A 60,481-nucleotide genomic window follows, 5' to 3' on the forward strand; every position below is an offset into this window, starting at 1 on the left:
TATGTTTAAAAAAAGCAAATATAAATCAATTATTATTATTTTTCAGTATGTGTTAGGCACTGTATAAACATAGTCCCTGCTCTAACGATTTTACAATCTAAATCGGGTCAGCAACCTTTCAGAAGTGGTGTGCCGAGTCTTCATTTATTCACTCTAATTTAGGGCCTCACACACCAGCAACACACTCCAACGCCTTCAGAAGGTCTCCCTCCATAAGTCCACAATATATAACCAAACCATCGTTGCATGCAAAGCAAACAAGGTCCTCAAAATGTTCAAGAAGCTTCATTTAAAATTAAACTAAAATGCAGAGCCCCCCGGACCGGTGGCCAGGACCCGGGCAGCGTGAGCATCCGAAGAAGTGGGTTGTAGCCCACGAAAGCTTATGCTCTAATAAATTTGTTAGTCTCTAAGGTGCCACAAGTACTCCTGTTCTTTTTATAAATATCTCAGTAAAGGTTTGTGTAAATTTGTTATAATTTGTAACATTGTTTGCTTCCTGATAGGGCGCATATCATAGCACCTTATTTTTGCTGGGTATAGGGAAAGTAGAAGGTCTTATTTTTTTGCAGCATGGTTATATGTTTAGCTAGGGTAGCTGGTTGCTTTCTGATATTAGTCTAATTTTAAAGTCAACTGACAAACGCATCTCTTGCTTTATAAATCCAAATAAGTGTTCTGTTTATCTCTGTTAACTAAATAAGGAAAAAGGCAAAGTTCTGTTTAAGAAGTGGGTCCTTCTTATTTAGCAGTTTCTTTCCACATACACCTCTACCCCGATAAAACGCTGTCCTCGAGAGCCAAAAAATCTTACCGCGATATAGGTGAAACTGCGTTATATCGAACTTGCTTTGATCCACTGGAGCGTGCAGCCCTGCCCCCCGGAGCGCTGCTTTACCGCGTTATATCCGAATTTGTGTTATATCGGGTCACATTATATCGGGGTAGAGGTGCATCTAGCAAGGGAAGACTGTTAGTTTAATATGCAATATATCAGTTAACTTTTAAACCTCAACAAATGCATGCATAAGCAAGATAGCATGAAATTGTAGGGAACCACCTGTCCCAAAAGCTATTTTCTAATAGCAAAACAAACTTGTGTTATCTTTCCATTCTTATCCCATTATCAGTTTTCATTAGGTAACTTAACGCCTTAGATTTTTGGTAACAAAATCTCTGTGAAACATCAGTTGTGGTTAAATGTCATGGACTTCATAATCACTAAAGCACCCTTCTCTTCAGTGCCCCCATGCAGCATCTTACCATCATTCTCTGCTTAAAAGAGGAAAAGGTGAACTGAACATGTTTAAAGGGCAGACATAAAATACACTGATGGATAGAAAGCATGGCACCTGTCCTTTGTTAAACAGTGCAATATAACAATCTCATCATATTTACCTCCTGGGAGATGCATGTATACAAAAACATACATTGTACATTAAATATGAAAATTGTTAATTTTTAAGCTTTATAAAAGGTATGATTTCTTCTTTCCTATTTTCTCTCCTTTTAAAATTCAACTTTACTAACATTCAAGAATATGGTTCCTAAGTGCTGCTCAGAGAATCAGATGCATAGTGCAATGCTTAAGCATGCAGAACACTCACCTAAGGCACTTCACTACAGGGAGATCCAGGAATACTTAAGAGAGCAGCACAACTACAGTCAGGAAGTGAAATAGGCAACCGAATAATGAAAAAGTTACACCTATTAGCCACTTTTCTCCTATTTATGCATGAGGCAGTTTATACAGAAATACAGGTAGCTGGGTTTGTGATGACACGGGGAAAGGTAGAAGAGAGGTCATGGAGGCCAAATTTAGGCTGTTAGATAGGAGATTGAAGTCCAGGACCTGCATGGTAGTATTCTCTGCAATGAAATCAGAGTCAGAAATGTAGGGCTAAGAAGGGACCTTAAGAAGTCATCAAGTCCAGCCCCCTGCACTGAGGCAGAACCTTGGTCTGAAGGCTGTAAAGTTAAAACCTTAATCTTGAATCATCTGTACATATCAATGAAATTATTATGTATCAATATATAAAGCATGACTGTAGAAGCACCAGACAGTCATTTGCTGCTACAGAAAATTCAAAATAACTATTTTAATCTTGGTCCATTATTCCTCAAAGCAATTTTAATGGAGAATAAAAAGCACATTGACAGTTGATAATTAAAACTTTTTTTACATTGATCAACTATTTTATACACAAGGCTGCAAGCATTAGCTATTTAAAAATATTTAAGATGTTAAAACCTGTGATTTATACACAATAGATTGCTTAAGCTAACTAGCCTGAGATCAAACGTGTAGAGTAACTAAAGATACTGCTTCAAAACCTTTCATTTTATGCTCTCAAAAAAGTGAATTTCATATACTGTTGAAATTTGACCATCTGTCTATAGGATTTACACAGGTTTTATTTATACATGGGCAAGGCACCATTTAAAAATATCCTTTTCTATGGACATATAAGAAACCAGAGACTGGAGCAGAGTTAAGTCAGAGACTGAAAATACATCATTGTGCTGAGAGTGGCTGAGCAACATGCATAGTTGGTGCCTGCATTGGCCAGCCCTCTTGGTGAGTCTGCAGGAGGCGGTACAGCTGTTTCAGGTGGGCAACAATGTTGTCTTTAATGTCAGGTGTGGAGATCTGAAGCCGCACGCTGCCGCTGTCAAAGGAACGTGTGAAGTCACCAGAAAACATTTCATAAATCATCCGAGCTACCACGGGAATTACCTGTTTAAAAGAAAGCACAGTTATTTTAGCCTAATGAGGATGATAACCTAAAAGTGGCATAGTAAGGTTCCAAAATACTCAGGTATGCCAAGACACTTCTGTAGTGGTAGACGCTTTATCCGTAGAACAGTTTCACTATCACCTGAGCTGCAGTTTACACTGAAACATTCCACTTCACTGTAAGTGGATTCCATTTTACTTTAATTTAAAAGCCAAAAAAAATCCTCCAGCTTGCAGTTCTGGTTTCTTATCTCATGAAGAAGTTCTACACTGTCACATGGGCGGATATGGAGAAAATCTGTATTTGATTCATCCACTTGTTCTAACAGATGCTTGTTTTGCAGAGCTATAGCTCCCTTACCTGAACCACGATCAGCTTTCTCTCCCTAGGTTTTCCATCAGGCCACTCTTCTCCAAAACAGAAGTAGATCTCATAAGGTGGCTGTTTTTCTACCTGTCCTTTCTGATGGGCAATCAGCTCTAGGGAAAGAAGCAGTGTGATAATGTCAAAGGGGGGGTTATTTTCTGGTGGTGGTACAGTATCCTGCTCCACCATCTGAATATGAGTGCTTACTACAACGCATCCTGTTCAGAATCTCCACTTTTATTCCAGAGGAAAACGTTTACCCTTCCAGCATCACTTCTCTCACATCTCAGAGCTTTTTTGCTCTCCTGGATAGAAGGTTCTCCAGGAATTACACTAGCCACCAATGCTGCTCAATGAATGAAATAAGCAGTTAGTTGTTTAGCAGAAGACAAGATCTGTTCACTTTTTCCTTCTCACCCTGGGCCTAATCCAAAGCTCACTGAAGTCAGTGGAAAGACTCCCATTTACTTCAGTGGGCATTGAAACGAGGAGTAAGACTATCAAGACTGACCCCAGGCTGGCTCTTCCAGCCTAAGCTGGAATAGCGCTGTCAGCTGAAAGGCCAGTCCTCAGCATTATTGCCTAGCATTTCAAGTTACTTACCACTTAGAAATGTTTCCAGACAGAAGAGTTTGACTTTCTTTTGCCTCTCAATCAAGTTTGGTGCGATGGATGAAGGGGCACATGGTCCAGACCAGTACACCTTGCACTGGCAGAGCCGAATGGCATAGATGGCATGGCCACTGACCTCCAGAATCAGTCCCCTGTCCATAACATCTAGCAGCCGACTTGTGAAGATCTTCTGCTTTTCGTTGGTGATTTGGTCTGTTCCTGGGAACTTTACTTGCTCCAAACTAATAGGTCCAAACAGCTCTTCTTGGTCTGGCATAGGGCCCAGTTCTCCATAGAAGAGTCTACATCCCTGGGGGTTGCTTACAGTCGTTGTCTGCCCAATCTCTTTTCCTCGATACTCAAACTTGATTTCTAGATCTGTCACTAAGAGATAAATTGTTAGAATGACTGTTCCAGTTAAGCAAAGACCTTGGCATGCACCAGGTAAGACAGGGTAGAAGTTATTGCAGGAAGAACATTGCAATATAAATTAGACCTGACAAAGTATTTTCTAATTATGTACAGTTATCTGTGTGCAGAAGTGTAAGAAGTCAAAATGCAGTAACAGTAAAGTAAAACAGACTATTTTAGCCCCAGTGACAGATGCACTAGAAATCCAGAGATACACTTACTAGGAAGAGAGCTAATCCAGAGCTCAGGAGAGCTGAAGAAGTCATGCTGCAGAGCAGATGGAGGCATCTCCATATCTAGAGGTTCATTCTTTGGCCACACCGCTTCAGGGCTGCAGTTTCCCACACTGGCTGGCCCCATTGGGGAATCTATACAGAAGAATCAAGTAAGTTTGAGAACAAGTATATTTAAAAAAAATCTAAAAACTGACGAATTCCATTCACCTGCAAAAAAAAAAAAAAAAAACTAGCACAGCTGACCAATTTTTTTTAATATTAGCATTTGACAGACATGCCTGATCTGTTAAATATGCATATGCAGAGATTTCACTCTATTTAATAAAGTCATTAGAAACATATTATAGGTGTTATAATGATGCTCACTCTCTAATATGGTAGCACTCTGTTAATAGAAAGATCTGCTTACTATATTCCTGTATAATGCCTTTAAACAAAAGCTAGATGTTTATTGAGTGTTTTGTTCTAATATTTACATAACAAGTTTGCAAATCCTTGCTATCTTCCTAAGTAAATAAATAAATAGTTAAAAAAACTAAACATTTATTTGGTTCAGTAATGACTACATTTTTATTAACATGACTAATTTATCTAGACAGAACTGTGGCGCAGAATTGATTGAAAGTGCTGTCATTAGCTTTCCATAGTGTCAAATATAGAGGGATAGAGGCATGAATAGGAACATCTGTTCTCATTCCCTTGTTCCCAAATTATTCTGTTAAGTGCAGAAGCTGCTGTAAGGCAAAACTGGTGCAGTTGTTTGGTCTTCCACCCTCTAATCACAGAGCTGGTAACACATGAACAATGATTTCTCTTACACCACTTTTCTCCCAACACTGCTTCAGGTCAGGTGGAAGCATGCTGGTAAACATCTTCATAGACTGGAAGGGAGTTCAATATCCAGGCAATGTCTGACTGCAGTGGTCTGAGATGGCCAAAGAGTGTCAGTGGATAGGCAACATACAACGACCACACTAACTGAGAACTGGACTGAACAATCTCAATGCATACAGGTTCAAACAGCTACGAGATGGTAAACTTCAGTCACTTTCTAGGAGCACTATCATGACAGCTAAGTATTAATATTATTGTATTGACTGGAGCAGTTTCTAACACACGAAATGTCTTTAGTTTAATTAAAAACTAGCAACCTTTCATAAAAACAGCTCAGGTCAAAAGTTTAGAGAATGGGAAAGGGACAGCTTCACTGCATCTCGTCTAACCAGATCGTCTAGAAAATTTTAAACATCAGGTCTGACCCTTCGGAAACTAATAAAAAAAGTGCATTTAAGTGCTGAGACAACATTACAGTTAAAATCTGCCAAACCTAGCTGCATAAAAATATAACAGCAGCTATTTAAGAAATCTCCATTATTACAGGATATTTTGATTTGACATACAGAATAGGGCATCCCTTTGCTTTTTAGTGTACAGCAGGAGTTTTATTTTAATAAAGCTTTATTAGAGGAATCAAGTTTGCTATAGATGTAAACTGAAGTAGTGAAAGAACAGATTTGTCAATGTGGGATAGAATACTGGTGTGTGAATAGATTTCTTTACAAGGCAAGAAGCGAAGGATAAGGTGGTCTGAGAAGAAAACTTTCAGAAGTCTATTTTTAACCACTTCCTCTCATTTTCTGATAGTTACAAGTTTGCTTTAATACCACCACCTAGCTCTTATGCAGTGCGTTTGATCCACAGATCTCAGAGTGCTTTACAAAGGAGATCAGGATCATCATCCCTGTTTTACAGATAGGGAAACTAAGGCAGAGAGAGGTGAAGTCATTTGCCCATGGTCATCCAGGAACAGAACCCAGTTCTTTCAAGCCCCAGTCCAGTGCTTTATGTACTAGGCCACACTGCCCTCTATCATAGTATTGATTAATAAACAGCCAACTAAATTAAAATGCTGATTACATACATTGATTTACAGTCCATCGCTTCATTGACACATTATATCCTATTCTACTAACCATTGATATTAAGAAACGGAAACGTGTCCTGTATGGGAACATGCTGAGATGGATTCAGTTCCTCTTCCTCCTCCTCATCAAGGTCATTATCTTTCTCATCCCATGGAGCAGAGCCAGTGGAGCCTGTATATAACCATACAGTATGGGGTTAGCAAGCAATACCAAACTTCATTGACTACTGAGAACAAAAGATATAGAACATACTTCCACTGCAGTATGGGGCCAACAGATGCACTTGTTGAATAACAGAGAGGTTGGTCTCAGTTACAAACTTAAGTCAAAGCTTAGTTTGAAGACACTGGGCAAAATTAATTACTGGTCAAATTCCATGGAAGTGTTGTTTTGCCCAATGTGAATTTAGTTTCTCTTTTCAATTTTAGCCGATTTACCTTGAACAGTTTCAAAGGTCAGCAGCACACAGCGAAGATAAAAGCCATTTGTCAGGCCCTGACAAATTTCCCTTTTACTTCCAGATTGTGACATTTTTCATTGGCCAAAAGGGTACTGCTCACAGCATTCGCCTCCCCCCCAGAAATCTTAGAACAATCCTCCACTGTAGTGCACTTACTGGTAAATACTGTAAATTAGAAACTAATTTTGTGGAGTATCAGATGTTAACTTGCATGGTTTACCAACATCAGAAGAGTCAGGGGCATGCACAGGAATAAAAAAAATTGAGGCTTTTGGAAGGGCACCTTCTGTTATCTTTGGCCATCCCCCCCCCAACAGCCCAAGGAGCTGTTAAAAAGGATCTGGGTCAAACTTGTCTGCTTGTTCACCATCATTAGTAATAAAGATTCTGCACAACCCAGTTCTCCCCTGTTGGTTACACTTGTGCAGTCCCATTGTTTTCTATTATGCCTTTCATAGGAGATTAAAGGAGAGATTAAAAAGATTGGGACTTTTCAGCTTAGAAAAGAGACAACTAAGAGGAGATATGATAGAAGTCTATAAAATCCTGAATGGTGTCCCAAAAGTGAATAAGGAAGTGTTATTTACACCTTCACATAACACAAGAACCAGGGGTCACCCAATGAAATCAATAGGCAGGTTTAAAAACTAATATAAGGAAATACTTCTTCACACAACGTGCAGTCAGCCTGTGGAACTTGTTGCCAGGGGAGGTTGTGAAGGCCAAAAATATAACCGTGTTCAAAAAAGAATTAGTTACGTTCGTGGAGGAGAGGTCCATCAATGGCTATTAGCCAAGATGGTCAGAGACTCAAACATATGCTCTGGGTGTCCCTAAACCTCTGATGGCCAGAAGCTGGGACTGGACAACAGAGGATGAATTACTCAATTATTGCCCTGTTCTGTCTATTCACTCTGAAGTATCTGGCAGCAGCCACTGTCATAAGATAGTATACTGGGCTAAATGGCCCAATATGGCCATTCTTATGTTCCTATGTAAGGAGCTAAGCTCACCCTAGTATAACTCCATTAATTTCAGCAAAGTTATGCCAGGGATGAATGTGGGTCTAAATCCTTTAGTTTAATTAGTCATCATGGACCCCCCACTTGTCAGCAATGTTTGCCACTTTGTTTGCAGAGGTAGCTGAAGAGTTAATACATCAGGGGAACAAGGCCCTTGTATTGGACTGATGCCTGCTTAGTAACTTGCACTGTGTCACCCTTTTCCTCACCTGGATTAATGATTGATCCTTGGGACTGTGGGATATCACACACTTCATAAATTTTAACGGGATTCATGGGCACCTCTTTCGTGCCATCATACATCAGGTTGAACTCTCGGCTTTTGTTAAGAGCGCATCGGAGCTGTGCTTTCCATTTTGCAGGGTCTGGATCATCAACTCCTTCCTGGTACTTCCCTGTTTCCACAGCCCATGCCTAGGGGCAAAGTACACAGTGTTCATCGACTGAGTCCTGTTGTTATGCCGATTTTTAATTGTGTCAGGTTTCCAAACAAATACATTATAAAAAATTGTCGTCTTTTACAAGCAATCTTCTAAGCTACAACACTTCTTAGAGCAGCTAACAATTAAAGTACCTTTGTTCCCCTGCACATTATCCTTCTCCCCTAACACAAAAAAGGCTCAAATTTTTATGAGTGACTAGCGATTTTGGGTGTCCAACTTGAGACACCTTAAGGAAGCCTGATCTACACGGTGCTGAACATCCGCACTCTCTCTCTCAGGTTGGACACCCAAAAATCACTAGTTTCAGAGTAGCAGCCATGTTAGTCTGTATCCTCAAAAATAACAGGAGTACTTGTGGCACCTTAGAGACTAACAAATTTATTAGAGCATAAGCTTTCGTGGGCTACAATCACTTTTGAAAATTTGGGCCATAGTTTGTTGGGTTAGAACAAGCTGGTTAATAAAAAAAAAAAAAAAGCACTAGCCAAGATACTAGTTTTCTTTTAAACAGCCCTAAACTCTGCCTAAGTAACTTGTCTGCAGCATGTGGATGGATGCTATTGTTACACAAATTCTGCCTGTGTAACAGTAGCATCCAGCTACACATTGCAGACAAATTCTGTGATTCCACATGAGACTGCCTTGGGAGAAGTTACGACGACAATAGTGGATATCAGAAAATGGAGGTGCACTTGAATTTGTTCACTGCAAATTTATATCGTATTCTGATTTCAGATCAAATTCTGCACAGAGGAAATATTAATCTAAATGAAAGTTTGCCACTAAATATTCAGAACAAGCCAGCCACTTTCCAGGAAAGGTAGCTATTAGAGGAAACAAACCTGTTAAAAGTCAGCAGTAACTAGGAAGTCTTCTATAATAATGGAATTAGGCTGGTAGTTTGAAAGAAACACGAATGAGTACAGTGACGCCTTTAACAATTCTCTCTCCCAACTAAATGCCAAATTTTGCACTCAGATGCATGCAACATTCCTTCTGAAGTCAAAGGACCTGGATGCATTTAGAGGGCAAAACTTGGCTACAAATTGTTACTAGAATGATCACTCAATAATTATTCCAAACAACTGTCAACACTTTGTCTCCAGCCTAGAGCTGTTGCCTATGTGTTGGAAGTCACAGGATTATAGGTAGCAAAGAGGTGTGATCAGTTTGTGTAGGAAGTTAAATGCAAAGACTCATGGTGTAGTTTGCAAGTTTCTGGTCTGACTTATAAACATTAGGTAGCAAGAGAATAAAGCATCACAAAGCATTTGTTTTTAACAGTTCATGCGGAAAAAAAGAAATAAAACAAGATTCAAACTGCTTAGAAGTAGCGGGAAAAGCAGTAACAAAATTAGGGGTTTTTTTTGCCCTCCCTCCCCCACCTTAAAGATGGTGTTCTCCTCTTCATGTTGAGGACTGTGTCGAGTTGCATGCTTCCAGGGGATCTGAAATCGCTTTGCTTCCCGATTAAGCCATACGAGGCCTGGATACATGCCACTATCTACCTGGGCTACTAGCCAGGGTTTCAAACGAACTCTGCGTGGATGTAATGCCATTATCTACAGAAAGACAAAAACCAATCAATAGGAAAACCACCAAGAATTAACTGAGTCTCTTCTTCACTAATAAAGTTAACACAGTTTCTTGAAGCTGAGCAATAGAAACTGAATTAGGAATATCATATGTGATGGTTAATTAATTGTCGTTCTTCTATACTTATTTGAAAGCATGTTTTAAAATACGTAATAGCTATTAGATTTAGCCAGATTATATTCTACTAAAAAGTTACTAATCTGTCACTAAAAAAAGGCCTTAATGTTTTCAAACAGTTTAAAACAGTCTGGGTTAAATCATTGTAAAAGCAGAAGCCTTCTACATTAGAAGTTGGTGTATGATCTGTGTTAATAATTGAGCAAAGTGAAGGATAAAACCCAATCAGAATGTTGTTTTAGATGCTGCAAAGCTTGTTATGCAAGAGATAAAGCTAAAAACAAACAGTAGAAGATAAGATATTAGAGTTTAAAAAAAAACTTGAACTACCTGATCAGATTATCCACAATCACAATATTCTTTTCCCCCCTCAACTGAAGTAAAAAACATGCCCCGCCCCCCAAAAATTCAGCAATTGCAGGATAGTCTCAAATGAGTCTGTTTTGTAGTGGAGGATAACAAATACAGATTTAATTTGAAAGTAGTTGCACATATAGGTGGTGTATTCCAAACAGCCATGAAAGTCATCTGTAGTTCAAATCTTGCAGCTATTTGTGAAGGACATTTATATCTCTCGTTATTCAATATGCCAAACTACACTAACCAGTACATTTTTAGTTTGGTTACAAGAGAGCTTTCAAAGGAAATGAACAGCAAAGATTTATTCATGTTTAAAGGAACACTTTTCCCCGCCAAGTTCAGGTTTTGTGATGAAAAGGTTTTATTAAACTTGTTAACAGAAATACCTTCTCTTTTTAAAAATATCAACTGAAAGTTTATTGAGATTTAAATAAATACTCATCTACTGTGTTTGCAACTCAAACATTGCAGTATTTTACCAGTGTATGAGAACCAGATGTCAAACGAAAAATAAAAGTGAAACAATCTAACATGTACTCACATTTTGAAATGAATCAAGTAAACAACCAGACAAGGTGAAAAATAGTTAAAAACATCACATGAAAATTGCATGTGATCAAGATTTACATTCTATAAAAAATTCAAGATATTTAGAATATAGAGCATTCTTCAGATAATTTTACAGTATATTACATTTCAGGCTCAAATTACTTGGAAAGAGGCTTAAATTACATGTACATGTTTAAAGTTTGCATTTCTGAGTGGTTCAAAACTCTTCTTTATAACTATTTTTATATGGCCTGATTTTTAGCATACAAAACCTTGGTCCAAAAAGGACTTACGTATTGGGTGTATAAATCTTACAACACAAATATTTTTCCTAATCAAGAATAGTTGTAGAAGATATATGTATCTCTCACAATGTACTGAGGATTATTAATGTAAAAGTTACAAAATATGATTTCAGTATAGGTGCAAAAAGCTTTAAAGAAGCTACCATAAGACTAGATACATCAATATATTTGCAGAAATACCTGCAGGTCCAATTCCAAGGCACGTGATACAAGAGATCAGAAAGAGTTAATCTGTAACCAGAATAGAGTTTGTTTTATTTATTAAGCGGGAAAAATACTCAGATCCTGTTGCAAAATGCTGTTCATTTAATTTAGATTTAAGAAATAGGTTAAAAGATGCCTATTCAAGACTTCAGATGCCCTAACACACCATTGTTAATAAAATAATATCCCAACAGCATAAAAGAATGTCAACAGGAACTCAACTATCCACCTACAAAAGCTCCTTTCTGTTCCTTTATTGCTTTGGAAAGCATATCTTGCGCTCTCTCCAAAAATTGTATCAAACATACATTTTGTTGCATCCCTATAAGGTCACCAAATTCTGTCTATTTTGGACTAAGGGCGTGTCAAATTAGTGTGCAGCCAGCGATGGTGTAAATCTACAGCACACCAGACTGCCTTGCACTAACATACCATGTGGCTCACTCCAAGACTTTCACTGAATTGTAGCAGTGACCACATGAGACATAAGCACACAGCAGGAGGTGCGCTGTAGATTCACACTCCAGCTTGCCACACACTATTAAAACAGATGCAGAATACACTGGTGAAAAGGACAAAAAGGAATCTCCTAGTGAATTTTCAGTATAACAAAAAAAAAACCCTCAATGTAAAGTTAAACATGTGTGTTCGCTCCTAACTCTAGTCCCATCCATATACAAAACCCCTTAACTCAAGTGTGGTAGTGCCTGTAACTTGAGTTATGACTAGCCCATTAGGATAGGTTGGCTACTGCTGAGTTAGTACAACTCTGCACAGTTCTCAGAACTCAGAACTCTACACAGAACTCAAACAGTTCAAGTGTTATTCTGCTCTCACTTGAGCTAGGCTAACTCGAGTGTAGATAACTCAAGTTAACTCTGCGGTGAACATGTAGCCCTAGAGCCATTTCAAGTACAGTTAATTTTAAGATTTGTACTCCCAATACAAATGTTTTCACACCCCTGAGTGATGTAGCTAGGTCCATCTTACTGTTAAGGGTAGAAAAGGCTGCCATCCTAGGGTTGCCAATTTTGGCTGGATGTATTCCTGGAGGTTTCATCACATGACATACTCTTGAATTATGATTAATCTTTAATTCCTGGGGACTCCAGAACAATCCTGGAGGGTTGGCTACCCTATGCCATCCTGATACACCAGGCTTCCTGGGTTGGGTATCGATGTTGTCCTACCTACATACCTCAGTTCATACTATATTCCCCAGCTGCAAGGTTTGTGTTGCAAACACTGAACTGAAAACTACCTTTAAACAGAAATGAAACTGACTCGCTTTTCATTGCCTAAGCCAGGGGTAGGCAACCTATGCACACGTGCCGAAGGCGGCACGCGAGCTGATTTTCAGTGGCACTCACACCGCCTAGGTCCTGGCCACCGGTCGGGGGTGGGGGGGGGTCTTGCATTTTAATTTAATTTTAAATGAAGCTTTTTTTTTTATTAAACATTTTAAAAACCTTATTTACTTTACATACAACAATAGTTTAGTTATATATTATAGACTTATAAAAAGAGACCTTCTAAAAATGTTAAAATGTATGACTGGCACACAAAATCTTAAATTGGAGTGAATAAACGAAGTCTCGGCACACCACTTCTGAAAGGAAGCCAAACCCTGGCCTAAGCCAAGAGATGTCACAATTACACAGACAGCAAATCATAAAAAGGAAATTGGATTAGCTGGGGTACAGTCATTCCTACCCCAGGGTCTCATGCTCTCCCTCATAGCTTTTCCAAGCATACTAGGGAAAGAAACTTCCCAACAAGGGACAGCAAAGCACAGTAAGGTACATCATTGGAGTGCTGTACTTTTTCTCTGAACCACTGAGTGGACATCATCACTCAGATCTTGTCTACACTAGGGGAAACTCGGCAGCCATTTCCTACCATTGCTAACACTGGTGCAGCTCAATTACTGTTAGCCAAATTGTGAAGCCTAGTGTAGACAGGTTGCCACTAGTTTAATAAACACCAAATGGATAGATATGGTTAGGATAACAGTGCTTAAAATGACAGTGTCCAAACATTGCTTGAACAACATTTTCCTAGTGTAGGTCAGTCTTCAGAGACAAGACACTAGATCAGAGGTGGCCATTGTCCTTTCTCTCTATGGGAATAGCTAAGGCCTTGTCTACTTCAGGAAACTGACCAGCATATAACTATACTGATCAATTTCTACATGTAGACTAGTACCAAGGCTTTCCATGGCCCACCCATAGACTAAGGCAAGAGGGGCAGGCTGAGGGGTGGGAAGGGGCCATGGGGAGGGGCAGGCTAGGGGGCAGGAGGCTGGGACGGGGCTGTGGGAGGGGGGTAGGAAGGGACAGGCTGGGGGGTATGGGAAGGGGCCGTGGACGGGTAGAAAGGGGCAGGCTGGGGGGCAGAAGGCTGAGGGGTGGGAAGGGGCCGGGGGGGTAAGGGAAGGGGCCGTGGATGGGTAGAAAGGGGCAGGCTGGGGGGGTGGGAAGGGGCCGTGGACGGGTAGAAAAGGGCAGGCTGGGGGGCAGGAGGCTGAGGGGTGGGAAGGGGCTGGGTGGGAAGGGGCCATGGACGGGTAGAAAGGGGCAGGCAGGGGGGCAGGAGGCTGAGGGGTGGGAAGGGGCCATGGACGGGTAGAAAGGGGCAGGCTGGGGGGCAGGAGGCTGGGGGGGTGGGAAGGGGCCGTGGACGGGTAGAAAGGGGCAGGCTGGGGGGCAGGAGGCTGAGGGGTGGGAAGGGGCCATGGACGGGTAGAAAGGGGCAGGCTGGGGGGGTGGGAAGGGGCCGTGGACGGGTAGAAAGGGGCAGGCTGGGGGGCAGGAGGCTGAGGGATGGGAAGGGGCTGGGTGGGACGGGGCCGTGGTCAGGTAGAAAGGGGCAGGCTGGGGGGCAGGAGGCTGAGAAGGGACTGGTGGGGTATGGGAAGGGGCCGTGGACGGGTAGAAAGGGGCAGGCTGGGGGGCAGGCGGCTGGGGGGAGGGGTGGGAAGGGGCAGGCTGGGGGGCAGGAGGCTGAGAAGGGACTGGTGGGGTATGGGAAGGGGCCGTGGACGGGTAGAAAGGGGCAAGCTGGGGGGCAGGCGGCTGGGGGGAGGGGTGGGAAGGGGCAGGCTGGGGGGCAGGAGGCTGAGGGGTGGGAAGGGAAGGAGCCTGAGGGGAGGAGCCATAGGACAATACGGGTGGGGGGGCCTCTGGGGGGCGGGGAGTACCGGGTGGTGGGGGGCGGAGGCTGAGAGGGGAAGGGGAGTATCGGGGGAGGAAGGGGGACAGGGGCTGAGGGGGGCGGGGGGAGGCCCCGCGGCCGGACTCTCGCTCACTCACCGCGCAGCCGGCTCCGGCTCCGGCGCTGCCCCAGCTCCTGGCTCGGCCCCGCCCTTACCTCACCTGGCCAGGTGCAGCCGGGCGCAGCCGCAGCGCGCCCCGCCCCCGGGAGCCGCGCTGGGGAGGGGCCCGGCCACGCTCGGGATGGGGCGGGGGGTTAGGGAGCAATGCGAGCTAGTGAGGGCGTGGGGGCAGTGTGGGGAGGTTGGGAGGATTTTGAGATGTTGGGGGCAGTGGGGGGATTTTGGGAGGTGTTGGGATTGTTAAGGGGCAGTGGGGGGCATTCAATGGGTCAGCTCCTGTATCCATGCCCCACTGGGTACACAGTTCCACAGGGTGCTGGGGGGCAGTGCGGAGGGGCAGCACATCCAACACATGGGGTCTCTCAATGGACTGGATGCAGAGCGGCTGGATCTCTGGGGCTATATTCAAGTGTGTTTTATTCCAGGGATAAGAATCTGGGCCTTGGATTCTATTCCTGGCTCAGACTCACTGGGACATTGGGCAAGTCACACTCCCTCTGTGCCCTTCAGTTTCCCTGCCTCTGAGATGGGGGAACTTACTTTTGTAAAGTGATAATAAAAACAGCCTGCTTGTAGCCCATCTGCAGAGCCATACCTGCTTCGTTGGAAGTACGTGCTTGTCTGCCCAGGAAAATTATAGCGGTATAATTATTCTGCTATAGCTATGCCGATATAATGCCCTGTCTGGACACTCTGTTGTGGAATAAAAGTGGCTTTATTCCAGTATAATTACTTTGCTTTCAGTCAACTTTCCTGTGTAGACAAGCCCTAATTAAGCTGTCACTGTTCCTGTGAGCCCTGTGGGAACCAGCATTGCTACAAGGAGAGAGAGCTGGAGTATAGCCTGGCTCCTGCATCATCCAAAAAATTGTTAGCTAAATTACAATTTCAGAGCCAAATTCTGCCTAAGCAACACCTGGGAAAACACAACAGGGTTTCACAGGCGACAAAGACCCTGAATACAGTAGGCTTTTTCCCCTAAAATTCCACAGTGAGAAAAGGTGCTGGTGGCTGCTAGTGTTTTAAACATTGCCCTCAAGGCCTGATCTGGGCAAGGTTGGAGGCTTAAAATGCTGGGAGACTGCACCAACTCAGCCTCTGCTGATGAAGCTGAACAACTGATAGCACCAGTGGGAGATTATAGAAAAATAGCCTGGAATAGATGCAGCCATTAAAGGCATAATAGAAAACAATGGGACTGCACAAGTGTAACCAACAGGGGAGAACTGGGTTGTGCAGAATCTTTATTACTAATGATGGTGAACAAGCAGACAAGTTTGACCCAGATCCTACAATGAGATTGCAGAGCTAGCAGTTAGGAGGGAAGCACATCCCCTCACTAATAAACAGTACGTATATGATTATTTAATGTATTACAAGTGTGGCCAGAGGCTCCAGTCAGGGTTGGCGTCCCATTGGGGCAGGTACAAGATAGACATACATGAAGATATGGTCTCTATCCCGAACTGCGAATTATTAAGAAATAGAGAGAAAAAGCCCCAGTCCTGCCATTTATACAGTCTTTTTTCAAAGTAGACCTGCACTTCAAGATCCTTGTTAAAATAAAAACAAACCCTTTAAAGGACAAAATATTATTATAGCAAATTAGGTGTAGGCAGTCATGTTCTTGGTATGTTTCAATATATTCTTCTGTTGCACTCTCTCTTGTAGAAATTTGAACCTTCGTTTTTTTTCTCAATTTGGCATAGACAGATCTGTCCTAACAGATCCCTAGCATAAACCACTGAGAAGCTTCAAGATGAAGCATGATTAAGAGATGAAAGCACAGACAGATGACATTCTCAGAAATCCGTAAAACTACTCCCTCCCCGCTTCATAACAAAGCTCCATCGCTGCTCATAAACATACCTTTTGTTGTGACTCCACTACTGTGCATTACTTCTCCCCGGCACATTTTCTGGCTTCAGTCAGCAAATGATGTTTCTCAGCAATCCCTTACTTATTTTACCTTCTTTTTTCATAGTTGGGGAGCAGTGAGTCAAGGGTGAATCTTGGTTTCGAGAGAGCAAGTTGAACATTACAGTTCAGTTTCAATGAATCAGAAAAACAGCAGGAAATTCCCTTCTCCTTACTGCCCACGCAGCTACCCAACACCTAATTTTGGAAAGCCTAGACTTTGCCCAAGTTTTAACCTTGTGCCAAGGTTTTACATTGATTTGAAGTTTCAGAACTTTTCAACAAACATTGAAAACATAATTTGCATTTCTCTTGAGTCTTTTGTTGTGTGCTTTACAATTTTTTCATACAGAAATCACAACCTTCACCACTGAAATGCAACCACCTCTGGGGTGAAAAATGGCAGATGTTTAGCAGTACATAGTACCATTACCTCCTCAGTAGTATCAATCTGCATTACTGTATTTGGTAATTTGTTCACTGTGCAAAACTGTGTTTATTTAACAGACTGGTGCAATATTGAGGCCCCAGTTTTGAATGGGGCCTTTTGGGTACTACTGTAATAAATTATAAGTGATAATAATATCTGCTATACTGTCATTTTCCCCCACATATAAAAAGCATGTGGCAACCCAGATCCCCTGGTGATGGGCTCAGAAGAGGTGAAAGTTTAGATAGTTAGATCGATAGATAGATATTGGCATAGAGCTTCCCACTGCCAGCTGTTTTGATCTATTCTGTGCCTTTTGAACTTGTCTGGGCCCTTCCATTGCTGCTCCAGCCTGGTATGAAATATCTGATGGCTCCTCCGAACCTCGGTGCAAAATCACAGGTAGCTGCTTGTGAACTGGCTCTGGCTATTGCCTGATTTTATAACTAATTTTCCAACTAATGAGAATTTTACAAGACATAGGGTAGCGCAAAGACTTGCACAGGCAGCTGGAAAGAGAGCAAATGAGCCTACAGAAAAAAGAGAAACAGTTAGCCTGATTCTTAGTTTCTCCATTCCTGCACTTTGGGCAGCAGTGAGGCGGAGGGGGCACAGATATCTTTCAGCCACCTTTGCATTTCCTGTATTCTGGGGCCGTGATAGAGCCTGCCTGGCCCTTGGTGTAACTTAGAGATGTTTCAGGTCTTCTCCAACTTACAGTCTGCTTCCATGGCTCCCAGTGGGCCCAGTGAAGCAGACAATAGCTATGACAGTATACTGTGGCCACACACCCAGATCTGTACACTAGGCCAGCACCTGGGAACAGAGCTGGTGTAGAACCCTTACCTTGGCTTATGCTCACCTTAAGGCCCTCTTAGACTGACAGAAAAGTTAAAGGGGATCTTATTGTAAATGAGAATGAGACCCAGTTTGTTTAAGAATCATGGAACAACAGAGCAAACGAGTTATGCTTTGTCCATTCTTGCATACTTATAAGGATTGGCATGACTTTGCCTGGGGCAGAAGACACCTGGTGATACCCTCTCACCTCTTTCTGCCATTTTTATACTCAGCAAAGCCAAACTGATTGCTAATGCAGATGCCAAACAACTCAATCTTCCCACCCCTCTGCAGTCATTTCCTGAATTTCCTCCAGGCTTCATCAAAGCTGGCATGTGGGAACACGCTCTGTCAATGGACTGAAGGATAAAAAGCAGTCTAGTTTGCCTAATGCTAACTTTTCATGCTCCTGGCTGGGAAACACAGCAGCTTCTGAGCTGTTGTCACTGGTGATAACTTGGGGATGGCTCATCTGGATCTCACCGGTTCTTTTGCAGCTCAGTCACCTAACAAACTGCTCACTATACCATTGCATATCTCCAGTCTATGTGTCATTTTATCCAGCATTGGTCATCCCCTGAGGGCCATCTATTCCTTATCACATGGAGCCCTGGTCATTCCCTGAGTATCAGCTATTTACTACAGTTCAGAGTTCTCCAGAGATCTCTTCTTTTGTTTTAAAAACTAATAATCTGTACTTACATTTACACCAATTTGCACAGCTGAAGTAGTGCAGGAAGAAATCCTCCAGATTGAAATAATTAAAAGCTATCCCATACAATAATATACTGGCAGAATTGAGATAATTTTTGCCTGTGAAAAATCTGCAGTGTAAGAAATCTGAACAGCTGGGAATTCGGGTAGTATACACAGAAGTTTTCATACCAGCAGCTAGGGGTTTAAAATTACTTGGGAGGAGCAAAAATAAACAGGGAGGAGCTATTATGTTTGGTGGGAAAATATCACAAAATTACCACAAGGCAAAACCAAATTACACAATGAGGTAACATAATGTCCCAGGCATGTAGAACCTTGTTTTGTGCACACGGTAGTCACATTCCAAAATGCAGCTGTTTTTCAAACATAACAGAAGAAAATGATTAAATGCTCTACACCGCTGGCATTCAACCTTTCTATACCAAGATCCCAAGTTACAACAGCATTTATCTATCTACAGGCCGAATAATTTCTCAACCAATAATTTCTGCATCAAGCTCATAACTTCTGTTTGAGCTATAGCATACCTTTTAAAAAGATGTCTAGTTTGTTTTCATGTCTCCAAGTGATGGAGAACCCATCACATCCCTAAGTAAGTTGTTCCAATGGTTAATTACCCTGACTGTTAAAAATGTGTACCTTGTTGCTAGTCTGGGTTTGCCTAGCTTCAAGTTCCCACCATTGGAATTTCTGATGTTGCATGTTTGTTTGCATTTTATATAAATATGATTTGAAAGAGGAGAGTAAAGGCAGAGTAAACATATAACATATATCATTAATCACATATCAACATGTATAATTTACCCCTCAGTTATTGGTATATAGTGCCAGATTTAGCAACTGGCTAAATATAGTTTCATCTTTTCAGTGAGAGTAATTAATGCAGGCTTATCCAATACCTGATGATGGTGTACCTGATGGCTTCTCCTACTTCCTTGCTATCATGCCTCTTCGACTGGCCTCTTGCTGTATTGAAATGATGCTGCAAAGACTTCCTAGTTTGGAATAATATTTGCAGGTCTGTCACATATAATTGATAAATCTTTTCTGACTGTTGCCAAATCTTCTGATTGAAAAACTGACTTGGAGCAGGCGTGTCTCTTAAAAAAGTTTCAAGTTTTGGTTGCAGTTTAGGTAAAATTGAATGGTTCTGGTTTTCAAAAATTACTTTTTTTTACTGAAAACCAAAAATATTTATCAAAAACTGCTACTGAAATTTTAAAATATTTAAGTTTTTAATGAAAAACTGAAAAATTATCACAGGAAATTTTGAGAAAAAAAACCTGAAACATTTTTAAAAATTCACATGACAAATAATTGGCATTGTTGACAGTCTCTGATTAGGACAGCAACACAAAGTATGTCGATCCCTTTGTAAGGAAAGACTGCAGACCTTTCCAGTAAAAATTAGTTTTACTCAGGGAGTATTATTAGCCCCATTTTCCAGAAACAGTACTACATTAAAGCACACTAGGGGACTTTTAGTTTGCTCTAGGAGGGTCTACACAGACAAATTAGCATGCCACAAGTTGGTGCACTTTAGAAATCATACCCTCATAGTGTGCATTGTTGCTCAGTGTAGACAATCCCTCAGCTTCCCATTCTGTAAAATGGGGCTAATAATGTCTAACTTTATAGGTACTGTGATCTTGCAAACGCTTATGCATGTGCTTACACTACTAATGGTACTAAAGTTAAGCACATGCATAAGTATTTACAGGATCACAGCTTAATTTCACTGGGCCAAATCCATCCCTGTTGAGGCAGGGTGGTGCCAATTCGATTTCTCTGTACCATCTTGGTACATTGCACTTCAATGAAATTCACTTGGCATTTTGCTAGGGGAAAGCAGCTTTAATCTCACTGGTGACTCCACTGGACCCCATTTGTACCCACACTTCACCTGCTCTGACCATGCCCTCCCCGCTTGTGCAGACTCTGACGTGAATCAACGTGGCGCTTGTAGAGCCTTGATTGGAAATGCTGTAGAAATGCAAAGTATGGATGTGCTCCTGCAAGCCCTCACCTAGCAGGACCAGGAGCTATTCTTCTAAACAGCACCCTGATTTCTTTGTGGTAGCGTGTGCCTAGCTGAGCTGTTGAACCATGTTCTTCCACGACATTATAAATTCCAACCTACTGCTAAAAAAAGTGACTTTAATCTTCATGCCCCTTGCTACTATAAGTGTGGAGTCTATTGTTTCCTATTAACGCTGCTCCAATCCTCTTAGTGGTAGAATCCTATCTGTGAGTCAGGCGGGCTCAGGCACATTTATAGCAATAGGTCATTTGTTTCCAGCTAACATGGTAAGACCCGTTGAACTCCAACACCTGGTGTGGCAACGTTCTGGTATTGTCATAAAAACATGACAATAAAATCAAAAATAATATCAGGCACATAGAGAAATGAGGGCCCAATCTTTGGGAGTGATGTATTCGATTGTAAGATGTCTGGTGCAGGGGCTGTGTTATCTGTATACTGTGCCTCGCATAATACAGTCCTGATTTTTACTAGGGTTATAAAAATATAATATAAATAATATATAATAATTACCGGTAAGCTATTAGAAGCTGATGTTTCTCCTCTCTCTATAAGATGTGAAATATTTCATTACAGCATGTAGTAAACACTTTCAAGCATTTCAATGAATGAGATACAGGATTTGAAAAAAATGATTTTAATATGATTTTTCTGCTTTAATTTTTTTTAAATAAATATATAGAAGTGCTGTTTTTTGAAAATCAAACATCTTATATACAAACCATTAAAAGGTTATATATATATATAGTTATATATAATTTTCCTGGTTTTTTATCAGTTCTCATAGCAAAGGTCTGAAGCACACACGACTAACTCTGGGAATAGTTCCCCTGATGTTAACAGGACTTCTCATGTGTATAAAGTTAGCCATATGTGTAAGTGTTTGCAGGATCAGGGCCTATAATAAATAAGAGTTAGTCATTAATACAACCTAACTGACAATATTTATGCATACAGAATATCAGAGAATGAAAAATTCATAATAGGAAAATCCAATGGCCAAATTTTCAAGCCTGGGTTCCTAAAGGCAGGCACCTAAATCTATATTTAATGCGACTAGATGGGCCTGATTTTCAGAGGTGCTTGGAACCCTAAGCTCCATCTGAAATCAATGGAAGTTCTGCAACTCTGAGGTCCAGGTATTGATGCCTACCTTTCAGCACACCATTTGAAATTTTGAACTGCAGTCTCCTTGAGAGAAAACACAAAAATTCATGTGTGTTAAGCGCTCACACAATGTTTGAAACTGCTCTATGCAATAAATGGTAGACAGATGGGGAACACAAATTAACAGTACGATGGTTATGGAAAGTGTAAATAGCAGCAGTTGCGACAAAGGGTAAGAAGCAACAAGATGATCATATCCAAGTAATTTCAGTTTAATTTATGCCATATCTCCTACTGGGGTACTATGGGTGAGATTTCCAAAGGAGCCCAAGGCTGATGAGTCACTTAGACGCTTTAAAAAAATTTACCTAAAAGCTCATTTTCACTGGAAAAGGAGCCCTTTTTTCATTAAAAATGTGCAAAAATGGCACATTTTTCACCAAAATGGACCTGTTTTAGAGGTTTTTTTAAAGTAAAAACACCCCTATTTCTAGTAGTTTAGCTTATCCTTGTGAATATTTCACACACTTGAAGGGAAGCTTAGAGTTTCCATCCCAAAAAATTCATACATGTGTTAGTGACTAGAAACTACTCATTTCTGATTGCTTTATTATTCAAATCATGCACAGAGTCAGGGAGAAGGGGATTATACATCACATATTAGAGGGAACCTCAGTTTTCAAATCCTTAGATTGACATTAGAAATCATTTTGATCCTGCCTGGAGTTTGTTCTTAAATGAGGCACAGCTCTGGAACATGTGAAGGTCTCTGTGACGCATAGTGGGAATCTCCTAATGATCTTAGTTATTTTTATCCAAGTCTGACATCACATGTACTAATTTAACTAAGGAAACCCACTCCCGGATCCTCTAGTGAGGGAATGAGATTGTAGGGGTGAGCAGAGACCACAGAATAGAAGGAAAGAGAAAGAAAGAAAGAAAGAAGAGAAGAAATATACAAAAGCAACACAAGGGGACAAAACAGAAATATACAGTACCCATGAAAGACAGGAAAGAGAAACAAAGACAGGAAATAACCCAAGAAGAAACTGAAGAAAGAAAAAGCAGCTGAAGGAGAAAAAGGAACAATATAAACTAAAGGGCATTGACTAAATTTTCCTTTCTTTTTTCTTTCTCTTCTGTTTTTGGGAGCAACATGGGACAACATTTCACCAATGAGGAAGGGGAACAAACAGACATTGATGTGGCCGAGTTGCAGGAATGGTATAAGAAGTTTGTAGTGGAATGTCCCAGCGGGACTCTCTTCATGCATGAATTCAAACGCTTCTTTGGAGTCCAGGATAACCAAGAAGCAGCAGAGTATATTGAGACTATGTTCAAAGCTTTTGATAAGAATGGGGTAAGTGTCAAAAACCCGCAGTAGTGGTCTGGTTAAGTAGATCAATCACCAGTCTTCTTTTCCGTCGGAAATTTGGGAATTGTATTGGCTCACTGCGTCCTGTGGTTTGTTTTTTATTAAGTTTGAGACAAAGTTAGTGACAGATCTATCAGGGTTGAGCCCTGGTAGTCCAAGAAGGAGCTCTAGTTCCTCCCATGATGCAAGGATTAACTAAATGAAAACATCCTCTATAGTTCTGGTAGCTGAATCTAAACCATAGGTAGCAATTAAGGCCAACATTTTCTCACTCCGATGCCTAACTATGGATTTAGATGCTTAACTTTAGGCTCTCCCATGTTAGGCAATTTTCCCCAAAGAGCCTCAGACAGTAGAGCTGGCTAGGGAGATGAATGCCAAAAAGTTATCTTCCTCTCATGGTATAGAGGGAATTGTAGTGAATGAAGGTCTAGTGAGGTTCTGTATTCTGTGAAATGGAATGAGAGTCTTGTACTGACAGTGCCATGAATGCACAGACTGCAATCCTAGTTTTAGTGAAACATCTGCTGAGTGAAGCTGTTATGTGCAGGAAGTCATTTCACTTTGGGCCTACTCTAAAGTCCACCAAAGTCAATAGAAAGATTCCAACTGACTTAATTAGTCTTTGGATCAGGTCCTAAAAGCCCCATGGTATATAGTTAATATAGAACTAAAGCGAAGCTGGTGGGCCAAAATAACAGGACAAAGTGCTCTTTTTTTCAGTCACTCCGGAGCACCCCCTGGAGCTCACTGTTCAAGTATTGATCCAGTGCTGAGATGACTATTAGTGAGCCAGATTCTGCCACTCTTACGCATCCTGATTAGTACTTCACTCTGCAAGCAGCCCCCCTGATTTCACTGGCTCATTTTAATCCCACGGTAACTCATGATGATGATTGATGATTAATTAAGCACCAGAAATGTGCAAGCCACAAAAGAAGACAATCTCTATCCTGAAGAGTTACCATTTATCTCATTTCTGTTAACATTAATTATTTGTACTATCATGACAATATTTGGTCCTTATTAGTTTCCAATGCTCTGAAATGTCATCTCCACTGCTCTCATAGGAGCATTAATAATTCTCTGATATAATGTAAATAATTTTCATAGCTGCTGTTTCCATGGGCAGTGCAAGATAAGCCCCTAAGTAGTGACGACCGACACATCTTTTTAACATCAGCTATGTTATAAACAAGAAAAGCATTTTGGATTGGGAAAAGTGCTCTGTAAGAGCTAGGTATCATTATCATGTGCGCAAATAATGCTAAACAGGTGGAAGTTAAACAATATATTGATTTAAACCATTCAAGAAGTAAGAAGTGGCTTAAATAATTATAACATTCTGGGTCTGATTCTCTGTGTTTTCATTTACACCTTTGCAAAATGGGTGTGAAATGCTACCATTCCAGTTCAGGAACACTTTATGCCCACTGTGTACTAACTTTGTGTTGGTGAAAATGATGACAGAGGTCAAGGCAATGGAGAAATAGGCTCCTAATTCCAATCTGTTTTGCTAAATATTAACCTTATCAGTTAGTTAGATAGATAGGTAGATAGATTTTGTAAGGAGTTAAGCAGCCAGCTCCCACTGACATTAGAGGGAAGCTGAGTTCCCACAACTCTCCTAAGTTTCTTTGAAGACCCCAGCCATATTAGTTGTATGGTGGTGACCATTATTGCAAGTCATTGTAGGACAAAGAGGTGACGGACATCAGCCTTCCATTAGATATAGAGGGTCCCTATCCTGCTTCCATTGAAATCAGTAGGGTCAAGTCCAGAGAAAGGATAGCAGGGGAGGCCATGAAAGACTGACAAATCACATTTGGCTCAGAAATTAGGTTGCTGAAAAGAAGCTTCTACAAAACCTTAAGCCCAAGTACTGCAACTGCAGCCATGCCGGTGGGCACCTGTGTAACCCCATTGACTTTCAGGGCCTTGCTATTTACATGAGCTAAAAGGGGTGTTTTTCAATGCAGTTTAATCTCATTAAGATTGTTTCTTAAAGGTGTTAAACTGTGTCTAAATGGGCATTGGAACTGACTAAGTGTCTGTGCGGTTGCCTCTGCATTACTCTAATTTGAAATGATACAAATTCAGCAAAGATTGCATTTCCAAACAAACACAGGCCCTGTCTTGCAAATGACAGCACGTGAGTGCCCCATTTATGTGAATGGAGCTCCAACCAGGGGCAACTGGGGACCTGCACACTAACAGTTGCAGTATCAGGTCATAAAAGTCAGTTTTGCAGTGGGTGCACATACTGTACATACTTCCCATTAGCACGAGCAGGAGAGAAGCGCAGGCATGAATGGAATGAAAAAGGGGATATTTTTAACAACAATGTAATGATCATAATACTCACAAAATGTTAAGAGGGTGAATGTAAGGAAATCTTTCTGACATCATAGCCTGCAAAGTATAGATCTTTTGGTCTTCCCATAAAGCACAGACCCACCAAAACTGTTACGGAATAGCCATAATAAACTGGATGAACATGCTGGGCATTGGCAAGTGATTCCCACTGCCTCAAGAAGTGCACATTTTGGTAGGCTGTCTAAGTACTCTCCTGTGCATCTTCCAATATCCTGATCACTGGCCGTGAGCTGATGCGCCTGTAAATCTGGTATTACATAGCAGGGCCTCTCTGAGGGCAACCTGCCCTGAGGGGAGACAGTCCTCGGACTTAGTGGTAGGGAATCTGGGGCCAGATCCTCAGCTGGTGTAAACTGGCTTAAATCTATTGAAGTCAATGTAGCTGCAGCAATTTGCACCAGTTAAAGATCTAGACCCAGGTCTGTAGCTTTAGGTATTCATGAAAAGTCACTACGTTCTCCCTTTGAACCTCAGATCTCCATGCAGCAGCACATCAAGTTATAGACACCAGCTCACAAGTACCTTTGTAGACTGGATCATGGTTTATCTTTATATTGTTAAAAATCTTCTGTTGTTTGGAAATTCAGATTACTCTGGGCTGATATCAGTTTCAATCCAGCAGGGTCACAGAAGGTGAAATTCATCCCTGTGCAAAGGACTATATGGTACTAAGTTCCAGTTAAATCTCTCAAAGCAGAGCTTAAGTGGGGCTTAAGCAGGACTTATGCAAAGCATAGACTTTGGCTGGCCCTCTGCACAGGGGTGAATTTCATCCACTGTGAGCAATTCTAGAGCACACTAAAATAAATGCACATTTTAAACAGCGTTTTTTGTTCCTTATTAAAATAAATAGACCACAGCTTAAAAAATTCTGTATATACAAGACTTGACCTGATTTTTTCCTTGTATTTTCCCTTCTCACCTAGTTAAACATAGCAGTTGGGGAAGGCTCTGTTTTTTTTGTCTAAGACAGTGAACATATGAAACCTTCCGATCAGATTCAACAACGGATCCCACTTTGCACAATCAATCAATCAATTGGCTTGAAAGTGCACAGGATTCCTTAAAAAATGTAAGGAAGCAAATAAATAAATAAATAACCACATAATCAAGAGAATCACCTCAGCATATTTTTCATCCTTGTTTACACAATTGTATTGATCGGGTATGACTAAGTGTCCCTGTGGTTGCCTCTCTTGTGTCTACAGGATAACACCATTGATTTTCTGGAGTATGTGGCTGCTTTGAATCTTGTCCTACGAGGAAAATTGGAACACAAGCTGAAATGGACATTCAAAGTGTATGACAAGGATGGGAACGGCTGCATAGACAAACCTGAGCTCTTAGAAATAGTTGATGTAAGTAGGACTTCACTGTTACTAACATCTAGAGGAGCCAACTGAGACCAGGGGCCCATTATGCTAGGCACTATATATACATACAGTATAGTAAAGGCAGTCTCTTCCTCAAAGAGCTAACAAACTGAGTAGACAAGACAGACAAAGGATGTAAGTAAGAGTTATTATCCCCATGTTACAGATGGGGAAGGGAAGCACAGAGAAATTAAGTGATTTGCTCAAAGAAAGGGAGCCTGTGGCAAAGCCGGGAGGGAACCATCTTCTCTGCCCCAGTTCAATGCCTTAAGCCCAAGATCGAAATCTATCTACTCATTTGGGGTAAAATCACCCTAACAGGGAGGCTCTTTATGCCCCATACTATTCATGAGCCAAGGGATTAATGTCATTAAGCAAGACACCCTTCCCTGCTCAACATAATGACCTGTACTGTTCTCAAATGAGTTAGCAATTGCAGAAATAATTCAGGATAATGATGAAGCCCTAAGTGAGAATGGCCAGCCTTAGTGACAGGGACTACCACATCCTTTGTGCAATGGCCTGGTGGGAACCACTGGGGCAGGCCAGGGAATAAGTTCCATGATCTGCAAATATATGGATCAGCTGACAACAGACCGTGCATAAGAGGCAAAGGAAGGCAGGAGGCAGGCCCAGTTGCCAGGGAGGACCTGTCCCTGTAACCACCAGTGAATTCCTCATACAACAACACATATGCTGGCTGGTGTGAAAGGGGTGAATTTCACCCCCATATTATTTATGAGTCTGGATCAAGGTTTCCTGCTTGAATAGTGTGCAGTAAGGGGAGAGACACAAGTTAGTGGTAATACTGGGCAGAATGATCCTTGCTGATCCACACTGTGAATTTCTGTTATTTATTCTGCAATTGCTGTTCATACGTACACAGCTGTTGAGGGAGAGCTTGTGGTCTAGAGGTTTAGGGTGAAGGGATTGAGCGCCAGGACTCACACGTTCTAGTTCTTGTGTGACCTTGGACAAAACTCTCGATCTCTGTGCTGCGGTTACCTGATCTGGGTATCATTATATTTACCTACTTCACAGGGATATTTGTGAGACCTAATTAGTGATTATAAACCCCTTTGAGATTCTCTGAAAAGACAGTGTATCAAAAAAGCTGTTCAAAGAAAGGGAAACTTTCTGCAAAAAAAAAAATCCCTTTGTTTTGTTGAAAAGTCAAAATTTGGAAAAATTTGACCAGCTCTAATTTACTGATGTCATTGTCACATGTGAAATGAGTATGGAATAAATAATGATCAGGGTGAGGGAGAAGGGTGAATTTTATTCTCTGGTTCTAATTGGAGAGGATGAATTGCTGGGATTAGGCTCATAACTAGAATCAGGTGAATGCTGCAAAAACAGCATTAATATCCATTAGAATCCCCATCAGTGTTCGGTTTGATGAGGTCCCTTTGATGAACATTTGCTTGAATGAGCTTTGTACACACAAGTGGTTGGAAAAAAGGCTGTTTTTTCGTACGTGAGCCAGGTTGCTTGTGCATGAAACAAGGATATTCACTATGCCTTATTCAGTCTTCTCCTGTTTAAAAGTTTTCAGTTACCCAGTCAGGGATCAGAAACATACGATGTGACATAAGTGATCAGTCAGACATCATGAATAAAAAAATAGCAAATAGTCACAGTCCCCAGTTCATGGATACCCTGTAGGCTGAAAATGTATCAGCTGAAATCTTAGAAAAATCTTTATGAATAATGAATATGTTCAGAGAAATCAGAAAGGACTAGCTCTTCTTGGCACAGGTTCTCTTTGACAAGGCAGGATCAGCTTTCCTTTGAAAGAATTAAGGTTGCATATCTCTGTCTGTCTCTGTCTCTCTCTCTCTCTCTTTTCATTGTGGTACCTGAGCACTTAAACTCTTCCCAATTCTTAGAGCCCTGCAAATCTGTGGAAATCTGCTTTATATCCACAGATATCCACATCCGCAAATGCGGATATCCGTAGGCCATGTTTGCGGATTGTGGATCGGATGCCGATACAAATTTTGTATCTGCGCAATTCTCTCCTAACCAACAAGGGAAATACTTAGTAGTCACAGAGGGGATTATAATTAGCCAGTATCTTCTTCACTAAAACCAATTGACCCCTCTTTTTGGATAGATCATGGGCAGCAGATGTGGTAAGGATCCTTTGACCAGCACCATCAGGGAGGACAGCCCTAATGAAGTTTAGCCATAGTTTTAAGGTCAACGGGGAATCAGGCATGGCTGTGTCATGCCTTCACCAATCTCCAGGCTGGCAAGATGCCAGCCAAACACTTCAGCCTTATGAACACAATTGGTGCTGAAGAGGCATTTGTCCCAAGGGCAGCTGGGATGGAGGGGTGAATAGAAAAGACCTGTCTGATTCTAGTGACAGAAAACAGAATAGACCACTCTGTGCTTTCAACTACACCACTCCAAATCTTGAGTAATACCACTGACTCCAATTTGGACCAGATATTTTAACATACTAGTGTATCTGCTCTTAGACTGAAATTGTATTAGGAACCTGTCTGGTACATCTATTTGGGATCTGCTTGGATGAAAGGTGCTACATAAATGCACGGTCATTATTATTACTGGGTTTTTGCATTTTAGACATGTTTACAGACTAAAATGCTTCTAGGGGTTTGCATGCAAGGATCTGTTCCTGCTCCCATTGAATTCAGTGGCAAAAACTTCCATGAGAGCAGAATTGGACCCAGAAGAGGAAACAATCCTGAGGATTTAGATTAATTAATTAACCAATAATAACATTTATTCTTACTTTCACTTAATTATTATTATTATTTCCATTCCCCCTCTTTTTCTTTCTATTAGCAGAGAATTTTTTTCTGCAGCTGGAGAGCGACAGCAGGGCCAGAAGTAGCACAGTGACTGCCAAAGTTGGCCCCTATATCAGCAACTACCTACACCCCAAATATATTAGTAATAATACTAATAATGAGATGTGAACGAGCAGTCTAAGCACAGATCTGGGAGGCATGGATAGATGCACTAGGGTTCTTTCCCTAGCCACTGACATGCTATGAATTTTCCCATTTGTAAAATGGGGACAATAATACTTGCTTACCTAGCTTGCAGGGGAGTTTTGAGGTTTGATTAATGTTTGTGATAGACACAGACAGACAGCATGTTCAACGTGCTAAATGTCATCATTAATAACTCTCTTTCTTTGCCGTTTGGTGCTTGCCAGCCCTGTTTACTCACAAGCTTCGTTTCTTCCAGTCTATTTACAGGCTGAAGAAAGTGTGTCGGTCGGAAATGGAAGAGAGGACTCCACTGCTCTCCCCCGAGGAAGTCGTGGACAGGATATTTCAGTTAGTGGATGAGAATGGGGACGGTAAGAAATTTACAGCTCAGGTTGGATTCATGCCTTGTGAACAAACACCTCTGCTGGCTAGACCAATTTACTTTTAGCAGTGTAGTGTCCTGCTGCCTCCTCACGGCTGCAGCCTTTCCCCGCCACAGGGAAAGACTCCAGTAGAGGGTCAGCCTTTCCCCCGCTGTCTTCCCTTTGCCAGAGCCTTTAACTGACATGTGTAGCTACACACCCCAGTGTGGAGACGATGTGCTTTTCACTGTGGCATGTAGTTGCATGTCCCTTAAATGCCACTACCGGTGGTGTTTAGTGTAGACATAGCCAGAGTGTAGACACAGCCTATGCTGACTGAAGGAACACCACCTCCCTGCGTGAGGTGTAGCTAGACTAACAGAAGCATTCTTCCATCTTCCTAGCTGTGTCTACACTGGGGGTTAGGTCAACACAGCTATGTCAACCTAAATGTTAAGTGTAAACCAGGCCTTTCTGTCACACTCTATCAATCTCTATCTTCCCCATTTCTTCTACAGGGCAATTGTCCCTTGATGAGTTCATTGATGGTGCACGGAAAGACAAGTGGGTGATGAAGATGTTACAAATGGACGTAAACCCTGGAGGGTGGATCGTGGAACAGAGAAGGAAAAGTGCTTTGTTTTAATTGACTTCACTGTGATTATGATATGAATGAAAATGTGTGATGCCGGGTGCACCGGTGGCTATTTCATTTTGAGGGTGAAATCACCAGATGGCAATCGCCTGTCACTCTTAATACAATCTCAGCATCCAAATGAAAACTTCAGATGGCTTGAGAAACCATCTTTCCATATGTCACACCTGTTTGCTGAATATAGCATGGAGACCATTGCTGGCAAGCCACTGTAGGGAATAGGCCTCTTTGTGTACAACCCTGCTTGTCAGGTTCCTGGTTGCACCCAAAGGAACTAACGTCTGATAGTATCCTGCCACGGCTGGTATTCTGAGCAGTGTTTGTTATTGAGACTGCCCCAGAGGATTGGGAAAGGAGTGTTCCTGGTGCAGTGGAATTGCTTTCGTTGTAGATCAGTGTGTCTGTCAATATCATCAATGCCTGCAGAGAGATGAAAATATTGGAAAACAACTCCAAAAATAAGTGCTTTGATAACAGACTTTGAGCACTCAAGAAGTCTGTTATGATGCCTAATATGTGTGTGAATGAAAGGTGGATGTATTTCATAGACTACAATAAGCTCTTTGGGACAGGGACTGTCTTTTTGTTCTGTGTCTATACAGCACCTACCACCAGGAGGTCCTAGTCTGTGGCTGGGGTGCCTAGGCTCTCCGGTAATACAAACTACTACTCATTGTAATAAGTGCATTGCTGCTAAACTAAAATCATTAGACATCAATGTATCAGCATCACAAATGCAAATTACATTCCAGCCCGTGAGACAATGTTATGTTCTGAATTTCTGTGCTGGTAGCCAAAACTGTATGTATACAGAGCACAGGAAAATATACCGTAGAGAACAATAGTATACTGGCTGGGCAGATGGAGTACAGGCCTTTTCCGTCTCTCGTTTCTATCTGCCAAATCCTACTCCCTGCATCGAGCCAAAGGGTCTTGGTTGTGGTAGGTTCTGTGTGAAAATAAAATCTCCAGATCATGGAGTAGCAGTAGAAAGTGCAGTACTCCTTTTACTGCAGGCTTTAGATGCTGGGGTGACATAATTAGAGGTCCACTTCTTTTTGAGCCTCTGTTTTCTTATCGAGTCATTGCAGTCAGGCAGATGTCTCCACATTGTGGATCTATTCTGAACTCATTCACCTTGCAGACCTTTCGCTGCCATTGAGAGGTGGTTTGGGTCTGGAATGAGTGGCTATGGGAGGGCAGAATTTTGCTCATTCGTTTTCACATGAACAAGAGCACCAGCATTTGTTTGTAATGAGTGCTGGTAGAATGGAACAAAAACGATCTATGACTATCCTAAGGGATAAGCGTGGTGTGAGTTTACTCCAGAGTTACTAAGCCAGTTGTACACCACAAATAGTGAATAGCTGATAGAGAAAATAATTTTTAGGCATCCTCTAGCCTGAGATTTGTTATACTTACAAATAACAACCATCTCTGAAGAGTGCAGGTTGGATAATGGACAAGAAAAAAGGGACAAATGTATCAAATAGTTGATTTGCAATCAAAAAATTAAACCAGAAAAAAATATGACTGAATATACTAGACCTGTATTTTTTCCCTTTGAAGCAGTAGGTCTAATCATATCTATGGGAGATTTGCAATCACTTTTCATTTTTCTGTGGCCTTTTACTGTAATGTCCTTGCTTCTCATTAGTTCACTGTTTTGTTCTTTTATGGCTTTATTGGTTTTTTAAATGTAGGGAAATAGGGGGAAAACAGAATAAGATTCATATTGTGCTGAAGCTCATGTTTAAAACATGAATCCATACATGTTCAACTTTATAAGAGTGTGTTCCAGTTATTTCCATAACACAGAAAAGAGGTGGTGTTTTTCATTTCTAAGTAAAAGCTATACTTTGGGTTATACAGTGGCTGCTCTGAAAACATCATTCTAGTTTCAGAGTTATTCCCAATTCCAGAGATATTCCCTACACTTAAAATGAAGAATACCACTGCAGCCTATGGATTAGTTGTAAACATTCTCTAAATCCCAGCTCTATTGACTTCAGTTCTGCGATGCTGAGTTATACCAGCTGGGGATCTTCCCCATAAAGCAGGGTTAGAGATGATCAGCGAAATTCAGAAGAGACACGGAGAATGGCCTAAATTATATGTCCTTAGACTCCTTCCACTTATATAGCTCTATTCATACCCAGTCTACTGATAGATGTTCCATGGAGCCCGATTCTCCACTGCCTTGCGCCTTGTGTAGTCATTTACTCAAGACCAGATTTTGAACTCTCACAGGTTTCATGCGCATATAACTGCTTGACTTAATTGGTGTTAGTCCTGCTTTACCCTGGTGTAAGGGCCTGATCCAAAGCTCATTGAAATCAATCCAGAATTTACACCTTCATAGTAGGAAATTCCAGATTCTAAACCAGCCTAACACAACTTGACAAATTTCATTTTCTTTTCAGGTTTACATGTGGCTGATATTTTAGTTTCTCATTACATAGTAGAAGCTTCCGTATACCAGTCAGCCAATCAGATTGTGGAGAAAGAAAGATGGTTGAAATCCCCCATCCCCATTCAAATAACTTGTATGCTGGTGGGCTATTACAGTGAGAGCTTGTATAGAATCATTGTTAGAGTTTTGTAACATTTGAATTGAATAAATAATATTTATTTATTAAAATCGTGTGTTTTCTTTCTATGTTCTACCTTTTCTCATTTCCCTTCAGATTGACGTGGTGGCCTATGAGGTATAAGGCAGAGCAATGGGGTGAAATTAGCAAGATGAGTCTCAGGAGCAACCTTCTGTCTAAGAGAAATCTTTTAGGGTATGAAATAATGACCTTGGGAAGGGGTGGGGCTTACATTCAGGGCCGGCTCTACCTTTTTTGCCGCCCCAAGCGGCGAAGCAAAGCAAAAAAAAAAAAAAAAAGCTGCCGCCAAAGAAGAAAAAAAGAAAAAGTTGCCGCCGAAGTGCCGCCGAAAAAGTGAGGGGGAAAAAAAGTCGGAGTGCCACCGAAGAAGGGGGGGGGGGAAAGTCGGAGTGCCGCCCCTTTAGATTTGCCGCCCCAGGCACCTGCTTCCTTAGCTGGTGCCTAGAGCTGGCCCTGTTTACATTGCTTGGGTCTTCTATTACCGAACAGGATTAGGCAGAAAAAATATTCAGTAGGGGTTGACCCTGCAATTACACGGAGATGGGCTAGTGACTTAACAGGTCTCTTCCACTGTAGCTAATAGGATGGCCATGATATAAGTATTTCTCTTCCAGATTGGATTTGATATAGCAGCCCTCACAAAATCATGCACCATGAGAGATGCAGATGTGACGGCCACCATCTTGGGCATTGAACCAGCAAACTCAGCTGGAGCTCTATAGCTGTACCTCTGTGGAGCAGGTACAGAGAAGGGCCACATAACACATGCTCACCAGTGGGCTACACAAGGACCTGTGACACAGAATTATTGAAGATGACAGTGGCAGTTTCTCCAACAGCAGCAACATATATAAAGAGCCAGATTTCTTGCTGAGATCAGGCCAGACAGCAGGGGATTAACTCCCAGGTGAAACCAGGAGGCAAACCCAGTTCAGCCAGAAGGCAGGCCTCAGATGACTCTCCCTGCTGCCCATAGCACTTGGTCTTATTTAGTTGGTCATTGTTTGTCAAAGGTAAAGGCTATGTATTTTTAGGTAGCTGACCACTGTCCTTTGTGAAGGGACTAACCCAAAAGCAGCAAACTCATATGGCAGAAGCAAAGGCCCACCGTTAAATCATTGACTTAATCAGATGAATGAGCTCAGGATTGTGGCTGTATTAGTTATGAAGGTATACACCACAGTCAGATTCAAGTAAGTATATTTTACTGACTGAATAAGTGGAGCATGTGCATTCACTAGGAACAGTAGGATCCCACTCAAATGAAGGCACAAGGTAGCAGATCCAAAATCAAGGTCAAATATAGAATATCAGGGTTGGAAGGGACCTCAGGAGGTCACCTAGTCCAACCCTCTGCTCAAAGCAGGACTAATCCCCAGACAGATTTTCACCCCAGGTCCCTAAATGGCCCCCTCAAGGATTGAGCTCACAACCCTAGGTTTAGTAGGCTAATGCTCAAACCACTGAGCTATCCCTCCCCCTATCACTCTCAAGGAAGCAGGTGCCACTCCACTGAGCTCAGTGGAATTACACTGATTCATTCTAGGGTTGTATTTGGCCACTAGTGTTTACAAATCTTACTGGTGTTTTTTTTTTTTTTAAATTAATGTCCTTTAAACTAACTTTGCTACCACAATAGTGAAATGATTTTTAATGGGGTGATGGAAACAGCTGTGTGGCAGGCACTGTTGCATGTGTGACCAAATGTTGGTTTCTGCAATTTACAGCCAGTGGGTTGGTAGGTGGGCTATTTTAATTAGATGGCTCCTCTTATCAAATTACAAAACACGGAGTGCTGTGTATTATTCCTTCGGTAACTTCTGGTGCGAGGCCTTTGCTAAGAATGGCAGCTGAGGACAAGGGGAAGAAGTGCTGGTTAGACTTTTAAAAAGTCCCTAAATGTAAATTCTGGATAAAAAAAAAAAAAGAAATAATGGAGCCAATTTTCCACTGGTATAAATCTGGCATAATGTAGTGAGAAATCAGCCCCAATCTCTCTCTCCCTCTCTCTCTGTGTCATCAATGGCATTGTCATTTTCTGTCAAAAATATTATACTGGAACTGTAGTCCCCCTGCTAAGTCTATAAGCACTAAATGCTTTGATCTCCTCTCAAACTCAATTTGACCTCTGTGTTGGCTCTTGCTGTCAGCTACTGTATTAATCCATTTTCCAGACTTACTGCCTAGCTGAAATTGGATTTGCCTGATCCGATTTCTCATTGGCCTAAATTGGGAAATTGGAGGATGGGTATTGAGGCTTGCTAAAGACAAATACCATCTGATTCTCTGAGCTGATCAGCGTTTGCTCCCATTCTTGATGTTCACCAAAGTTAGTCAGACCTGAAGGTGGAATAATGAGGTTAGAAAGCTGAAGTTTTTGCTGCTGCAGAGATAGGCTGTGTGGGAGATGCGACAGAGAACAGTAGCCGGGAAGAGTTACCTTGCTCTGACGTACTCTGCATAGATAGATTTTCCAGGAACATTACTGAGCATTGTTCAGGAATTGTCTCTGCTTTGAAAGAGAGATGGGCCCCAACACAACCCCTGATTCAGGATCAGATCCAGATCTTTAGAGGGCTTGGTTCTGCACAGTGCAGAGGTTCAGGTCCTCAACTAGTGTAAACTGTCAATGAAAATCAATGAAGCTATGACAGTTTACCCCACACTGAGGATTTGCCTCCAGTTGCAGATTGCTGTGCGTATTAGCAAGATGAGGGAACCCAGTTCTGCATTAATGAATGCACTGCCGGATGGGCACAATATGATCCCTGCCTGGAAGCAAGCATGAGACTTGAGCAGAAAGCAAACTGTTACTAGGGCTAGGACTGCATGTAAGTCCATGTCTATTCTGACTCGCCCATTCTCTGTCCACAGGCCCACAGTCTTGAGAGGTAAGAAGTGAGCACAGTAGGGGCCAGAGATTCAGTCCTGCTCTGAGGCAGGGACAACTCTAGGCACCAGCAAAGCAAGCACGTGCTTGGGGCAGCCCATTTGCAGGGGCGCCAGGGATCCAGCATGGGAGCTGAGAACCAACAGGGGGCCCTGGGAGCTGTAGTTAGCTCCCTGCCTATAGAGCCAGCCCTGGAGCAGGGAAAGAACTACATTTTCCCAGCATTCCCTTGGCCACTACCAACAGGAAAGAGGGGGAGGGAGTGAGGAAGCTGAGACCTCATGCTGCAGCCTGCTATGAATGGAGAGCTGCACTCTGAAGGGCAGGGATACCATATTTTAACATTAAAAAAATAGGACACTCCACGGGGAGGGAGGGTGGCCCCACCCTGCCACCATCCACTCCCTCCGACTGCCCCCCACAGAAACCCCAACCCATCCAACCCCCCTGTCCCCTGATCATCCCCTCCTGGGACCCCTGCCCCAACAGGACCCACCCCCTATCTAAGCCCCACTGGTCCTTGTCCCCTGATTGCCCCCTCCCAGGACCCCACCCCCTATCTAAGCCTCCCTTCTCCTTGTCCCCAACAACTTCCCCCCTAGGACCTCACCCCCTACCTGTCCCCTGACAAACCCCTGGGACTCCCATGCCTATCCAACTGCTGCCTGTCTCCTGAGTGCCCCCCGAACCCCTGACCCATCTAACCCCCCCTTCTCTCTGTCCCTTGACTGCCCCCCCGGAACCCCCTACCCCTTCTCCAACCCCCCAGCCCCCTTACCGTGCCACTCAGACCAGCGTGTCTGGCTTCGCGCAGCGCCAGACACGCTGCTGCATACATGCTGCCGTGCTCCCCTGTGGAGCCACAGCCCCCCCAGTACCTGCCTTCCAGATTTGAACACCTCAAAATTCAGGAGTGCTCAAGCTCAGTTTGGGCAGCTGTCACTTCATTTCTCCCAAATCAAATATACTGATCCACTGTAACTTGCTGTAGAAAAAGTAGGATAAAATTGAGCAAGAAATGCTTCCCAGTGGTTATTAGGACTGGAATTGCTATTTTCAACAGCCATTGCCTTTTGTTTTTTTGTTTGTTTAAAAGGAAGACAGTGATATTGCATTGGCAAATTCCCCATAGAAAGAAAGAGTGGAACAAAAGAATAATAAAGGCACCTCAACTTTTCTTCATTTATGTAGGACAGTCTTATAATATGCATCCAGATATCCTCCAATCACACAAGCTGAAAATTGTTCCACTTTACTGCAGTTCTGTAACCATATGGGAACCAATCCTGTCTGTGTTCTGTGCACATCCAAAATTCCTGCTGAATGACCCGCCATGGGAGCGAGTTACCAGTGACCCAGGGCTGCGGCGGAAGGAGGGTGCAGGGTGGGGGGGGAGAGCCCAGGGCTGGGGCGGCAGGAGGTGTGTGTGGGGGGCAATGGTGGGGGAGTAGGGGGGAGCCCAGGGCTGGGGCGGCAGAGGGGTGCGGGTCGGGGGGGGAGAGCCCAGGGCAGGGGGTGCGGGTGGTGGGGGAGAGCCCAGGGTTGGGGCGGCAGGGGGGTGCGGCGAGGAGCCCAGGGCTGGGAAGGGGGGCAGCCAAAATTTTTTTTGCTTGGGGCAGCAAAAAACCTAGAGCCGGCCCTGCTCTGAGGGGAGGACTATGTCAAGGTCTTAACCTCACTTACACCCACATGTATCCTCCACTCACAAATATCCTGTTGCAACACTGGTGGGTAGCCTGCTGTGCACCATGGAAAATCCCTGTGCTTCCAGCTCTGTAATTTTTTTTTGTAAGTCTCAGGATATTTGATCTTTTTCTTAAAACCCTGTAATAATGTGAGAACCTCAGCTTTCATTTTTAAAAAATGTAAGTTTCTAGCCCTCATAACTGTGGAGAAAATCTGGAAAATATGAAGCAGGTTCACCTGAAAGGCTCAGAATCCAGCAGGGAAATAAAAAGCCCTCAAAATATATATATATATATATTTTTAAATTAATAATATTTAAGCCAATTTCATGACATTTTAGGCCCTGACTCATGATGTTGGAACGTGTGGGGTTGGCAATACTGTAATCAAGCGCCTACACATAGCGAAGTGGTAATAGAAAGAGAAACTATTCAATCTGTTTTATGTCAGTTTCTGTCTTCTGTATCACCATAAAGTAACCGGGTGTAAAAGGAGGCATGTTTGCAGCTTGAGTGCATTGAACCTTTATTTATTTATTCTGGATTCCTTTTGCAATTGTTCTTCACTCTTCTGCAGCACTAAACAATGGAAGCAGCGGTACAAATGAAGCAAGGACTCCTTGCTTAATCTCCTTCCTGCTCTCCTGGGTGGGGTCTCTCAGTACTTTCAGTGTGGCTATAATTGACTCAAGTCCCCTTGCCAGAATTATGAAAGTGATGTAAATTAGACAGGGGGGAGGTGGAAGGAAACAGATTCTGATCTCCAGTGTTACCCAGATTCACATTCAATGAGAGAGAGATTACTTTCTTGATTTCAAAGGATGCAAAATGTATTTGTTATCATTTTTTAAAAGGCTGAGAGAAAATGGGAGAAGGCGGTGAGGATTCAGCCAAGAAAGAGTTATTCCCAGTTTCCTGTATGAAGAGCCAAAACAACTAATGAATCTATTCCTATATGACAGATGTGCTCCATAAATGTAAAATAACATTATTACTTTAAGGATTAAAAGTTGCTTTGTTTGCAATCAGCACACTTTTGCAATGTGGTTCTATCGCCTAGATAGCTCAAGTGGTGATACATAATCCATATGACCTCACAGCATGTGTGGGGGGTAGCTTTGGAAAGGTTTCAGCAGCAGGCAATTCAAGTGATCCTGACAGCCGTCAGATGGTGGCATGATTGCTCTACTGTAGGAATCCACTACTGCGGGAAACACATTATTATTTGAAATACGGTAGCATATAGGGGTCCTAGCTGAGATCTATGCCCAGAATGTTCAAACACATTGTAAGAGACAGCCATTGCTGTGAAGAGCTTTATAATTGAAATAGTGAGGACAGACAAAGGGTGGGAAAAAGGGGATATTATCCCCAATTTATAGATGGGGAACTGAGGCCCCTAACTCCCATTGAAATAAGCACCTAGGCACATTTGAAAAGCCCACTAGGCACGTATCTGCATCTTTAGGTGCCTAAATACCTTTAAAATCTAGCCCTACGGAACTTGCCCTGGGTCATAGTGAACAGGTAGAGAATTGAACTGAGATCCAGTAAGCCCCAGTCCACTGGCTCATATGTTTTGCCCACCACTCTGACCAGTTTGTATTTTATTAATTTGTTCTTATTAAGCTAATTGTTGGAAGGAAGCTTCTCTAGTGCTCATAAGCGACTGGGGTTACAGCATCAGCTGGTCTACCAGAAATGCTAATAAAACATAAATTAATAGTAAGTAAACAAAGACAGCTGGCACCTGAACAATCCTGAGGTGGTTGCTGCCATTTTGCTGTTTATTAAATTATTCATGAGCTGGGGCAAAGAGATTCTCAGGGTTGTTTTTCTTTCTTTTTAATTTGCTGTCAGAGACTTTGGAAAGCAGCATCTGCGGCAAGGAGGGGAGGGTTTGATAGAAAACACATCTACTCTCAGGTTCACCCAGCCAGTTTTTTTGCATTAGCCTTTAGGACAGCTTAGCCTTTAGAAGTTTCTGATTAAACAGAACTTGGGCCTGTCAAGGTTTTTATAGGAAACACTGCAGCTTCCTTCACAATTGAGAGTATGGAGGAAATAAAGGTCAATTTTCAAATGCATATGGGGGTGAATTTCATCCTTGGGTGGAGGCCCGGCACAAGGTCCATGCAGCACTTAAGTCCAGCATAAATTCTATTTTGAGGGTTTAAGTGATCCATAAATCTTTTACGGGTCCCCTGCCCCACAGCAAATTTCACCCGCAGAGCTCATATGGGAATGTATATGCTAAAGAAATAGATCATCCAGCATCTTACAATAAAGCAAAATTCTGCTCTCAATTACGCCTGTATAAAGGCTGTGTCACTGGGTGAACTGTCTTTTTACCAGAGTTCTGAGTTCAGCCTCACCTGTGACTACTTCACCTCAGTCCAATGACCATGTGATGGGCGCATGTGATTAGGAACCAGGCCTGCTGGAGCATATAAATGCAACCTAAGACTAGTCAGAGGAAAGATGTAAAGGAGTAGTAAGGTTGTGTGAACTGTTTCATGCAGAGAAAACAGGTGGGAGATGCTCTTTAGTTCCCAGGCAGAAGGCTTGCAAAGAGCAGCAGCCAGCTAGGAAGCCTCAGCAGAGACAGGGCTAGGAATCCTGTACCAAAGGCTGCTAGCCAGTAGGAGAGTGGGTGGAAAACTTGAGCTGTCTTGAGCTTTGTATAAGTCGGACTCCAGAAACAGAGGGTTACTAGGAAAATGCCTGCAGGGTGAAAGTTTATTAACTGTAGCGGAAGGGAAACTGAGGAATAGGAGCACCTGAAGCCAGACTGGGTGAGCCCTTCTGAAGCCAGAACAACATCAGTACAGTCAGCTAGCCCTGAAGTTACATGGGAGTCAGTGAATGTAGGAGCAGAATCTGGCCCATCTTGAGTCTGAAAACCCCAGGCCTCTCTTCTCGGGTACCATTTTAAGCTGTAGTGTAGCTCTCATTCCCTGAATGGAATTGCTTTTGATGTGTACCAGGGAATTAATATATCCTGCTAGGAATAGAAACATTAAAAAATAAAATAAAAATCCACAAGTGAAATAATTTTATAAAATACCATCTTTACTTTGTTCTTTAATTACACTATAGAATCAGAAGTATAAAACTTAACAGGTAAAATGCAGCCAAATGCACACAAAAACCAGAAAACTGCTTATACCTCAGAAACAGCCAGTGCTAAATAACAAGACATTGAATGTGGGGGGAAATAATTGCTTCCAGTGTGCAGTGCTGCCTAGTCACTTGTGCGTTAGTTGCTGCTGTGGGATGAAGAAACTCTCGGCCCCGTGAGCACATAACAGAGAGATGAGCAGATGATGAATGGCCAGCCCTACTCAGCTGCTGCGGAGGAGGGTCTGGTTAACCATTAATTACCAACTTTTCCTATGTGTATGGTGGATACTGGGGGCAGCCAAGATGTTACATCTGTCCTGGCAATAGAGGCAGAGAGAGGTCATTGCATTAGGTAATTAGCACACCATTGCGCTCCCCAGGTCTCTTTCTGAAAAAGTGGGAAATGGTTTCTAAGAAGGGCAGGGACTCAACCTTACAGGGAAAGATGTTTGGTTCTACTCATTGCCTGAATGCCCTAGTGTTTGGAAGGAGCTCGCAGTTTGAACATTGTATTTGGCCCATCTCTAGCCATGGATTCCTTTGAACTGGACCTAGACATTCCACTACCATTGTAGGTTCCCTTGTTTTGACCCTTTGACCTTCATACCTGTCTTTGTTATATTTTCTGATGCCCACTGTAATTATTTGAGTTCCCGGGCTCAGTGCATCCTCCCCACAGGCTAGGGGAGGGTCCTTAACTTGCACCTGCCCACCTCCCCAGAACCCAATAGGCCCATTGTATGAAAAATGTGCTATTGCTAAAAGGTATAATGGAAAATGAAATAGTGTACCCACCAGCCCACAGATTAGTGACCAACATTCCTCCAGCACGAATTTATCCATGGAGGTGGCTAATCTCTGGGTTGGAAAAGGAAATTATAAAAGCAAATCCTACTTAAAGTGTTAAACTAGGTCACTTTCCATTTCCCATTGGACCTTTCGTTTGGTACCTGAACCTGTGTGGGTAACTAGTAGACTGGGCTCCATATAAAAGTGAGATGATTTGTTCTGTCGAAGAATAACAGAACTCTGTTATTCTCCGACAGTTCCATTCTGATTCCCCAACAAACAAGTCACGGCAGTTTGACAGTAGCAAGAGTAAACATGCCTGTGCTATAAAGAAGCAGGAAGGCAAGAAGAAGCCTTGAAATAAAGTTTTAACCCAGCCCCACTACCAAGCCTTCCACAGTTGTAGCTTGCAAAGAGACAGAACTGGTGTGGTCTGGTTTTCAGAGGTGTTGAACACCCGCAGCTCCCACTGATTTCAAAGCACTCTAACCCCTGTTTGCTTATTCCCAGAGCTCAGGCACCTGCACTGTGAAGTGGAAGGGTCTTCTGGCTACTGGTGTGCAAAGAGGCACACCAATGGGTCTCACCTCACTCACAAATTTCTATATTCAGCCTTGCCACAAGAAGCAGTAATGAGAAAAAAGGCTTGGCCAGGCCACGTGTGCAAAGATCCACACAGCATCTGGAGACTAGAGGACAGATTTTCAGTCTTCACAAATCATTTTCTTTTTGTGCCAACAATGTTTTTTTCCCCTTTTCTACAGGTGTGTATTTGCCAAACATTATGCTATACCCTTGTTGGGGCTTAGCTGCATATTCTCTAGAGATGTTATATTCCTCTGGATTTTCCCCCCTCCAAACTTGTTATAAGAAGCATTAATGAGGTCAAAATGTATGAAAACTCTTTCCCCTGCCTATAAAAGTGATTCTGACAGCTATCCAAATCCTACATTAGCTGGACCAATTAGTACTGTAAATCCAGAATAACTGAAACCAAAAATTTGGCTCATTGGGATCAATAGCTAACTAGAAAAGTATTCCAAAGACCAAAGAGTGGACACTCTACATTGTTCTTTCTGTACAGATGAGACATGCAAGAATATTTCTGCAGACACATGACAAGACATTACCTTTCAAGTCACTGCCATTGCTGCCCTTTCAAATTCCTTCATGGAGAAACAGGGCCATGCAGATGTGTGTTTGAATAGTTCAGACATGAGTAAAAAGGCACATTTATGTTTTTAACATTTTAAAGGAAAGAAAAAAAGTCAACACTCTTTTTTTTTCTAGCTCATGTTGGTTTTTTTAACCTTCCATTGCCTTTAGTTTAAAGATAGCCTCAAACCAAAGGATGAGTGACATAACCATTGACTTCTTCTGCTTACTTGCAAGCACCAGAGCTGCTACCAAAGGGCAGCTGTCTCAAAATATATATGGAAGGAAAAGATCCAGATCATTTCTCCAGCTGTTCTGGAATTCCCGCTTTCAGGAAGTTATAGTGGGTCAAAGAAAAGAGATTAGACTGGACACTCTTAGGCCTGGTCTACACTAACCCCCAAATTCGAACTAAGGTACGCAACTTCAGCTACGTGAATAACGTAGCTGAAGTCGACATACCTTAGTTCGAACTTACCGCGGTTCAGACGCGGTCCACACGCGGCAGGCAGGCTCCCCGTCGACTCCGCGGTACTCCTCTCGCCGAGCTGGAGTACCGCAGTCGATGGCGAGCGCTTCCGGGATCGATTTATCGCGTCCAGACCAGACGCGATAAATCGAACCTGGAAGTTCGATTGCCAGCTGTCGAACTACCGCGGTAGTGTAGACCTGGCCTTAGAGTCAATTCTTCCTCCACAGAACATTGTCACGCTGGGCAGATTTCACTATGGTTGAAAAGTGAGCACAAGGCCCATGCACCACTTACAGTCTATTCTGTGGGCTCCCGATGGATTCGAGCTGCGCCCAAGTGCCCTGAATTTCACCCTATAATTTGAGTTGTGAAGTGATTCGTTGATCCCATTTCACTCCATACAATTTGTTTACCCTCCGGTTTACCACAAGCTCCCTTTCATTCCTTTCAAAGACATAATAAGGAGAAAAATGATTCTATCAAAAATATCTGATTTATTTTTCCTGTCGTGTATTTTACTTGGGAGACTTCTCTGCGAGCATGTGTGTGTGTTTGATTTTTCTGCTCAGAGAGAAAAATCATCACTACTATATTTTAAAATGCCTCTAAGTATGACCTAGTTCCCTTTCCCCCTATACACACACATACACGTGCCTAACCAGAGAGGGGTTTGCAATTGAAGTGTTCTGTTCAGCTAGGGTGCAACTGACCACAGCGCAGGGGGTCCACAGATGCCCACGTTGCCATTTACACGTGTTAAGGATTTAAGGGGTGCCTGGAGCCTCTTTTTGTAGGCTCCTGTGCAGGTCCAAATTGCACCCTTATTGCCTATTTGCTTTGAACTCCCGCAGTAACCCTGGAGTCTGTGCTGATTTGACTGACAGAAAAGCTGTTCATTATGAACTGGACTCTGCAAAGTCCTTGGAAGATCACCTGTGTTTTTCACATACCGATTTCCATATAGGTCACATAGCTGTGGTTACCATTCTGCTCTCAGAGCGGGAAATTCACCCCGGGCAGAGTGCCTGTGCACTCCTACTTCACCTCCCCAGTGTTTACATCAGGCTTCCCCCAGGGTTTAAGCTCCCATTAAGAGCCAGGTGCTGCTCCTTTTGAAATCAGAGGGTTTTGTACTTGGCTTTAATGGAGTCAGGTTTTGACCCTAAGACTTAAGTGGCGTGATGACCTTGTGGGGCCCCTTGCACGGAGATGAATTTCCACAGTGGTCACTCAGCAATGCGCCTTCTGAAAGTATTATGTGATCCTGCTCTCGCCTTCCTGGAACACATTCTTCACTTCTCTCCCTACATAGGAGCAGCAATATTCAGAGGCACCCAGCTGGCAATAGCCCAGGTGGCACCATTCGGGAAGTCCCTGGCATCATTTGAGTCTAGAGCAATGAGTCAGCTCGGCAGCTCGCTCTCTTTAAAGTCTGATCCCTCCCTTTTACAGAGGCAGCAGTGGTTGCATCTGCTCCCTAGGCAGCGCTCTCCCAACGCCCAGCGCTCTTGTCACTGCTGGTCTGTGTTGGCCTCACAATTCACTGCGTACACAATTGGTTTGACATGTTTAGAGGAGTTCCTGATTCCCCTGCTAGGGTGATATTCTAACATAGGATGCTCTTATCACAGTGGCAGTAGCACAGCTCGCCAATTTCCCCACCCCCATCCCAATTTTTTAATAATGTTAGACAATAAAATAAAAGAGTTTTGAAAATTTTCTATTCAGCCGCCCCTTCCGTCTGCTCCGAGCCCTGCGGGTCCTTCCCATCATTCTGGATCATCCGGACAATGTGCGTCAGGTCCAAGCTCCGGGTGAGGATTTCAAGGAGCATCTCGTCCTTCTGTACTCCCTCCATGAACTCCTCCAAGGAGAGCTCGCCTGTTTGCAGGAACACATGCAAAGAGGGTTCTGTTAAATCCTGCCCTCATCTACGCTGACTTCAATGGGCCTTGAATCAGGCCCAGAGGAATTATGTAGCTACAACATAAGAAACGGCCTAACCAAGGCTCTCGGTCCCCTGCCAAATAAAATTAAACTACTTCCACAACCTCAAACGCCTCTCCACAGCTCCAATCGCTCTCAAAACCCACCTCCTCCCCAGCCCCTGCCAACAGAAGCAGCTTGCAGTCTTCCCTAAAGGACAGTAGACCACAGGGCCATTTCTGATCAGCAGTGGGGAAGCCTGTCTGAGAGCTGCAGGCCTCTCACAGATCAACGGCCAGCCCCCTCTCCTTTAGAAAGAGGGGTGTCCAGCTTGAGTTCCTCTGATCGCACCTGTATCAGTATGTCATGAGGAGAGGGGCAAAGTCCTACACCATTAAGGCCTTATCGATCAAAACTAGCATTTGAAATACAATCTGGAACCAACTGGATTTATTTACTGAAGGAGAGAGAGAAAAAAAAGGAGCCTATCTCCCTGCCCGGACCGTTCTCTAAAAGTTTCCAGTATCATTTTAAATCTCCCCAGTCAAAGGGTTTCTACCAGTCCTGTTAGGAGACTCTTCCCCAGCGGAGTGCATAACACACTCCAGAAGTTTATCTTGACATTTCAGCTAAATTTTCCTCTTTCTTAATCTCATCCTCTGCTTAATCCCCCTAGTGGATTCTGGGCCCTTGGGAATATGGACATCTAAATTCAAACACTAAGACAAGAGCTTGAAATGTTGATGTTACACCCCCATGCTTATTTTGGAACTGTTTAAATAGGGCTTCTGATTTTAGGTTTTGAATTTTAGGTTTTACTGTTGTTTGAAACAGTGCTACATTAAAGCGCACAGAGGAACAAACACACTAAACACTAAACCAGGGGGTTCTATAACAAGGATACAAATCTTAAAATAACATGTAAGTCATTTTTATACATATTATAAAAAATTAAGTAGATCGTGTTTAGACAAGAAATTTGGGAAGTACCTGAAAAAATCTTCTCAGAGCCCTGAACCCCCCCCCCCCCGATTTTTGGACATCTACACAGAACTCAAAAATTGCTAACAGTAAACCCTGAACAATAAAATTAATAACCCCCACAAAACAGAAGCCCTGTACATAAAGCCAGATTCATGAGGCAGAATTTGGGGTCTGTTTAAGCTCTAGGGATTGGTAGAAGCGGAGAACATTTTGACACAGTCCCACATGACATTCTGATAAGTCAGCTGGGGAAATGGGAGGTTGGTGGAACTACCATTAAGTGGATATGAAATTGGTTAAACAACCGCAAACAACGAGTAACTATTAATGGAATGATGTTAGATTGGAAGGAGATCTCAAGGCGGGTTCCACGGGGATCTGTTCTGGGGCTGATGTTGTTTAACATCTTTATTAATGACCTGGATGTAGGAATGGAGAGCATCCTGCTCAAATCTGCAGATGACACAAAGCTGGGGGGGAGCTGCAAACACTTTGGAGGATAGAGCTAAAATTCAAAGGGATCTTAATAAATTGGAGAACTGGACTATAGACAACAAAATGAAATTCAGCAAAGACAAATGTAAGGTGCTACACTTAGGGGCAAAAAACCAAATGCACAAATACAGAATGGGGGATAACTGGATTGGCACCAGCACAGCTGAGAAGGATCTGGGAGCTGTGGTGGATCACAACCTCAACATGAGTCAACAGTGCAATGTTGTTGCAAAATAAGAAAATTCAATTTTAGGTTGCATTAACAGAGGCCTAGCATGCAAGTCACAAGAGATGATAACACTGCTCTATTAGCTGATGGTTAGACCTCATGTGGAGTATTGTGTCCAGTTTTGGTCACCAATGTATAGAACGGATGTAGAGAAACTGGAAAGGAACCAGAGGTGAGTGACAAAGATGATCAAAGGGATGGAATACAAGCCATATGAGCAAAGGCGGAAGGAAATGGTATATGTTTAGTTTGGAAAAGAGGAGATTAAGGGGGGGGGACATGATAGCAGTCTTCAAATACTTGAAAGGCTGTCATAAAAAAGATGACGAAAAGTTGTTCTCTCTTGCCACAGAGGGCAGGACAAGAGACAATGGGTTCAAGCTACAGCAGAGCAGATTTAGATTAAATCTCAGGGAAAACTTCCTAACTGTAAGAACAGTAGGACAATAGAACAGATGCCTAGGGAGGTCATGGAAGCTCCTTCACTGAAAGTTTCCAAAAGGAGGCTGGAGCCATCTGTCTTAGATGGTTTAGACACAACAAATCCTGCGTCTTGGGAGGGGGTTAGACTAGATGACCCTTGCAGTCCCTTCTAACCTTATGATTCTATGATTAAGAGTGGGAAATGTGTAAGCACTTAGAGTTCAGCCAAGGAGTGAACAGGAGAGGACGAAATGGACAGGTTAGACGGTACCTGTTTCTTCTTAGTTTGCTGAGACCTTGAACAAAATTTAAAAGGATTGGGGGCTAGATTTCCCCTTGCACCCTAAAGCTTTTTGGCCAGATCTTCAGATCCTCAGCTGATGTAAATGGCCATAGCTTTACTGATGTCAATGGAGCAACAGTCATATACACCAGCTGAAGATCTGGCCTTTCATATGCTTTCAGATCCATTTTTGACAGCTCTGTTTCTGGGCACTCCAGGAGTTTGCAGTAACTTGCCAGGAAGAAGTAGGGTTAGCGGGTTCAAGTTAGAGCAGTGCTCTCTCAGGCATATAAAGTTCCTTACCATCTCCGTTGATATCGATTTTATCAAACACCATGTCTGTGAATTCCTCAGCAGTCATTTTTTCGTTACATCGGTTAATGGCTCGAATAGCCTGGAGGCAAAGAAGGACACAGAGAACATTTAATGAGCATGTTGTGTAGATTTATGAATCTGTGGGCAGTGAGTAGCAAAAGGGTGTAGCATAAATTACCAAATTTTCATGCAATGGGTTGGGTTCTCAAAGGGATAACAAGTACATTTAAAAAAAAAAAAGATTCAAAACAATTTAAAATACATTAAATGCATTAAAAGCTTAAGTAGTTACGGCGGCACATTGGGATAATTCATAAACCTTTGACCTCTGGAAATCTTGATTCAAATCCTTAGGTTCAATTAAAGTGCTAGTCTCAACCTAGTCTTAAATGGATGTATTTAAACAGCCCAGACTGGAGCAGAAGGGAGTGCTGCAGGTGAGAACTGGGAGATGTGTGGAGGCCGAGGGTTGAGGACGTGGACTGCAAGGGAATTCCAGTCCATCAGCACAGCAGTGGGGGAGAGCAACTGGCACAATGCATGCCCACACCAGGCTTGGCACCAGCCACTGCTGTAATTCCCAATTTGCGCCTAACTGAGCCTGGAGGTCCTTCAGCCCAGTATTGTGAGTGGACTAAAGATTTGTCCAATGCTTGCAAATTTGCCAGTTGACTGAGCACAATTATCTCTCTGGCTTGGAATGTTCTTCCTTTGGGAATGCGTTCTTGTGGCCGTTCTCTCTCTGTACATTTGTCTAGCGGCTGATATCCAAGGTGCTATGGCAACACAGTTACTGGCTGAAGAAAAGAGAGGCAGAGCAGCAATAGCTCACCTTGATGATATTCAATAATTCTCCTCTGTCGATGCAGCCATTCCCATCCACATCATAGAGCTTGAAATACCATCTCAGCTTCTGTTCCACTTTTCCTTTCAAGACCAGGCTCAGAGCTGCCACGTATTCCATAAAATCAATGTAGCCATCCTAAAAAGCACAAGAACAGGGCTACATCAGAGGTGAGCATGAGTCAGATAGTTGGCTTTAAAGGTTCTGGCTGGTATCTTTTGGAACAGCTGACTGCATTTCTGTAATAAAACTGGGATAATATTACTTACCTTTCGCTAACTACTGGGCCAGATCCTAAACTGGTGTAAATTGGCTGTAGTTCCTGTGAAGTCAATAAATGATGCTAATTTATACCTACTGAGGATCTGGTCCAATAAGTGTAAAAGCACTTTGAAATTGCTGGTACTTATCTGGCCCCCATCACCGTACTATCTGAGCACCTCACGATCTTTCATATATTTATCCTCATAACCCCTCTGTGAGGTCTGGTGGTGCGATTATCCCCATTCTACAGATGGGGAACTGAGCACTGACAGACTAATGACTTACTCAAGTCTGGGGTGGCGCAGAGAATTGAACTCAGGTCTCTAAGGGCTGAGAAGAAGATCGTAACCATTAGACGATCCTTCCCATTTAACCAAATCATTTGGTGAAAAAAACCTAAATACGTTCAGATGAATTATTACTTTATTAATAAATACTACTAATAAATATTATTATACAACAAACTGTAGTGATGTCTCTCCAATAGCAGTGATGGGAATTGGGAAACCCAGTTGTGTGTCGTTTGGGAAAACATTTCTTTCCTTAATTTAAACATTTATTTTTCAACTTTAATTAAGTTCATGTATTTTTAACTATTGCAAATGGAAGCCCAGGCTGTTCAAACAATCAAGAGTCATGCTGGTAATTCATTCTTGCCTGGTACCCAGGGAGACACAACAAAACAAAAGCCAAACTCAAGTTTTGCTGGAGCAAATGGAACCTGAACCTCAAAAGTGCAGGGTACTATTTTTGATAGAGAAGCCCTAATTTGGGAGGGGTTTAAAAAAAAAAGTCAGGCAGCATGAGCTCTCCATTCCTTACTTCAAAGATTTCCTCTGCATTTCAGCAAAACAAGGGCTCTCTGGGGGACATTCACCCCCGTGCCAGGGCCACCACAGGGAATCAGCAACACAGAGTCCCTAGACTCTGTTTGTTTGTCAGAGGGTGGAGATGGATGGCAGGAGAGAGATCACTTGATCATTACCTGGTAGGTTCACTCCCTCTGGGGCACCTGGCATTGGCCACTGTCGGTAGACAGGATACTGGGCTAGATGGACCTGGCATTGGCCACTGTCGGTAGACAGGATACTGGGCTAGATGGACCTTGGTCTGACCCAGTACGGCTGTTCTTATGTAACACTTAAGTTCCACTCAAAGACCTATTTCGCAGGCTTAATTGGTGCATATGCCTTGTGCCTGTCCCCCTGCACAGGGGTGAATTGCATCTGCTCCAGATAAGGTTTTCTGTGTCCTGCTGCATTTTCCAAATTTGAATAAATATGCAAACCAAAGAGACATAAGGACCTAGAGTTCAACTGCTCTATGTGAAACTAGCAGAGACGAAGGCTTTCGCCCTCTCTCCAGTGCATTTTGAATGCAAGCAGCAGTTAGTTTTAGTTGCCCCAAACACCTCCAATCCCCAGAGTGGTAATTTTAAAATTTGCAGATGCACAATGAGTTAATAATCAACAAGATCTCAGAGTATCTGCTGGGCTTAGAGGTTAATTAAACCTAGAGAGCTATTCTGTGCTATGGGAATCTCTTTATGCAATACAATTATATCTCAGGAAGCAAAGAGGAACAGGCTTATCCAGATGAAATCTGATGGGTTACCCAACGTCATCCCATCCATGTGCATATGTAATTCTTTTCACTGCTAATGGGATTTGCATGCAGATATCAAGGGGAGAAGAGAATTCACAAAAAGCATGTAGAATGGGGTCTTGCACTGTAATCTTTTCCCTCTGGAAACCTGGGTTCACACTTGGTCAGGCCACAACGGAAAAGGGGTTTTAGCCTCATTTTTCTGCTTAGTTACATTTGCCCCACACGCTACAGTTGGGTGCATTCAGCTGGAGAGGCTTAATTCAGGGGAAGTTACAGGTAGGACTGAGGTGTATTTGCCGCAGTGTTATGCAGGAGGGAGCTTGCTAGTCACCGCCCTGGCTCTAGGTATTGATCTCTGACATTCACAACTTCTTAAATTTCTGCAATGCATACTCCCAAACATATTTCAAGTGAAAAATGGCACATTGTACAAAGCGATGGTAATTCCTCGGGAAGTATGGGCCATGTACTGTCATGGAATCAGCCCACTGCTTGAGGGGCCCAGTTAAAGAACAGATCATCTGCTTTATTCCACAGTCACAAAAATCAGATTAGGTATAAATAGCTGCTGAGCCAATTACCACCCTGGATTTCCTGTGCATTGATTCATTAGTCAGGTGTACATTCAGACATGAGATCCCTTAGAACACCAATGTAAATACTGGCATACTGACTTTTGGTAATATTTTCAAGTCCTTTAAGCAATTTAAGAACCTAAATCACATTGATTCTCAATGGGAATAAAGATCCTAAATCGAGCCTTTTTTTGGGTGCGCAAATTTTGGCCTTAATTTTTAATTTAGCAGGGACTGGGGGGTTGTTTCAAAACCATGAGTGCTACTGAATGTCTGTACTGAGCCATCTTGATTATCACTTCAAAAGTTTTTTTTCTCTTACTTAATTGGCCTCTCAGAGTTGGTAAGACAACTCCCACCTGTTCATGCTCTCTGTATGTGTGTGTATATATATCTCCTCAATATATGTTTCACTCTATATGCATCCGAAGAAGTGGGTTGTAGCCCACGAAAGCTTATGCTCTAATAAATTTGTTAGTCTCTAAGGTGCCACAAATACTCCTGTTCTTTTTGCGGATACAGACTAACACGGCTGCTACTCTGAAAAAAGGAAGTCAAGTGTCTCATTCTCAGTTTGTCTTTTTCTAAACAAACCACATTCCTGTTGGGCAGGACTTTTTTTTTAGCTGGCACCAGCTTTAATTTCATTGCGCCAGCAGCTTGGTAGGTACTTTGCAGAGAGATATGAAAACAAGGGCCAAATTCTGTTCTCGTTTACACCAGTGTAAATCTGGAGTAATTCCATTCACGCCAATAGATTTCTACTGATTTAACTGGCAGCAGAATTCTCCTAAGGTCAATGCCTTTGATATTTTACAGATACATACTAGTGGGCTTAGTGCTAACGATGCTGAATCATCCCCACTCAAGTCAGACAATAACTCGTTAGTGGGACTGCTCATGGCAGCAAGCACTACACCTGGTATGAAGTTTTTACTGGACTGGGGCTTAACATTTTGTTAATGTGGCCAGATTCCCAAAGTTTCTTGCAGCAGCTGTGATCATTTGGGTTTGGGTACAAATAATATTGCAGAGAAGAATGGCATGAGGAGCTGCCGGGGTCAAAGGGCTCCAGAGGACTGTGGGCAGGTACTGAATGGCAGTCATGCTCCTGTAAGGTGCAAGGAGGCTCCAAAGATGCTTCTTCCCACCTTGGAGTTCAACACACTTTTCAACAGACAGCTCTGCAGGGGTCCCATTCTATGCAGCCTGGAGAGTAATCTCCTGTATTTCACCTACTGAGAGCTTTCTGTGTGGGTGAAATTCATTCCTGACCAGACGGCCTGCACAAGGCTTAGGTGACACTTAAATCTCAAGTATCAGAGGGGTAGCCATGTTAGTCTGAATCTGTAAAAAGCAACAGAGGGTCCTGTAAAAAGAACAGGAGTACTTGTGGCACCTTAGAGACTAACAAATTTATTAGAGCATAAGCTTTCGTGGGCTACAACCCACTTCTTCGGATGCATATCTTGCATCTGAAGAAGTGAGGTTCTTACCCACGAAAGCTTATGCTCCCAATACTTCTGTTAGTCTTAAAGGTACCACAGGACCCTCTGTTGCTTAAATCTCAGTTAACCCCGAGGTCAAGGATTTCAGCAGAGGGCAGAACTCACGTCTTCTGCACTGGGTTGAATTTTAGACACAAACTATTGGGATGAAATGAAACCTCAGACAAGGGGTGATGGATGTTATGAATGGCAGTTTGTGAGACAGACAAGGTCGGTGAGGTAATATCTTTTATTGGACCAACTTCTGCTGATGAGAGAGACAAGCTTTTGAACTTACACAGAGCTCATCTTCAGGTCTGATAGATAAACAGAAAGCCAACTATTGATAGGGCCATGCCATTACGCAGTCAATTAGACCCAAATAAACCCTCTTAAATAAATAAAGCTACCTTACGCACAGCTTTCTTATCCTGAAAAGGGAGAAGAACCCCCAGGGCCTCCACCACGGCCAATCCGTTCTATATGGAAGGTGAATAGATACTGTGGTGATGGGCATCAGTAAACACCTTTAAAACAGGCAAATCCAGAATCACTCTATTGATGTCACTTCCGGATTTATATTGGTGTAACAGAGACTAGTTAGTTATGCCTAGATAGCAATTCTTTTCCTTTCCTTTCCTGCTGAAAGCTCCTTACAAGTTGATGGGCCTGATTCACTCCTGCTTTACTCATAGTATTATGTGGGTGTAACTCCTCTGAAGCCAATGAACTTGTGTCAGCATAACACTGGCCATGCAGTAATGACTCAGGGCCTGCATATCGAGGGATCTTTCAGCCATCACTGGGATGCAGATATGGCAGCCAAGGAAGTGATTCTGGATAATAACAAATGTTCTCCAAATACGGCCTGACTTGAATGGGCTTTGGATCAGGCCCATAAAGGACACCGTTAAAAAATAATCTTAAAGATCAGGTCTTTCTCCCTTTGAAGTCAGTGGACATTTAGGAACTGATTTCAATGGGAGCAAGATTGGTTCCTACTACAAAGCACAGCATCCATTAGTAGCAATTGCTCTACCTGAAGCCTCAATGAGTCATTTGGTGCTTTTGTTCTTAACAGCACCTTGTGACAATCATGAACGAATTTAGCAGGAGCAAGTAATTAGACATTTTAAAAAGCTGTAAAAAGAGAAGCCCAGCACAAGAAAAACACAGCTATATAATAAAACAAATCCAACGATAATAAACATAGAAATCAACCATAAATACACTTCATCTTTGCCCTAAGCCATGGAACATGCCATACTGAGTGGATGTGGACCTTACTGTTGCTCAGTCAAATGAATGTGGCACTTTTGACTCAATTTCTTTTTACTGCCGTGACATTAGACAGTGTGGGATTAAAAGGTAGTTTATTTTACAGGGATTAGAAACCATCAGATAAAATAATTCTTTTAAAGTTGTATTAAAGAGAAATACCAACAACTCAAATAATTTAAAACTAAAAACAACAGAATATTTGTTTTGGAAAGATTCCCTTTTCTTTTACCTGCATTCATATAACAGACTCATTCGGGACATTCATGTCAAATACTTTCACATAAAAATATTTATATGAACTTGATTCTCCACCATCTTGCAAATTGTGCAGACATGTAGACCTGTGCAATATGAGTGCAAAGTAGGTGTAAAATGCTACCAAAACTGGTTTTGGAGAGTGGAGAATTTGGATTTGATAGTGTTTTACACCCACTTGGCCCTTTACATGGGTGTAAAGGACTACATAACATGTAAGGCAATGGAAAGACAGGCCATATTTATATATTATTTTTATTTGTATTATCAGAGTACCTATGGAACCCCAGTCATATATATATATATATGACTAGGGTTCCATAGGTACTCTGATAATACAAATATATATATACATACACACAAACAAACACATACACACAGATACATATATATTAAATAGAGATGGTAATATTTACCTTATTAAAGTCAAATGTCTCAAACATTTGCTCAATGTATTTGTTTGATGCTGGACTCAGATTTTTCAAACCAAAAAACTGCTTGAACTCATGCAGGGTGAGCTGACCCGAGGGACACTCCGTCATGAACTTCTTGTACCATTGGTGGCACTCGGTGGCACTCAGTTCTTCCACGGATTTCCCATCCATGTTCCCCATTTCCACACAAAGAGATGGTCACGTTTTTCAGGAACAATGGAAATTTTGTAGACTTCTCCTTCTCGGTTGTTGGGGGTTTGGTTGGCTTTTTTTTTTTTATTTTCAATTCTACTTTTTGCCTTTAAGTTTCAAAATCAGTTGATGTCACAGGAGTTACACTAATTAGAGAACCCAAACACCCAAGCACAAGATTTTTCTAGTTCACTGTCATGGGTCACAGAGCTGCAAAAAGGCACCCCTCCAGAGAGAGTTTCACACTTCCTAAAGTGAATTTAAACTCGCAAAACCCTCTTCAAACAAGGACCTGACATTTAAGTATGCAGCAAATCCTAATCCAGCCAATGAGGAACAGCCGGTGATGGGATCCCAACTGGGGCATCCAGAGTTCAGGGTTAAAATAGAAGGGAGGTAAAATGGGAGACTCTTGCAGATTACAGGTAAGATTATGATGGCAGGATTTGCTCCAAGCATAATCTCCTAAACCACTTCATTTCTGATTTTGTGTCTGACCATGTGAGTGATGACTCTGATACTAACATCAGAACAAAAGAAAAGAGAGTAAAGTACTCCGAAGGCCCTTTGTTAGTCTGTCCTTTCACTTCTCCCCTAGAACTCACTATAGCCAGAGGGCTTCCAAAAGTGACCAGCAACCGGAGAATGAAAAATCAGGCTGGGGAGAAGAACACTTCAGCTCCCGTCACATGTGTTTTGTTGGGTTGATTTTGATGGCCTAGGACAACACCAAGGAAAGAGAATCATCCTAAGCACTAACCAGCAGCCCTGCTAGCAGAGATTGGGTCCAGGGGACAAATCTCCAGTTAATAAATTGTCATAGCTCCACTGATTTCAATGGCACTTTACACCAGCTAAGGATCTGCCGCCAATTGTTATGTGCCTCAGTGATATGTGAAAAGGTCTTAGTGTGAATGAGAATTGGGCCCAATGTTGTTTTCATATCTCAGGTGCAGCAAACAGAGAAGAATTAACAAAAAATTGATCCTATTATAATAGGCCAAATCCTCAGCTAGGGTATAAAATGAATAGAGCTACCTGGATTTACACCAGGTGAGGATCTAGTCCATAGTATTCATAAATATTTTTCTCTTCTACACACCTTAAGGTAAGGAGCCCAATTTTTGCACATGGCCTGATGCTGCTTTCCCTGCATTTATGCAGTTATGAATAATAAAAGAAAGGCTTCAAATTAAAGGTGTGCAGGCTGGTTACACTTCACCAACTCTTTGTCAACTACATTTCCTAGAAGCTTGACAATGGATGGGCAGCAGAAACACCTAGCGGGGCAAACATCAGTGAAAAACCTGGCAGAATAATATAAGGCTGAACACACGTTTTTTTCCAGCGGAAATACTGTGAGGTTTGATATTCCAGCGACAGTCAGTTTAATGAGGTGCAGTGCACTCCAACAAGCCAGCACTGAGACATTCAACAGGGAAAATGGGAACACGCAGAAGCAAAACCTTTCCCAGACATCTACAAAGCGAACTGTGCCAACAATGAACTGAACATGGAGAGCTCCTCTCATCTGAGTGTGCCTCAAAGGGCTTTGCAAACATTAATTCATCAAACCTCACAGTTCCTCCTTCTGAGGCAGAGCAGTATTATTTCCTCAGTTTTTACACAAGGAGAAACTGAGCTACAGAAAGGTGATTCAATGGCAGAATCAGCCACAGAACCCAGGCGTCTGATTCTCCATCCTCTGCTTTAACCATTACACTGCACATGTTCCTGGAGCTGGGAATAGGACCGAGCAGCCCTGACCCCGCAGCCCTATGCTCTAACCACCTAATACATTGCACACCTGCCCTGTTTTCCCTCGATGGAAGCAGAAGTTCTCTCCTGACCCCGTCCCCCCACCTTCTTATCTAGGCTATTTATGGCACCAATTGTTCCTGGCCCTTATGTGGGTTAACATGAGGAAGGAGAGCACAAGAAACTTTCCTCCCGTGTGCAACCAATGTAAGGGCCTGGCACAATTGCACCCTCTGCACAACAAACCTAGAGGTGCACAATACCCCAAGGGAGCAAGGAGGGGCAGGGCCAGGGGTTTCCCTTCTGCCCCAGCCCGCGGGGAGGACCAGCCCGCCGGGAGAGTCAACAGCACCCCCTGAAGGGTGGTAGGTGACCTTCCTCTGCATGCCAATTGTGGCATTCTAGTTGCCTGCACCTCCCCTTACTCATGCTGAGGGGCCCTGGGGGGGGGGGGGCAATGTACCTCGGGAAGGAGCCGCTCTGTCAGAGGCAGTGCAGAGCACTTCCTGCTCAGTGAGTGACAGAACCGTGTGGCTTGTGCAACAGGGATTAATATCCAGGGCAAGGAAACACCTCATGCTGCCAGAGGAATCGAGGGCAACCCTCACAGATGTGCAGGATGTAAGGAGATTCCCCCAGATTTGCTGCTGATATAAGCACCAGTTAGGGTCCAATTCAGCTGTGGGTTACACCTGTGAACATCTACTTTCCAAATCCAGAGTCAATGGAATTACTCTGGGTTTGTGCCAGTGCAAAGGGGGAGCAGATTTGGCCCTTAGGGTCGTGGTGCCAGGGGGCTGCCCTCTAATCAGCAGAAGTGGTCTTGACCCCTGGCTAGACCCCTGAGGGAAGGAAGGGAGGGGGAAATTTACCTTTCCCCACTGCTGTGTCCCAGCGTGGACTCTGCCTGTAAGCTGTCTGCTCTGCATTACTCATCACGCTAGCAATCCCCAGGTCCCAATGATCAGTGGAAGGCAGAGGCTGGGACTGGGAGATACACAGACAACCTAAAAATAAACCACTAATAAAAAAGAGTGTGGGCTTGTACCTCAAGAGACACCAATGTGCTAACAGTATATGAAAATACCAATGCTTTGTAAGAGCTTCCGGTGGAGATACCCAGGACCCACAGGAAACAGCCCTCACACTCACAGTCGGCGCTAAAGGGGGAACACATGAAGCAAATGGAGGCCTCCACTCCCCTGTGAATCTTGACAGCATCTGAAATATGAGGTGCCACTGTTCTTTAGCTAAGCGTCAGTTAAGTGTACTCGGTTCTTCGATTCAGAGTCAGCAAATGCAGTGGCACCTGCTGCTAGCAGGATCAGACAGAAGAGATGGGCCTGAAATGAATCCGGTTTAAACACACCCAAACTAGGCTCTGGTGGCTCGGGCTAATCTCTAGCGCACTGAGTAGAATGAAAGCCCTGAATTATTTCAGGATAGTGCAAGGTGCCAGGTGAAATTCCCAGCTGTGCCACAGACTCCCTGTATGAGGTTAGGCAAAGCACTTGGGCCCAGATCCTCAGAGTTATTTAGATACCTAGTTTTCAATTATTTCAATGGAAGTTAGGTGCCTAAACACCTTTGAGTTTCTGGGCCCTGGGCTCGCTGGGCCTCAGTTTCCCAGCAGTAAATAGGGGGATGATGATAGTCTTCTACCTCATGGGGGTGGTCATGACATTTAGTTAATTATTACTAATTTGGGGGGAGGGATAGCTCAGTGGTTTGAGCATTGGCCTGCTAAACCCAGGGTTGTGAGTTCAATCCTTGAGAGGGCCACTTAGGGATATAAGGCAAAAATCTTTCTGGGGATTGGTCCTGCTTTGAGTAGGGGGTTGGACTAGATAACCTCCTGAGGTCCCTTCCAACCCTGATATTCTATGAATGCTTTAAACTTCTTAGCTGAAAGGTGCTTCTAAGGGGGTGGCCAGGTTCTTCCCCAACCCACTCTGGTAGCAAGAGTTAGAACCCTATGTAAAGTTGCTGAATAAGTTCTGCTAGCTATTATTGCAGGAGGGGCTTGTTAATTCTACCAAGATAGGAAGTGTGTGATGATCATCTGACCAGAAGGCACGAGGGTCTGGGGCACAGAGATTTCTGCAGGGAAACCCTAGGACCAGCCAGACTTGGGCTGAGATTTATAACATACTGTTAGTGTTTCAACTGCCAATCAAGCCAAACTCCATGAAAGGAGATACGTTTGGACAATATGACTACGCTGTTCAGAGCAGAGTGGGAAAGTCCATCAGCTCACAATGCTACAGAAGGACAAAATATTATGATGATAGTTGTACCTTTCTGCCAATGCATTCGCCAGGCTATTAAAAAAATTCCTGTATACCGTGTGCCAGCTGACATCTTTTACAATGTACTCTAAGTCAGGGCTAGTAGAGACCTCCCCAGTGCATGTTACATTTCAGTGACAATTACCAAACACAAAACAAGCTTTCTTCCTCACTGAGCACAATGTCATACCATGCCTGTAAGGCCTAGCAATGAAGGGGTTCTTATGCTTTCCAGAGTCTGACCAGGACTTTGGGAAAACAAAGAAGAGACCAGCTCCTACGGAATACAGCCCAGGTTCTACACTGAACCCAGTGCATGCTGGAGCAAGACATCTGGAGTTTAGTCTGTTGTGTGGATACCCATGCAGTACATAGATGATCAGTAAAAAGCAACAGAGAGTCCTGTGGCACCTTTAAGACTAACAGATGTATTGGAGCATAAGCTTTCGTGGGTGAATGCCCACTTCGTCGGATGCATTCACCCACGAAAGCTTATGCTCCAATACATCTGTTAATCTTAAAGGTGCCACGGGACTCTCTGTTGCTTTTTACAGATCCAGACTAACATGGCTACCCCTCTGATAGATGATCAGTAGAATTCATATTTTATGCACCTCACTGTTGAGTCTCAGTGCCTCAATAAGGGTTCCCAGCAACCCGGACACAAGAAGTCTGACTGGGTTTTCCTATATCAATACAATTACACACACTCTAGGCAACCTATTTCTCGGAGATCAGTGCATTCATCAGGTGGATGGATTCACCAAACCTAACAGCATCTTCCCCAACCCCCATATCCATTGCATTGCTATCACAGGCACCAGTTCTCATTTTAACATGCTTCATTTAATGTGCCAGCTAGTGGCTAGTTTGGGTAACTTAACCGCAATGGTAGGTTTACACTATAGCCCTGCATTCTGGAAGGAGTTGGGTAGAAGTTACGACAGCCGTTTGCTATGCTGCTGTGAACATTTAGCTCCTGCAGTATGTCCCAGGTGGTCTTCCAGAGCCATCCAAATAAGCTTTACCTTACCCCTTCAACCCACACACTGCACTAGCATATCCTGCACAAATGAGAGGCTCGGGCCAGGCATACTGTCAGTTTCGTTGCTTTGGGTTTATTGTAACCAACTGTGGTTTCGTCCCCACAATGGGTGTCCACTTGACAATGTTTGCACTCTCTACGTCCATCACCTTCCTGGTGTGATCGGTGTCCCGGCAATACCGGTACCCACAGGTTGGCTTCTGCGCAGTATAAAATGGCGCGTACGAAT

At 42.8% G+C, this 60,481-nt stretch overlaps 3 protein-coding genes across 3 annotated transcripts; 1 reads left to right on the top strand and 2 right to left on the bottom strand.

Annotated features, from left to right (window-relative positions):
- Window positions 1-2,515: 2,515 nt before the first annotated feature.
- IRF6 (interferon regulatory factor 6) lies at window positions 2,516-9,772 on the bottom strand. Its single transcript, XM_065403614.1, has 7 exons — window positions 9,599-9,772; window positions 7,980-8,184; window positions 6,337-6,459; window positions 4,349-4,495; window positions 3,708-4,100; window positions 3,099-3,217; window positions 2,516-2,737 (listed from the first exon to the last, which is right to left on the bottom strand). The coding sequence occupies exons 1-7, from the start codon at window positions 9,770-9,772 to the stop codon at window positions 2,516-2,518; spliced, it is 1,383 nt and encodes a 460-aa protein (XP_065259686.1).
- A 13,114-nt stretch (window positions 9,773-22,886) lies between these two features.
- Window positions 22,887-30,831, top strand: GUCA1B (guanylate cyclase activator 1B). The gene is made up of 4 exons (XM_065403646.1): window positions 22,887-23,090; window positions 26,690-26,839; window positions 30,080-30,194; window positions 30,704-30,831. The coding sequence occupies exons 1-4, from the start codon at window positions 22,887-22,889 to the stop codon at window positions 30,829-30,831; spliced, it is 597 nt and encodes a 198-aa protein (XP_065259718.1).
- A 14,455-nt stretch (window positions 30,832-45,286) lies between these two features.
- Window positions 45,287-55,149, bottom strand: GUCA1A (guanylate cyclase activator 1A). Its single transcript, XM_065403869.1, has 4 exons — window positions 54,952-55,149; window positions 49,054-49,203; window positions 48,210-48,300; window positions 45,287-45,447 (listed from the first exon to the last, which is right to left on the bottom strand). The coding sequence occupies exons 1-4, from the start codon at window positions 55,147-55,149 to the stop codon at window positions 45,287-45,289; spliced, it is 600 nt and encodes a 199-aa protein (XP_065259941.1).
- Between the last annotated feature and the right edge of the window lie 5,332 nt (window positions 55,150-60,481).

The sequence above is a fragment of the Emys orbicularis genome, chromosome 4 (genome assembly GCF_028017835.1).
Source record: "Emys orbicularis isolate rEmyOrb1 chromosome 4, rEmyOrb1.hap1, whole genome shotgun sequence".
NCBI lineage: Eukaryota > Metazoa > Chordata > Testudines > Emydidae > Emys > Emys orbicularis.

Bases quoted from the DNA above. Each gene is read 5' to 3' on its own strand.
- IRF6 (XM_065403614.1), bottom strand. From the start codon at position 9,772: ATGGCATTACATCCACGCAGAGTTCGTTTGAAACCCTGGCTAGTAGCC. The intron at 8,185-9,598 runs GTGGGGGAGGGA...CTTTGCCCCTAG, and splicing joins AGGAGAACACCATCTTTAAG to GCATGGGCTGTGGAAACAGG. The intron at 4,496-6,336 runs GTTAGTAGAATA...TCTTCTGTATAG, and splicing joins TCCGTTTCTTAATATCAATG to ATTCCCCAATGGGGCCAGCC.
- GUCA1B (XM_065403646.1), top strand. From the start codon at position 22,887: ATGGGACAACATTTCACCAATGAGGAAGGGGAACAAACAGACATTGAT. The intron at 26,840-30,079 runs GTAAGTAGGACT...CGTTTCTTCCAG, and splicing joins AGCTCTTAGAAATAGTTGAT to TCTATTTACAGGCTGAAGAA. The intron at 30,195-30,703 runs GTAAGAAATTTA...TTTCTTCTACAG, and splicing joins AGTGGATGAGAATGGGGACG to GGCAATTGTCCCTTGATGAG.
- GUCA1A (XM_065403869.1), bottom strand. From the start codon at position 55,149: ATGGGGAACATGGATGGGAAATCCGTGGAAGAACTGAGTGCCACCGAG. The intron at 48,301-49,053 runs GTGAGCTATTGC...CTTTGCCTCCAG, and splicing joins AATTATTGAATATCATCAAG to GCTATTCGAGCCATTAACCG. The intron at 45,448-48,209 runs GTAAGGAACTTT...TCCTGCAAACAG, and splicing joins AATCGATATCAACGGAGATG to GCGAGCTCTCCTTGGAGGAG.